Source organism: Bidens hawaiensis, unplaced genomic scaffold (genome assembly GCF_021521415.1).
Source record: "Bidens hawaiensis isolate Kalapana, Puna unplaced genomic scaffold, B.hawaiensis_p1.1 tig00022666_1, whole genome shotgun sequence".
Lineage (NCBI taxonomy): Eukaryota > Viridiplantae > Streptophyta > Magnoliopsida > Asterales > Asteraceae > Bidens > Bidens hawaiensis.
In genome coordinates, this window is record NW_027493533.1 from 263,847 (window position 1) to 335,935 (window position 72,089).

General features: G+C 36.7%; 1 protein-coding gene and 1 pseudogene across 2 annotated transcripts; one reads left to right on the forward strand and one right to left on the reverse strand.

Annotated features, from left to right (window-relative positions):
• Nucleotides 1-10,931: 10,931 nt before the first annotated feature.
• LOC143565951 (putative linoleate 9S-lipoxygenase 5) lies at nucleotides 10,932-33,161 on the reverse strand (annotated as a pseudogene). Its single transcript, XR_013141158.1, has 9 exons — nucleotides 32,915-33,161; nucleotides 13,892-14,181; nucleotides 13,549-13,786; nucleotides 13,113-13,457; nucleotides 12,875-12,960; nucleotides 12,693-12,800; nucleotides 12,340-12,614; nucleotides 11,977-12,248; nucleotides 10,932-11,744 (listed from the first exon to the last, which is right to left on the reverse strand). The product of XR_013141158.1 is annotated as a putative linoleate 9S-lipoxygenase 5 (transcript).
• Nucleotides 33,162-50,509: 17,348 nt separating this feature from the next.
• On the forward strand, nucleotides 50,510-51,625 carry LOC143565948 (uncharacterized). Its single transcript, XM_077052778.1, has 4 exons — nucleotides 50,510-50,804; nucleotides 50,997-51,133; nucleotides 51,185-51,263; nucleotides 51,357-51,625. Exons 1-4 carry the CDS (start codon nucleotides 50,510-50,512, stop codon nucleotides 51,623-51,625), a joined length of 780 nt encoding a protein of 259 aa, XP_076908893.1.
• The last annotated feature ends 20,464 nt before the right edge of the window (nucleotides 51,626-72,089 follow it).

Here is a 72,089-nt window from a genome sequence, read left to right on the forward strand (position 1 = left end):
TTAATCTTAATGCTAATTATTAACATTTAAACCAATATATAGTAGTAGCATTGGTCAAACTTAACATTTAAAGTTTTGAATTTATAATTTAACATTTAATTTGACTTTATTACATCTAATATATATATATATATATATATATAAAGTTAGAAATTTTTTCCACTCATGTATAACACGTATCACTATCCTAGTATATATATATATATATAGGGTATGGATATAATAAAAATCCTCCTTATGAAAACTTTGAAAACTTCATCACAACTATTTATCACTTCTAAGGCTGAGGGGTGTGGAGCGCGACAGGGGGCGCGTGAGCCCTTCCGCTCGCGCCCCGGGGCGCGAGCACCACACCACCGAGGCGCGAGAGGGGCGCGAGCGCGGAAAAAGAGGCAGGCGCAAGAGGGGTAGCGGCTGGGAATACGCGTGAAGGAGTCTTGGGAAGCGTAAATAGAGCCGTTGGGCTCATAATGTTTATTAAAAAAAAAAAATTTTTTTTCTCTATATAAACCAATATAACATACCACACCCAAAACCAATATCACATACCACACCCAAATCCCAAAATCACCCCATCTTCGAAACCTTTTTTTAAAAACATGGCTGGAAATTAGTACCCAAACCTAGATTCAGATTACAGTTACGACGATTTATGGTCGGCACCGGACCAACCGATGTTTTATTCGGGGTCGCAACAATCATCCGGCTTTCAACCATCCAACATACAACCGTCTCCTAATTTTGTTGTTCCGGAGACACAAGAACCAGAAGGTGAAGCTGCGGGACAAAGAAGACGCGTCCACCGGAAAAAACAAGTTGCAACGGACGGGTCGGGTTCGGCTTCGACAGGAAGGACGAAACGGAAAACCACTCCGTGGTCATCGGATGAGAAGGAAGCCCTGTGTCGGGCTTGGATAGTCATTTCTGAGGATCGGCGTTGCGGTAATTGTTTTAACGTTTTTAAAAATGATTTTTAATAAAAAAGTTAAATAAAAAAGTTAAATGACTTACAAATTTATTTATGCATTTTGCAGCGGACTACCAAAAGAGCAAGGTCTTTTGGACAAAGGTTAGGGAGACGTTCTATTCGCTCGTTGGGAGTACAGAGCGGAACGCCGATATGATTTCGGGTCGGTGGACCGAAATCAGAAAATTTGTCGGCTTGTTTACTAATCTGTTCAACAGGAACGCCGGTCGTATGAGACCAAGTGGCAGTGACGATTTGGCGGTTTATAATTTCACTGTCGAAGAGTGGAAGCAGGAGTGCCTGCGGAGGTATGGGACGGTGAAGACGTGGGACGATGTAAAGGTGTGGGAGAGGTTGAGAAGGTGTTCTAAGTGGGTTGAGCTGGTGGCGCCGGACCTTGATGCGGAAGTAGGGCCGAAACGGACTAAAACTAGTTCGTCTGGAGCGTATAGCACTTCCGCCGGGTCGGATTGTCGGGTTGGATTCGACCTAAACGTTGCGGGGGAGGAAACGTCTTCACCGCCGAGGAGGCGGTCATTGGGAAGGGACGCCAGGGGGAAAAAACCGGCTGAGGGGGAAGCCGTAAACATCACTGATCTTGTTGAATCCCTCAATAAATTCAACAAAACCATGGAGGTGGTCTCTAATGACAAAAAGGAAAAAAGAAGAATGAGAGATTTGGACTTCCTTACAAGAGACTTCAGTAACCTAAATCCGGTCGACCAAATGCTGATGGAAAAACAAAAGGAACGTATCCGGAAGAGGTTGATCGAAGAAGACCAAGCCGAAGAATAAGAATAATGTTTTTTTTAGTACTTTAATTTTTTTTTAGATATTAATGTGTTTTTTTAATTAATGTGTGTTTTTTTAAATAATTTATGAGTTTTTTTAATAATACGTTTTTTTAATACATTTATAAAAAAATAAAAAAAAAAACCGCTCGCGCCCCCTCTCGCGCCCCTCCACACCATGTCCCGGGGCGCGAGCACCACAACCAACACCCATCTTATCAAGTTTCTCTCTCTGCCACACGTCACAATATTACTGGCTGGAGCCCCCACTCGCGCCCCCTCTCGCGCCCCCCACACCCCTCAGCCTAATCAAAGGTTGATATGGAAAGATGCTTTAAAGGTTAACAAAACAATTAAATATAATAACTTAAAGTACATAAAAAGGGTAGTTTAGGAATCAATTTTCACACACGCTCTTCTAACACTCTCTTTCTTCATCCTCAATCATACTCAGATAAATCTCTCCTGACATTTATTTCACTCTCGCTTAGCGTGCTCTCTCTCTCTTCTCAATCATATTGATTTAAAAAAGGAGAAGCCTAGACGATATGATTTTTCAATTATTAATATTTATATTCTGTACTAAAAATTGAAATAATACAACATTTTTTCAATATGCTACATATTTAGAGTACATATATTTTAAATTAAGAGTACACATTTTTCAATAAGTTTACATACTTAGTTGGTATTTTTTTAAATTAATAGTACATAATTCTTTTTAATATGATTATTTATTTAGAAATAATTTAACATTTTTTTATTATGGAAGTATATTTAATGTAAATATATTTAAGATTCAAAACCTGCAATTGTTAGATTAAAAGTACATATTTTTTAATATGTATACATATTTAGGAATAATTTAATATTTTTTCATTATGTAAGTATATTTAAATAAATAATTTAACAATTTTATAGTATGTAAAAATGTTTAATTAAAATATTTACAAAATTTTAAATTAAGAGTACATTTTGTAACATGTTTACATATTTTAATTTACAATTTTTTCAGCTTAAGGTTAATCTGTACATATTTTAATAGTTAAGTTTATATGTCTTTAATATGTTTTCATATTTGGATATAGTTTAACATATTTTTTTTTAAATATATTTACATATTTAGATGCATTTTTATATATTTAGAAATAATTTAACATATTTGTTAATATATACATATATTTAATTAAATCTTTATAAAATTTTAAATTAAGAGTACATATTTTTTAATATGTTTACATATTTATGTTACATGTGTAACATTTGATAGTTGTATATGCATAGGTAATTACAAAATATGTAACGTACGTAAAAATATATAGTGCTGCATATTTAAATTAATATTTATATACTGTACTTAAAATTGAATTAATACAAACATTTTTTCAATATGCTACATATTTCGAGTACATATATTTTAAATTAAGAGTACACATTTTTCAATAAGTTTACATATTTAGTTGATATTTTTTTAAATTAATAGTACATAAATTTTTTAATATGATTATTTATTTAAAAATAATTTAACATTTTTTTTATTATGGAAGTATATTTAAGATTCAAAACCTGAAATTGTTTAGATTAAAAGTACATATTTTTAATATGTATACATATTTAGGAATAATTTAACATTTTCTCATTATGTGAGTATATTTAAATAAATAATTTAACAATTTTATAGTATGTAAAAATATTTAATTAAAATATTTACAAAATTTTAAATTAAGAGTACAATTTGTAACATGTTTACATATTTTAATTTACAATTTTTTCAACTTAAGACTAATCTGTATATATTTTAATAGTTAAGTTTATATGTCTTTAATATGTTTTTATATTTGGATATAGTTTTTCGCGCTTTGTGAGCAGACATAGATATATGTTGACCTAAAGCGTATACTTCTGTTGTTCTCTTATTTAACATAAAGTTCGTCTCCTACTAATCAATGATAGATATCTATATATATTATTATACATACACAAACGTTTTTTAACGACGAGATCTATTATCGCTTTTTGCATGTCATCGGAAATTTAAAGTAGGCGCAAATTCTCCTAATTTGTGTCCTACCATACGATCTGTAACACATTTTTTTAAATATATTAACATATTTAGATGCATTTTTATATATTTAGAAATAATTTAACATATTTTTTAATATATACATATATTTAATTAAATCTTTATTTTATAAAATTTTGAATTAAGAGTACATATTTTTTAATATGTTTACATATTTATGTTACATGTGTAACATTTGATAGTTGCATATGCATAGGTAATTACAAAATATATAACGTATGTAAAAATATATAGTGCTGCATATTTAAAATTGTAGTGTAATATATGAATTAATAATTAATAAATAATAAATAACTTGTGACTAGAAAAATAAAATCCCATCTAGTGGTCGAATAAAAACCTTTCCATCAAGCGTTCACAAAAGACATTGTTTAAATATGTTATCTGTATGTATAATAAACTTATATAACAACTTTAACTCAATTAAATTAAACGATATCTCTTTTTTATATAAGTTGAAGTATCTTTTAAAATTAGTTATACGTATTTTAATATACTTAGAAAGTATTTTCAAATCAATTTACGTACTTTCAAATAAGTGAAAATATATATTTGAACGGAACCAAATACCCATTTTCTTGACCCGCGAATCTGTTCGTGACACATCCTTCATTTATCTCTTTTGGATAAGTTTGCATCTAACAAAATTTCCTATGGTTGGAAAAAAAAACTATAATTGTAAAACATTTTCATGTAAAAGTTTAGTAGATCCATATAAAATTAAAAAACTTAGTGATATTTAGGCTTGAAGGAAATATAAAAAGAAAATTAATCTATGTGAAATCACCTTTGTTGTTTTGTAGTTGTTTGAGAATCCCTGAGTTGGTTAAACCTATTTAATAGGTTATAGGCTAAAAAGCTATTATCATAATATAAAATACAAAATATCATATATAGGAAAGAAGGCCGACTTATACTTCTTCACCAAATTTGAGATTCCTAAAAGAACTTAAAGAATATTGAGGTTTTATTGTTTGATTATTGTAGTTGTGATAGAGATGGGTTTGAATTTCTTAGACTGACACACGTACTTAGGCTGAGGGGTGTGGAGCGCGAGAGGGGGCGCGTTAGTCCATCCGCTCGCGCCCCGGGGCGCGAGCACCACACCACCGAGGCGCGAGAGGGGCGCGAGCACGCAGACCAAGGCAGGCGCAAGAGTGAAAATGGGCGTAAAGTTGGCCTGGGAATGCGTGAAGAGCCGTTGGGGCTTAGAAATAGAGCCGTTGGCTCTTTATTTTTATTAAAAAAAAAATTTTTTTTCTCTATAAAACCAATATCACATACCACCCAAAACCAATATCACATACCAATATCACATACCACACCCAAAACCCAAAATCACCCCATCTACCAAACCTTTTTTTAAAAACATGGCTGGAAATTGGTACCCAAACCTAGATTCAGATTACAGTTACGACGATTTATGGTCGGCACCGGACCAACCGATGTTTTATTCGGGGTCGCAACAATCATCCGGCTTTCAACCATCCAACATACAACCGTCTCCTAACTTTGTTGTTCCGGAGACACAAGAACCAGAAGGTGAAGCTGCGGGACAAAGAAGACGCGTCCACCGGAAAAAACAAGTTGCAACGGACGGGTCGGGTTCGGCTTCGACTGGAAGGACGAAACGGAAAACCTCTCTGTGGTCATCGGATGAGAAGGAAGCCCTGTGTCGGGCTTGGATAGTCATTTCTGAGGATCGGCGTTGCGGTAATTGTTTTAACGTTTTTAAAAATGATTTTTAATAAAAAAGTTAAATAAAAAAGTTAAATGACTTACAAATTTATTTATGCATTTTGCAGCGGACTACCAAAAGAGCAAGGTCTTTTGGACAAAGGTTAGGGAGACGTTCTATTCGCTCGTTGGGAGTACAGAGCGGAACGCCGATATGATTTCGGGTCGGTGGACCGAAATCAGAAAATTTGTCGGCTTGTTTACTAATCTGTTCAACAGGAACGCCGGTCGTATGAGACCAAGTGGCAGTGACGATTTGGCGGTTTATAATTTCACTGTCGAAGAGTGGAAGCAGGAGTGCCTGCGGAGGTATGGGACGGTGAAGACGTGGGACGATGTAAAGGTGTGGGAGAGGTTGAGAAGGTGTTCTAAGTGGGTTGAGCTGGTGGCGCCGGACCTTGATGCGGAAGTAGGGCCGAAACGGACTAAAACTAGTTCGTCTGGAGCGTATAGCACTTCCGCCGGGTCGGATTGCCGGGTTGGATTCGACCTAAACGTTGCGGGGGAGGAAACGTCTTCACCGCCGAGGAGGCGGCCATTGGGAAGGGACGCCAGGGGGAAAAAACCGGCTGAGGGGGAAGCCGTAAACATCACCGATCTTGTTGAATCCCTCAATAAATTCAACAAAACCATGGAGGTGGTCTCAAATGACAAAAAGGAAAAAAAAAAGAATGAGAGATTTGGACTTCCTTACAAGAGACTTCAGTAACCTAAATCCGGTCGACCAAATGCTGATGGAAAAACAAAAGGAACGTATCCGGAAGAGGTTGATCGAAGAAGACCAAGCCGAAGAATAAGAATAATGTTTTTTTTTAGTACTTTAATTTTTTTTTAGATATTAATGTGTTTTTTTATTTAATGTGTGTTTTTTTAAATAATTTATGAGTTTTTTTAATAATACGTTTTTTTAATACATTTATAAAAAAATAAAAAAAAAACCGCTCGAAAAATATAAAAAAAAATATTTTTTAATTAAAAATAAAAAAATATTTTCAAAATTCTGTTTTAGCCATTATTCTTATATTTTCTTATATTTCACTCGAAAAATATAAAAAAATAAAAAAAACCCGCTATAATGCACATACGTATTACTGTGCAATACCGTTGTATTACACATGTGTATTACTATGTATTTTTGAGTTTAATAGTGTTTTATTGCATATATTCAATATTGTGTATTGTATATGTGTAGTAGTGTTGTATTATATGGAAAAAAATAATAATAAAATAAAAGTCGATGTGGTGCACATGTGCGTTAATGTTGTATTACACATACGTACTAATGTGTATTCGATGTGTGTATTAGTCTTATATTGCATATATACAATAATGTGTGTCAAATATGTGTAATAGTGTTGTATTCTATGCAATACAAACACTTTTGCATATATGCAACGCACACTATACCGACGAGGTTACCGGCAAGGGTTTTTTTTTTTTGAACCAATAACATATAAGGATAATGGAAAAAATGAAACTCCAAAATTTTTTTTTTAAAAAAGTTAAAAATAGTTTTTTAGAAATTTTTAGGAGTTTTTAAGTTTTCTTTATAAGAGGAGTTTTCACTAGAACCCACCTATATATATATATATATATATATAAGTACTGTATATAAAGAATTAGTTAGGGGCCTCTTAAATTTTAAAAGGTACCAAACTTGTTGCTATAGGTACAACAAGTGATGCGTAAAATTATTACATTTTAGGGACAAGTTGGTCTTTAGCCACTATTATATACCGTTAATTTTAATTCATTCAAAAATATTTACAAGTTTAGTCTATCAACTTCAATAATATTTTGTTCATTTATAAAATAGTTACATATTTACCCTTTATTTTAAATCAACTACCACCACATGTAATAAGTCGACTTGGTGCGTAAAACATTTTGTAACTTTTTTATGTATATGTAACCTACATGTATTACGTATGTGTAAAAAAATTCAAAAAAAAATTGTTACGTGTAGTTCTTTCGAGTTCTTAAAACTCAAATTGGTTCTCATTTGAAATCCAACACACACACACACACACACACACACACATATATATGTATAATTGCGATCTAGTATAAATAAAATTATATACTAAACATACAAATAACTAGAGTAATTACAGTTTTAAACTAAAGTAATTATGTATAAAAATTAAAAGTGTAATAATTATTCTAATTCAATAGTTATAGTGTAATAATAATTACTATAATATTAACATAATTACTATAGTTATTTGTACATTTTTTACGATAGTTATTTGTATACTTTTTATGATAAAAGTAATTACATATAATCCAAACCTAATATGTGTGTGGGTGTGTGTTGGGACACTTATTTAAAAATCAATTTTATGATGAAAACTTTGAAAACCCAGCTAATGGTTTATGCCTTTATGATTAAAAAAAGGTTATTTTGGGTAACCATACTACAAGTTGTGAACACAAATATATGGAACGCAACTATGAAAAATTATAAAACATAGCTTTAATCCAAACTAGTGTTTTACCTGACGGGTTGTGCCGGGGCAGCTAGTGAATAGACGCAACACGTCGGGTAAAATACTAGTTATATGTATAATTACGTTAAAACCTAGATGTTGGTAAAACCTGAGCCTTACGATTGTGAGTCGATGCGAACAGTATCGGTTATGCTCGTTACGGTAAAAACACCGTTGGTATAACATGAGCATTAAAACCCAAAAATAGATTCTAACATATAAAAAAAAATATTTAAAACAACTTTTATTTGGTCGGTAAGCCAAGCTGCCAAGGCGGTGGTAAACTCAAGCATTATTGGTCTCTGGCATTGAGGCGGTAACTCGACAGGAATTTGGTCGGTTTCGGTCATATTCGTTAAGGTATCCTATCTAAAAACGAAAAAAAATTGAGTTAGACGAATGGAGTGGTGTCGGTCGGTAAACTCGGGTGTTGGTAAAACCTGAACGTTCGTAAAAACCAAGCGTTGTCGATCCCAGATGTTGAGGCAGCGAGTCTATGCGATTCTGGACGTTGAGGTAGTGAGTCTATGAGAATTCGGTCGGTTTCCGTCACTTTCGTTGCAGTACCAAAATTATAACAAACTAAAAATAAAATCAAAATTGGCATTTGGTCAACTTCGTTATGTCTAATATGTAACTGAACTAAATAAAAAAGAACAAGCAAAAATGTCATGAACTAATAAGGTACTGCCAAGTAATTCAATGATCCATGACATAAATTAACTAATGTCAAATATAAATTCATTATATAGAAGAGTTATACCAGACAACCAACTCTCATAAATAATGTTGTTGATGCATCAAAACTCAGATCAATAATGCTCAATAATTGTAAAAGTCACTGTTGTTTATGATTGTATAAAATTTATTATAGTGTGTTTTTGTTGAAGCCGTGCTTAGAATTTATCTAATAATATTGTGTTATGCAGTGCTGACTGGACACTCGCTAAAGCTACTGCTGAAGCCGCCTGAGCCTATTATGGTCCAGAAGAAGATGGCTTTAGCGAATTATCTGATTTATTTATTTATTTATTTAGTTTTTTCTTCTAAATTTGAAAACCAATAACTAATAAGGTTTTATACCCGCGCCTTACGACGCACTGGCGTGTTTGTGTGTATATTATGTTATTTGCCTTACACGTGTTTGTGTGTATATTATGTTATTTGCATGTAAGGCAGTGCACAAAATCCATTGACTAAAACAAGACTCTATAAAACAAACCATTAATGAAACGAATTGAATATAAATAATAAAGTTATAAAATTTAAATATTGCTTGGTTGGTTATTACAAAAAGATATTATAAATTTATAAAACAAACATAAAACTAACAAGCATTAACAAACGAACGTAAATGAATATAAATGGCTACACTACTGAACATTCACGAATACAAACGAACAAACAAGCTTATGTTCATGTGTGTTCATCTAACTAAACAAACAAAATTTCTTTTTCGGGTTCATTTATTTATTAAACGACTGAACGTAAATGAACTTTGCGTCTAATGGTTCACGAACTGTTCGCTGAATGTTGGGTTTGTTTACAACCTTACTTATGAGGGCCAAGGGTAAGAAGTTGTTGGCAACTGAGGTGTTCGATTACCGAATTATTCAATTTATTCGATTCGATCTGTTGGTTTTAAAGGTTTTTTTTATCCATAATCGAAAATCGAATTGAACGAATTCGGCAATGGGATAATCAAACCGTATCCAATTCAGATCGATTTCGGTTAAAACTTAATAAATCGATTTAAATTGTTTTATTTGAATTCAAAAAAAAAAGAGTAGACAAATCAAACTATTGAATTACTATAATATATAGTATAAAATCACATATTGTAAGTATAAAGATACACCGGTGGCGAGTGATTAAGAGAAACACGATGGTGATCGACGATGAGGAACTTTGTTTGCGACGCTAGGATTTTGTCATGGTATCGGTGATGAGTTATTTGGATATCAGGAGTTTCGTCTTGGTTCTTTTTTTCTTAAGTGAATATGGATTAGACATGGGCTTTGAAAAAGATTGTGTTAAATGGTTAGCATATAAATTAATAAATAGATCTAACTTTTAATCGATTAATTTGGTTAAACTAAATAAACTAAACAAAAACCATTCCAAAAAAGAAAAAGCAAATTTGCAACTCGGACCGAAAATCGAATTCCGAATTCTGTTTTCGGTTATAACCAAATCGAAAATCAAGCTACAAATTCGGCTACGGTTTTTTGGGATACAGATACAGATACGATTCGGTTATCTGTTTTATTCGAGCTGGCAGAGGTCTCGCTAATTGATGAAATTTTTTTGCTTAATAATTACTTCAATGAAAATGCATCAGATCTACAAGGTTGAGGAAAAACTAACTTTGGTCTTCATTACCAAAGTTTCTTCAGTAGCACATTATTCACTAGAATCAAATTTGGTTATTAGGGTCAACTTTGGTCATCCGGATCAAATTTGATCATTAGAATCAAATTTGGGCATTGGATACGACTTTGGTGTTGTAGCAGTTACAGGCGATTGTAATGCTAATTATCATACCCCTTCATGAAATGTTGGAACAATTCATGGAGACGAATGAACTCCAGTATGATGGAATTCAGTTGATCCCTTTTCACCAACGAATTTTACAACTTCATTTTCTCATAAACCGCGTCTTGTTCTTAAGAAACACTTTCAGTCTTATTTGATTATAGATTTCTTGCTGACGAAATACTTTAATCTGAGAGTGATTATACGATTTGGAAGGTTTTCCGGTTATAAAGAAACCAAAAACCTAAAGAAAAAAAACAAACAGATCACCCTTAAAATTTACAACCACCATATCACAACATCACAAATAAAAAAAAGAACGTCAAATTTGTCCAAATTCGCAAGATATACAAGCATACATATTTAAGAAACATTAGGTAAAGAAGTTTCATATAGACGCACTGTTAGGAATGCCCCTCCCAGTAAGTCCCTCTTCACTACTGCGGTATAGTAGAGTGTATGGCACCTTAACATGTCCATACCTATTCTTCAACCTCTCATCTTGATTCATCTTCATGATTCTTTCCTCAATCTCTTTGAGCTTACTGCCAAATTTTTCGAATGCCTTCAAAGGTTCTTCGTCTAATGTCCACTCAGGACAATCTCTTTCCCCAAGGTAGATCTCATCTGAAGTATGCCTTGATAATATCTCTATTAGTGACATGCTAAGAAGTGACTGAAATTGCGGACTAATTGTTTTTAGAAACACTTTCTCAGGATCCTGTGTTAACTCGTCGTACTCAGGAGTGTTGGGTTCGGGTAAAAGCCTACGAGTTAAAGTTGGTCGATTAGGGGGGTATCCTGCATAAGGGTATTGTCCGAAGTTCACTGCTGCATGAAGAGCAGAAGATATCCATATTATTATAGTGCAACTATCGATAACATCTTGAACAGAACTCATAGTAGGCCACCATGGCTCGTCTTTCAAGTCACCATGTCCCTCCTCTCGAAGTTCCTTCCACCAGGACTGGAGTTCAGTGTCCTCTTGCACCATCATATCATTTTTGTAGTAAAACCTGCAATAATCCTCAACCCATGTTTCAATCGCTGACCAAATCTCAAGCCCATCTACAGCATACGGGTAATCTTCGATCATTAGTTGTAGGCCATGAGGAGAATTTGAGTCCTCAACTGCCATACCCCTATATATCAAAAGGACCTGCTTGTAACTTATCATGCAAGTTGTACATTAACTAATTAAGTTGGATGGAGCCATTTGTGTTTCTATTATGCAAGTTGGATTTATATCTAAGTTCGATAATAATATGTGAGGTGACAAGAAAATATTATATAGCTAAAATTTATATGTTATGGACTCATTCCTTGGTCTTTTAATTAGCTCATGTTTAGAAAGGTGGTAAACGGATCACTTACCTCATTATAAGATCTTTAGGGAGAGCCTGGTTGGGGAATACCCATTTTTTGTATATCTGTGAACTTAATTCAATTGAATATCTCCCGGTGAAGAAAGTTGTTTCTAAAATACCTCCACCATTGATCAAAATAGTCCTAGCTGAAGCATTGATGTTCATTGTATCACGAAAATGAGGCTGCAGAAGCTTGTAGATGGGATGGAGCACACTTAGTTGCCTATTTGTTGCTATCACAAATGGCTCAATAACAGCATGGGTGTTCAACCTATGAAACATAAAATGGATATCAATGCTAGTTTAATACTATAAATGGATTTGTACTCATATAGGAATTATTCAGGCGTTCCTATCGTTTAGGTACCAGTATGAGTTGATGAACTCCGGAGTCATTCGCAGCTACATATGCTTTAGCTAACTTCCAAATTTCTGCTTCGACTCCAAGTTTCGCGGCTGTGCATACTTTGCTAATGGCGCCAAGCTTTTCATCGTCTGGATGAGGCAAGCTTAACTCAATTGCTATTGGTTTTAAATTTCCATCATTTTGTAACAAGAGCAAAGTTCGTGTGGCGTAAATCTTGCTGGAAGTTGCATTAGTCAGTCATGATGATCCAGTATAAAAAGCCTATTGGCTTTTACTACCTGCATGACAAATTTCGCTATGTTTTAACAATAAACTTTAAAATGTTATTAGGTTACAAATTCAACTTTGGACTTTACTTCTTCTACATTTGAACCATCAAGATGTTCCTCTATGTGATATGATCTTATTGAACTATGTTGGTTACCATAGACTTCTGCGTCCAGTTTGCTTGTTGGAGGAAATTCCTGCAAATATACAAGTTAGATATGTTATTTTTCTCTGGTGGAAAATTGTAACTCCAAAGAGGGCCATAGCTTACTTTCAAAAGCTGAATCGAAACCGGGTTCACTCCAGCCAACATTTCCCTAGCAAATTCTTCATCGGTGCTCCAAGCATATGGATTATCTAGTGAAAAGAATATGGATAGTCAATGTGCTTGTGGCGATAGGTATATGGCATAAATTAAAAAGTGTGGGTTCATTTATAATGTGGCTTTGTGTATAAAACCTTGTGTCTCCTTTTCTGTGCATCTAATTTAAGACATGCAGAATTAGTGCCTTGGATGACTTGTGGTACCGAATATGTGGCAAGTCCCTCACCATCAGAACGAAAAAATTCTTTAATCAATTGTAACGAGCTGTCTTTTAGTATGTTATAAACAAGGGAATGCCCTTCAGGAATTTTGAGTCCTCCACTATAAAGCTTCATGACATCTTGTAATGAGTCAAATTCGTTAGGTGTGTCATCAGATAGATCTTCAAACCGGGGAAGAAGTAACTTCAGGACAGCTTCTAATTCATAAGCTATGAAGTCAGACCTCTTCAAGTGACTGAACCGCTCATCTCTTGGAACATATATCGTACTAATCTCAATTACTGGAAGCCTACTCTCAGTCATAGGATCTATCAAAATCCGAAACCAAATCTTTTAGCATATCCTTAACTTATAGATCATAGTCACTGTCCTACATGAACTTGTTTTGTTGTAACTAACCTTTTTCTGTTGGTGGTCTGCTCGTTCTACCTCCACGTGGGTAGGGATACTGAGATGACCCTCCAATAATTTGGCGCACATTTGCCTCATTATCCGGATCTGACAAGTCATTATACAATGCATAGTCGTAAACCCTGTCCCTTTCTTGAAGCATCCCCAGCCCATTTCCTCTCAGGATTACCAACTCATCCTCTCTATAAGGACGTAGTAGTTTGGGTGTCTCACTCGGAAGATAAGCCTGAAATCGTTATTAAAGCGTACGTGGCTCGTCAAATAAGCTCAAAGTGGAACATCAATCTCTAGAAAAAATGCATGAAACACGAAGTTATATGTCAAGCGGTACCTTATTCGCGAAGAATATGCGATCACCATAGTCGTTATTGGTTGGGTAAACCCATGAATTGCAAACAAAATGAACTTGACCGTGACTAGGAACGTCTTCTAGAGTTAGTGTCTTGAGATAAAATTGATTAGGGTGATGATTTTTTACCAAAAAGGCTCCTGGCAGTGCTATCTCTTCATCCCAATCAAATGTGATTTCATATGATGATTCCTCGGCTGTGACAGGGCTAATTGTGCTAATCCAGTTTTCCAAGTTTGCTGATTTTCCAAGCTTTCCTCTCAAACTTCTTTCTGTAAAAATGTACATAAGTCATCATTTGTTTAAAACTCCAAAGTTTCTAAGAGTTCTATATAATTGTTATTAAAAATCATAGTGAGATATATTAATTTAAATATTACTAGCTACCACATGTTTAAAGAATACACAGCAACAAATATCTTCCATTTCCATATGTTGAAGCATCATTTTTAATAGTAATATCTTACATTGTATAAGAAATTTGCCGATAATAAAAATGATTTTTAATTTGAAGAAATCATTTTCTGAAAACACAAATTGTTTGTCGAAAATATTTCAAGCTTATTTTCCAAAATACATTGAAATCTTTTTTTTAACTTTTGTGAACTTACTTGAAATTCAGGGCCGGTTTTGAGAATTTAAATGATTCGGCCGAGCCGAAAGAATTATGCTTTGAATTGAATTATGTTATATATATGGGCTTCTTTTAGAATGGCCCAAATAACAATATACAAATACTATTTTACCATCTTCTTCATAACTACATGTTATCATTGCCATTTTTGGTTTTGGCATGCGACAACCGCTAAAGGTTTCATGCATGTTGTTTTCTATCGATTATTTTCATGTTAACTAGTCTACGTCTTTACGGCAAGATCTTACGTCAGTTTATATTTTAAAAACTATAATGTGTGTGTATATATATATGGGAGTTTTCTTTTAAGAACCACTTTGAGTTTTAAGAACTCGAAAAAACTCAACGTAGCATTTTTTTTTCATATATATAGGTTACATATTCGTAGAAAAATTGCAGAATCTTTTACGCATCGAGTCGACTTATTACATAGGTGTAACGGACGTTTAAATTAGTGTAATCACTATACATCTTTATTCTCTCTTCTACTTAATTTTTTTAATCACAACCATATAATCTAATCTATTTAATTAAATGTGTGGTCAAGAATGAAGTTCTTAAGTTCTTAAAACTCAACAAGGTTCTCAAATTATCCCTCCACTCTCTCTCTCTCTCTCTCTCTCTCTCTCTATATATATATATATATATATATACAAAACTTAAGTTTAGGCGAGAAATGACATTGGTGTGAAAATTGCGAGAAATGAATATGAGCAAATGGTTTTATTTTATGTTTTAAATGTTTAAAAATAAATGAAAAGGATGTAAATACAACAATAAATGCACTCTCAATATTCAATTAATACAACCATAATAAATCTCTCTCTAATATTTTTAGAACGGCGACCATCTTGTATTTAGGCTACCGCACTCTCCAAATTTGGAGAATCCTGACGTCCCATTCTGGCCAGACTGTGTTGTCTTAATCGGGCCCACCCTGGCTTCAGAGTTTGACCTGGCGTATCACACGGTGGGACGGAAACCTAAGTGGGCTTAGGGTTCGAATTGACAACCTTTACACAAGGCCTAGCTTAAATCCTTCATTGTCAATATCCACCCAAAAGTGACACAAGTGGGATTCGAACTTGAGTCTCCATTAGAGAACCCAAGCCTCCTACCACTAGGCCACAAGTGTTCTCTGATTAATATACCTAACAATTTAATTATAATAATTAAAAAGATAAAAACACTAATTTAGTTTTATAATTTATTTACTCTCTTTTTATTTTATCCAAAAAATACAATTTATTCATATAATACTATTTCTTTATTTAAAAAAAAAACAATTCCTTTTTACTCAATTTATTAGCATATATCAACGTGTAGTTTTTAACAATAAATATCGAAATATGATATTTTTTTTTTCAATTGATATACTTAGAAAAATTATTGTGATAAATAATAATAAAAAAAATATCATACAAATGTGTCCATTAAATATAAACAATAAATATACAATATACACAAAATTATATAAACACACATTTATTTTGAGCAATAAAAGCGTACAACATTCAAAAAAGAATGTAACTCACATATATAATTAACCATCAACAATTATATAAATTACACAAAGTTACATATATCCTATACGTGTGTAGATTATATGTTTTCTTATTTTTAGAACAAGTTTAGATTTGTGTTTTTGTGTATGTTGTATATTTTTTATTGACATTTAATGCAAATATATGTAAGATAGTTTTTGTATTATTCATCACAATGTAACTACGTGTTGATGGATACTGATATATTGAGTTTTGGAAGAAATTGGCTTTGGATAGAAAGAAATTTTAATGTATGAATAAATTATATTTGTATAGGATCAATTTTTCATGTGTTGGTTATATATTTTTCATGTGTAGGTTATACGTTTTCGTGTGCGTGTGTATTTTATTGATGCTGAATTTTGTGTGTAGGTTATATGTTTTTCGTGTGTAAGTTATATGTTTTCTTATTCTTAGAACAAATGTATGTTATATGTTTTTGTGTAGGTTGTATTTTTTTGTTGATATTTAATGCAAACACGTATAAGATAGTTTTTTGTACTATTCATCACAATGTAACTACGTGTTGATATATATTAAAATATTGAGTTGGAAGAAATTAGTTTTGGATAGAAAGAAATTTTAATGTATTAATAAATTGTACTTGTGTAGAATAAAAATTCAAAAGAGAAAAAATAAGTTATAAAAATAAATGAATTCTTAATATTTTTCAATTATAATAATTTGATTAGTTATATTAATTGAATAGATAACTATTATAGTTTATTAGTTATATTAATTGAAGAGAGAATGTATTTATACTTTCTTTATTTATCTTTAATCATTTAAAACCTAAAATAAAACTAGTGGTTCATATTCATTTCTTGCATATCCCGTAGTAATATTATTTTTCGTCTGAACCATCCCCTATATATATATATATATGTGGAAAGGATAAGAGAGGAGCTCTTCTAAAAGAGGAGACTCGAAAACTAATAAAAAAATATTTTTAATTTGTTTTTTTTTAAATATTTTCAAAAAAAAAATTTCTTTGAACCTTCCTAAGTTTTGTTAATCTTTACTATAAATAAATAAAAATTGAAAAAAAAAGTTGGTGTAATGTATATATGAAGTAATGTTGACATGTGTGCAATAATGTTTATTGCATATGTGAAATAGAGTTGAGTTACATATATACAATAGTGTATATTGTATATGTGCAATAGTGTTATATTAAATGCATACATAAAAAGTAAATAAATAAAAGTCGATGTAGTGCATATGTGTAATAATGTTGAATTACAATATGCAATAATGTGTATATTATATTGCAATAGTTTTATATTGGATATATGCATTAGTATGTATTCTTATGTGCAATAGTGCTGCGTCATATGCAATATAATGTTATTATATGCATGCGATACACACTACTGCATATGTGTACTATATCGGGGTTTGTTTTTTGAACAATATTTATGTATAAGAAGGATGAAATAAAAAAAAATTATAGCATAGTTTTAAAAAAAAATGCTAAGTAATTCATTATTAGTTATCAAGTTCTCTTTAATAAGAGTTTTCATTTGAACTCTCCCTATATATATGTATGTGTGTGTGCGCTCGCGTAATTTATTTTTCAGTAAATAATTTATTAAATTTAGTCATTATGAGTATTATTTACATAAAAAATAGTTAAATAATATAAACAGATATGTTTAGTAATTTTCTATTTTAAAAATAAATCAAAACGGGGAAACCTAAGAGAGAATGGGATGGCACTACGCTGTTTGCGACGAATAGGATGTTTTAAGAGCATTTGCATCGAAATCCTTATTTTCATCCATATAATTTAGTTAAAAAACACTTCTATTTATAAAATTTGTTTATTTTTTAAAATTCTTTACATCTGATTGCTCATCTTTAATTAAATAATACTTATTTATTATTTTTTTAATGTATTTTGTCCTTTTATATTCAAAACAAATATATGGAATGAATATATGAAATCACTATTAAATCATATATCTATTCCATACTTTTGGAATTGAATGTAACAAATATAACAAAATCTTTAAACTTTTCCTTAGGGTTTTCCATAGAATCCTTCGCCACATCCATATATATTTATTGTTTATAAATATTTCACTTCTGATTCTCCAATATATATTTTAATTAATTAAATAATACATTTTCCTGATCACAAACCACAATAAATTATAACATACGGGATAAATAGTGAACACTAAAATACTTCCTCCGTACCATTAAAAATGTCCATGTTTCTATTTTTATTTGTCCTATTACTAATGTTTACTTTCAAAATTTATTAGACAATTTCCAAATTTACCCTTAAACACACACAACTAGCATTAATAAACAATATTGATGGACCTAATTTCCAATGGTATTATTATCATTTAAGAAGCAAAAAATGTAATCATTCAATGTATCTTAAATTTTGTGTTTTTCAAACTATAACACTTTTAATGGACCTAATTTCCAATGGTATTATTATCATTTAAGAAGCAAAAAATGTAATCATTCAATGTATCTTAAATTTTGTGTTTTTCAAACTATAACACTTTTAATGTTTTAATGGGACGTAAAGAGTATGAGAATTTACATTAGCACGCTTCCATATAATTTGTGGTGTGAGTTATGAAGATGGGGAATCCAATTTAAAAATGAAAATTAACAGGCCATATAATTTTCTTATAATTAGAGTATATGAAAAAGAAAAAAACTAAAAGAAAAAGCCTTGAAGATTCACCGGAGACCGACATAACTACGCTCTCACAAAGGAATATTCATGTCTTGGATACAAAATAAACTCAGGCATGCATTTAGTCTGTAACAAAATGAGTGACCCCGTTGCTTTCTAAATAGTTATAGCCATTACATATATAAATAGAGCAATTTATCTGCCTTAGGGTGGTGGGGTGGAGCTCGGGTACCCTGCCAGTGAACATCGCTGCCGGCCCTCCAAAAATATTCAGTGGGTAGTGTCCCGAGTGGTATCCTCCGATTCTCTCTCTTCTATTTGGTAATGATTGCCTTCATGCCCTTATTTTTGTTTGTTTTCTTTTTTCCATCGATGAAGAAGGAGAGTGGGTTTAGATGATTGAAGAAGGTGGGCAGGTATAGAGAATGTGGGTTTTATTTTTTTTTTTGATATTCGTCAATTTCGATTCGTATTTGTAAACACGACCCGTTGGGTCGTTTCGATGTATTATTGATCATTTATTAATTATAAAGGTGTTCTCGACATTTAAAGTTCAACGTTCGATGTTGTTTAATTATTTATAAATTCCGAGTCTTAGACGTTGATCGAGTCGTGTGGGTTAAACGCGTAAACAATCCAAAACCAAAAATTATATAATTCAATTGTAAATGTCCAAGGTTAGAAATGAAAATTTAATTACTAATCTTCAACTTAAAAGATTATGAAATTTGAGGGGCTTAAAGTGTAAATATGAATTTTAAAATATAATAAAATATAAACTTTACCCAGCCCCCACCCCTTTCCCGTCCACGTTTTTCCGGTGGGCCTCTAGCCGCCGGAATCCGGCGCCAGAAGTGGCCACCACCGCCTTTAGACGTGTTTTTAACCCAAGTTAAATGTACCAAAATGATTCTCCGTTGACATTAAACAAAATCCCACTAATTAATTGTGATTTCTCACGATAAAACACCTCGTAATCGTCGCCGGATTTCACGGGATTCACCATTAATGCGATAACCGCGTACACTCTCCTCCTACTAGTATAAATAGGATCCTTACACTCGACACAACTCGCTCACACTTCTCAATCCCCCTCTAATACACCGATTTGTCTGTAATTGGGAGTTCTATTTCTGTTTTTCCGGCAACTGGGTTTCGGTCAAAACAAAACCTTATAAGGTAATTAATATATGCTTGTTAATGTTGCTACACCAATAAACAAAATCCCTAATCTAATTGTAACAAACATTGAACAGATTTGTCAATTGGAAATTTAGGGGGTATGTTCTTGATATGGTGAAGAAGATGAAGTTGAACTTGTGTTTATAATAAACTGTTTTCATATCCTAACTGAATTGTTCTCTAGTCTAACTGGTAACTTGTTAGTATCCTAAACATGAGACCCGGGTTCGAAACCCAGTCAAGCACGAATTTCTTTTTATACAATCTGCTACATATTATTATTATTGTTGTTATTATTATTAGTATTATTCAAAACTGTTAATATATAAATACAATACAAACCAAACATAAATGAATGTTCTTTCTAGCTCAACTGGTTAAACACTGAACACGAAAACCTCAAGACCCCCCGGGTCAGTCATGTTTTTTTTTAATATTATTTAATAACAGGTTATTTATTAATAACTAATAAATCATTTTAATCAATTTAAAAATCAACATAAAATTATAAAAACCTTTTTAAGTTAGATAAGAATCATATAAATTAACTATAAAATAATTCTCACTATTTTACAATTAAAAACCAAGTTTCCCGTTTTCATAAACCGTGTTTAAAAATCATTTAATAAACGTAAAGTAAACTTTAAACTTCTAAAAATTGTTTTGGCAACACAATAAATATAAATATAACTTCTACACAATAGTTCAAGCTTTTCGAGCATATAAACTTCGTTTTCTTACAACTAAAGTGCTTAATTAATATTAACAACCAACCTTTCATTAAAGCTTAAATAATAATAAAATAATCAAAAATATAAAAATAATATAAAATAACACCTTTCAAGATATGCAATAATAAAACCCCGTACGATTATTGATTAAGTCTTGTTTTTACTCACTTTAGTTAGTGCGGATAGCTTGCTTCGGCTTACGTGACGTGTTCGGTTGTGGTTATCCTCAAACACTTTCAAGTTATTCATATCCCTTTTGCCTCAATCGTTAAGGTGAGTTTTTCACCACCCCTTTTTACATGTTTTAATGATTTGGGGTAGCATATGTATCCTTATAAAAATTTAAGTATTGTTTCTTCTATTACAAAACTACAATTCGTAATGGACTTGTGTGTTATTTGTATTACTTGCACGAATATTACTTGCACGATTGGAAGCCTCATTAAGTATGATCATACGCCCCCCTTTGCACTCCGGTCCATTTGTATCGAGTGGAAAAGAACCTCATTATCCAAGTACGTTGGTTGTTACCAATTGGAAAGGACCTTACTTGCGCGATTATCCAAGTACGTTGGTTGTTACCAACTGGAAAGGACTTACTTGCTCGTTTATCACTTGTCCATGAGTTATACGGTTTTCATGTATGTATTTAAAACTGTGGAAACTCACTGGCTATTTATAGATGACTTTATTTTATACATATGTTACAGGTACGGTGATTAGAGGATGAAGTATGAAGACACCTAGATTACTTAGGTTATTTAATAAACGGATTATTGTTTATCTTTGATTTAAACTTGTATTGTTGATTTGTTGAACTTGTGTACTTGGAAATTTAACGAATTAATGTTATTATGGTCACTTAATAGTGCCACGTGTGTTTGAGCAATCTGTACATCACACTCGGGCATTTCCGCTTTAGCCGGGGTGTTACAGATTGGTATCAGAGCCGTGACTATTAGATAGGGCATTAGACGTAGTTCTCTAGTTTAGCTATAGCTTAATTGTTTAGGTTTCATGATTAGAAAATTATATGGGCCTTTATTTGATTGTTTGAACGCACTTACTATTATTACCGTATTGCTTAATTCGTTTACGCCGCATGAACACAAACGCACACACAAGTCCAAGGCTTAGGCCTAAAAAAATCAAAATTTTCAAAGGATTTATAAACAAGTTTCGTTTGGGTGTTCCGATAATTCTTCTGCATAAAGCTTATTCGTCATGGCGGGTATGTATGTAGTAACTGGAAGGGGGACGTGCTTGTTTCCCGAACTCTTGACACCAAGGTTCATGAAACCTAAGGATAAGCAATGCGCATATATCCAATCAGACGTTGGAACCGATTGCTTACCTGGAGAGTTCGGGAAGGGCATGGAACTTATTAGGCCAAAATGTACCACCCAAACGCCATACGAGTCACCACTTTATGTTTTCAACCGTGATCATATCCTCTTTGTAAATAAGGATATGGTTGCATCCCTTAGGATGTCACACAAGTCATGGTGGTTCATGCAACGTGTGACTCTGACTCTCTATGTTTACAATGTGTTTTAACCGAAAGTCTGTCAAGTCATGGTGATACACGAATACCCAGCTTTTGGTTCGAGTTATTTTTGAAATTTCGATTTTGTGTTGGAACATGAGAGTCCATGGTGGTTTGTGAAAACCCTAAGTCCCTCACAACACTTATATTATATTTATGGTTTTCATATTTTAACAAACTTTACGAAAGATTTATTTTCTTTATATATATCATGCACTATTCCGAGTCTAACGATTTTCGTTACCCTTGTTCGCAGAATGGCTTCCCGTAACCTTAAGCGCCAATCATCTGGAACCTCTAGCCGCAAGACAACTTCTCAGATCACTAAGCAACTGACAGCGGTCCTCCCTAATATCATGACCTAGATGCACCAGAACATCATGGCTAACGTTAACCCTTCTCCTCCCCCTCATTCAGATCCCATTGTAACCTACAAGAACTTTACTGATGCCAAACCTACCAAGTTTAATGGAAATCAAGGTGCCACTGCCCTACTTCAGTGGTATGAAAAGATGGAAAACGTGTTTTACAAAATTTAATGTCCTGATGATAAGCGAACCCGATTCGCTACAGGTATGTTCGAGGAAGGCGCACTTACATGGTGTGTGACATTTGTCAATTTCGGGTTATTTTATACTTGTATTCTTAATGTAAACCCGACCCGTTTTGTATCCCAAACCTTTTGATATTATCAAAATGATGAATTGTATGTTAAATATTTGTTTTATAGTTGTTGGATAAAAAAAAACACCCTTTTCGGTTCTTAAAATTCCCCGAAAATGTTCAAAACGAACTCCAGGGACTAAAACTACCAAAATGGAGACTTGAAGGACCCATTTGTAGTTTGTGCTTTCTTGGGTATATAACCAACCCATTTTCATGAAACACTCTTTATGAAAGACCCATTCAACTTACCCTATATACACACACACATCTTCTTCATTTGTGCTTGCTCATTTCTTCATTTCTCTCTCAAATTCTTGAATTCTAAGGTTGTTCTTCATAAGCTAATCTTTCATTTTAACTAACTTCTCAATACTTAAAGCTTGATGTTACAACATATATATAATATACACTCCTTGTTTACCTTCGGTCTTTCATTTCTTCGGTCTCGGCTGGTTGAAATGTCGGGCTAGTAAGGTAAGGTTACATGGAGGACTTTGTAGTCCTTGTTTATATATTTAACAAATCTAACCATATAACTTTTTATACTTGCTTAACTTCTACACATTTTAGTTTATTGTTCATATTTGTCAAGTTCCATGGTATTGGGTATGTGGTGACTAGCCTCGGTTTCATCCCGAGTTGAGAACCGAACCAAAAACCGAACTTTTGTTTAAAAGCATAATTGTTAACCTTTTGAATGTAAAACTTGAGTATTATTATTTATAAGTTATTTTACAAGTTCCATGGTAATTGGGTATGTGGTAACCATCCTCGGTCTTATTCCGAGTCAAGGACCGAACCAAAAACCGAACTTTTGTTTAAAAGCTTTATTGTTAACTTTTTGAATGTAAAACTTGAGTATTATTATTTATAAGTTATTTTACAAGTTCCAAGGTAATTGGGTATGTGGTAACCATCCTCGGTCTTATTCCGAGTCAAGGACCGAACCAAAAACCAAACTAAACCGAGTTCACTCGCTTAAGACACACAAGTGTGTTTTTAGCCACCAAAACTCATATTTTTCTTCAAGATTATATTTTAAATCAATTTTAGTTAATTTCTAAACATACTTGGCATGTCGGTAACCAACTTGATCTTATAACAAGTTCGAACTGATAAGGTCGTATACTCGCTTAACGAACGTTAAGGTTCTTCACAATAGAACTACATACTTGGTTAAGTCTATTTTGATTTTATTGAGTTATCTCATAACATTTATTATTTTGGGAAGTTAACTGTGAGCTTGGTCAATTATCAAGTCTCGAACCGACAAACCCGAACACTCGTTTATACCTCGTTTTGGTATTCTTATAACCAAGGGTTTTGCAATATCGCATTTTAACCCACATTATTACTTAACATAGGTTGAGTAAAAAAAGAAAAAAACTAATGAATAGAATACCGAGACGCGGTTTCGAGTAAACTTATTTTACAAAACTCGTTTATTTAATTTCTCAAATAGTTACATTTTAAATCCTAAACTTTATTTATTTACTTTATTTGTCATGTATTTTATTTTAAACCCTTCCAAGACTACCTACTAACACAAGACCCGTTTAATATAGGTCTTGCTTGTTAAACCTATCTCTCCGATTATTCACGACACTATCTTTCAAGTTACTTGTTAATGTGAGTACTTTTTCATCCCCCGTTTTCCATCTTTCATTTTGGGGGTGGCATTGCATACTTATTCAAATTTAAATGATTTATACTTGAGTCTTAAACCACAACACGTATTGTATATGTTTACTTAAATAAATGCTCGATTTGGTGTTATATGCTTTACATGATTATGTGCAAATTCTTGAATGCTAAGGCGAGTAGCCTCTTGAATGCTAAGGCGGGTAGCCTCATCAAAGTATGATCATACGTTAATTCCGAGTATATGTGGTATCCCCATAAAGAAAGGTGTCGTCAATGTATTCTTATTGACGATTTCATTATTGTCGTCAATGTATTCTTATTGACGGTTCGTCAATGTATTCTTATTGACGTTTTTATTATCTAAATTGTTGCTATTATTTATTGTTTTCATATACTAGTTGTGGATTTCATACTATATACTTATTGTCCAAAACTATGAAAATTGCTCACCAACCTTCGTGTTGACAAACTCTATTTTATGCAATGTTATAGTTTTGATGTTAGCTTGATTGGATTACTTGAAGAAACTTATTATCTTGGCTTTAGGATATTAGAAAATAAAAGAACAAGTTATTTGTTTATCTATCTATTTGGCATTTTGTATGAACAATTGTTGTGTTATTTATGATGATATGGATTTAAATGAGTTGTTTAAATATTGTAACTTTATAGTGTCATTGTGCAATGAGCAATCATGTCGCGTCTCGACGTTTCCGCCTTCATTGGTCGGGGTGTGACATGGTGGGTCAAGGAAAAGACGAACCGCGGTACTGAAGCTGCCATGGCTTTGCCATGGAACGAATTGAAGGATCTCATGACCCAACAGTTTTGCCCTCCAAATGAGCTTATGAATTTGGAGGCTGAGTTTTGGAACCTTAAGCAAGAGGGTGGTGAGCACTCCACTTACACCACTCGTTTTAACGAACTTAGTGTGTTGGTGCCGCATCTTGTTACCCCTACCTCGCGTGCATTCGAGAAGTACACTAGGGGACTACCGAGATAGATCCAAGACAGTGTTTTCAGTAGTTTGCCTAAAGAACTTGGCGACGCAATCAACCTAGCCGCAACCTTAACCGATAACCATGCCAAAGTTGGGACTTTGACATTGAAATCATCCAAGAAACCGGTTGATAAACCTGCTGCCGAACCCAAAGAACCCAAACCCGAATCATCCAAACCCGCATACTCCTCCCAAAACCGCAACAAGAAGCGCAAGAACTATGCGCTAACCTAACAACCCCAACCTCAAGCCAATCACGCACCACCTCTCAAGAAACCCTATGGCGGACCTCACCCGTTTGGTAGCACCTGCCAACGTCACAATCTCGCCTATGCCTCTTGCCGACAGTGCACCCGTTTCAACAGTTACTGGCACCTTAGCCCCACTTGTCGTGAAACCACCATAGCGGCTTCCCCGCGGGCTGTTTCACCGAATCCCTGACCCGTACCATAAGTCCAACCCATCAACCAAACGAGAGCTTGCTATAATTGTGGCGCCTTGGCTACTTCCGCAACGCGTGTCCACGGCTCGCGAACGTGAACACACTTCAGCTGGCTCGTGCTCCGCAATTTCAGCTTCAAGCTTACCAAGCCTAACAAGCGATTCTGCCACAAATTCCTCAATTGTTGGCTAATCAAGCTTCCCCACAGCTAGCTATTCAAGCACCTGCACCTCAAGAGGGTCAAGCCGCTCAAGCCGTTCAAGCTCCTCAAGATAACCGTGGGCGTGCTTTCGTGATGAATGCCCACCAAAAGTAAAAAACGGCGATGTGGTGAACGATACGTTTCTTGTAGACGACCACTTTGCAACCCTTTTATTTGATACCGGTGCCGATATGAGTTTTGTGTCTTTTGAATTTGAGTCCTTGCTTGCTAAACCTCGATCTAAACTTAAGAGCTCGCACACTGTTGAAGTAGCGAATGGTAAATCCGTGAAGATCGATTCCGTTATTCGAAGTTGCAAGATGAATCTTAATAGACACACATTCTCAATTGACCTCATCCCGATGCAATTGGGAAGTTTCGAAATTATTGTAGGCATGGATTGGTTGTCCTCTCACCGTGCTGAAATCGTTTGCTTCGAGAAGATTATTCGTATTCCGATTTCCGATGGTTAAACTCTTCATGTTATTGGTGAAAAGCCCTCTCCTTCGAGCCTTAACCTCATAACTTGCTTTCAAGCCCAAACTTATTTGCCCAAGAAATGTGTAGCATTCGTGGCTCACGTCGTTAAAAAGAAGGAGCAAAAGATCGAAGACATTCCAGTTGTTTGTATCCCGAGGTGTTTCCCGATGACGTTTCTGGTCTTCCTCCCGTTCGAGAAGTTGAGTTCCGCATCGATCTCATGCCTGGTGCAACTCCGATTGCGAAGGCTCCTTACCGTCTTGCACCCTCCGAGATGCAAGAATTGTGTAGCCAACTCCAAGAACTTTCGGAAAAAGGGTTTATTCGCCCTTGTTCATCACCTTGGGGCACACCCATTTTGTTCGTCAAGAAGAAAGATGGTTCCTTCCGTATGTGTATCGACTACCGCGAGCTCAACAAGCTTACGGTCAAAAATTGTTACCCCTTGCCTCGCATCGACGATCTCTTTGATCAACTTCAAGGATCTTCTTGCTTCTCCAAGATTGATCTTCGTTTGGGTTATCATCAACTACGCGTGCATGAAGATGATGTACCCAAGACCGCCTTTCGGACTCGATACAGACATTACGAGTTTAGGGTTATGCCCTTTGGGTTAACCAATGCACCCGCGGTATTCATGGACCTCATGAACCGCGTGTGTAAGCCATACTTAGATAAATTCGTGATTGTCTTTATTGATGATATTCGCATATATTCTAAGTCCAAAACTGAGCATACAAAGCACCTTCATTCCATCCTTGATCTCTTGAGGAAGGAAAAACTTTATGCGAAGTTCTCGTAGTGTGAATTCTGGTTGAGCGAAATTCCGTTCTTAGGGCACATAGTAAACGAAAAGGGTATTCACGTTGACCCCGCCAAAGTCGAGGCCATCAAGAATTGGAAGACTCCAACTCTCCTACCGAAGTTCGTTCGTTTCTTGATCTCGCGGGTTATTATCGTCGCCATATCCTAAATATTTCCAAGATCGCTTTGCCCCTAACCGCTTTGACTCATAAGGATAAGCCTTTCGTGTGGGGACCAAGGAAAGATAAATCCTTCCAAACTCTCAAGCGTATGCTTTGCGATGCGCCGATCCTTGCTCTCCCCAAAGGCAACGAGGACTTTGTTGTCTATTGCGATGCTTCCAATCAAGGCCTCGGTTGTGTCCTTATGCAACGAGGTAAAGTCATCACTTACACTTCACGGAAACTCAAAGTTCATAAAAGGAATTACACGACGCATGATCTCGAGCTCGGTGCTGTTGTTTTTGCGTTGAAAATTTGGAGACATTACCTTTATGGCACAAAATGTGTGGTATTCATCGACCACAAGAGTCTTCAACACATTTTTGACCAAAAGGATTTGAACATGCGGCAACGCCGATTGGCCGAATTACTTAGTGATTACGACTGCGAAATTCGCTACCACCCCGGTAAAGCGAATGTTGTAGCCAATGCCCTTAGCTGAAAGACTCATGTGAAATTTATCTTGCTTCATAGTGTGACCTTTCAAACCGACCTCCAACTCCGAATCTTTGAAGCCCAACATGTCTCGGTCACCGAGGGTAATATGCATGATGAAATGTCTTGCGGCGCTGAGCTTCAACTCAAAACTAAGCATGATGGTTTGTTATATTACCTTAATCGTTTATGGGTTACCAATCATGACGATCTTTGTACTTTCATCATGGACGAAGCTCATAAGTCGCGATATTCCATCCATCCCGGTGCGGATAAAATGTATTTTGACTTACGGTCCACATTTTGGTGGCTAGGTATGAAGAAAGACATTGCATTGTACGTCGCAAAGTGCCTTACTTTCGTTAAAGTTAAGGCCGAGCATCAGCGACCATCTGGTTTACTTGTGCAACCGCACATCCCGATTTGGAAATGGGAAGATGTGACCATGGATTTCGTATTCAAACTCCTAACCGCTCGAAACCGCCACGATGGAATTTGGGTTATTGTTGACCGTTTGACTAAGTCCGCGCACTTTATTCCGATCAATGAAAAGTTCTCGGTTGATCAACTCGCTCAAATCTATGTTCAACGTATCGTGTGTCGTCATGGTGTACCCTTGCGTATTATTTCCGATCGTGATAGTCATTTTACTTCTCGCTTTTGGTCATCTTTGCAAACTGCGTTGGGAACTCGTTTGGACCTTAGCACCGCTTATCACCCTCAAATCGATGGGCAATCCGAATGAACGATTCAAACGCTTGAGGATATGCTTAGGTCTTGTGTTTTGGATTTTGGTGGAAACTGGGATTCTCATTTGCATTTGATTGAGTTCTCATACAATAATAGTTTTCATACGAGCATCGGTATGGCTCCATTCGAAGTACTCTATGGTCGTTAGTGTCGTTCTCCGATTTGTTGGAACAAGATCGGTGAAACCCAAATCACCGGTCCCGAACTTGTCCAAGAGACCACTGATCGAATTGCGCAAATTCGACAAAATCTTTTAGCCGCTCGTAGTCGCCAAAAGAGCTACGCGGATAATTGTCGACGACCTCTCGAGTTCAATGTTGGTGATCATGTTCTTCTCAAGGTATCTCCTTGGAAGGGCGTCGTTCGTTTCGGTAAGAAAGGTAAACTCTCTCCTCGATATGTTGGACCTTTCAAAATTCTCGATCGTGTTGGTAGCGTGGCCTATACTCTTGAACTTCCGCAAGAACTCACGAATGTTCATCCGACGTTTCATGTGTCGAACCTTAAGAAATGCTTAGTTGAGGAAAATCTCCACGTACTACTTGACGAAGTGCGCATCGATGAGTCTATGCACTTTGTTGAGAAGCCGGTAGAAATCATGGACCGCATGGACAAAGAGACCAAACGTAGCCGTATACCTTTGGTAAAGGTTTGTTGGGAATCTAAACGAGGCGCTGAATTTACTTGGGAGCGGGAAGATCAAATGCGAACTAAGTATCCCCATTTGTTTGATACGGATTCTTTAAACTTATTTCGGGACGAAATTTTGAAAAGTAGGGAATGCTGTGACATTCGTGAATTTCGATTCGTATTTGTAAACCCGACCCGTTGGGTCATTTCGATGTATTATTGATCATTTATTAATTATAAAGGTGTTCTCGACATTTAAAGTTCAACGTTCGATGTTGTTTAATTATTTATAAATTCCGAGTCTTAAACGTTGATCGAGTCATGCGGGTTAAACGCGTAAACAATCCAAAACCAAAAATTATATAATTCAATTATAAATGTCCAAGGTTAGAAATGAAAATTTAATTACTAATCTTCAACTTAAAAGATTATGAAATTTGAGGGGCTTAAAGTGTAAATATGAATTTTAAAATATAATAAAATATAAACTTTACCCAGCCCCCAACCCTTTCCCCGTCCACGTTTTTCCGGTGGGCCTCTAGCCGCTGGAATCCGGGGCTGGAGGTGGCCACCACCGCCCTTAGACGTGTTTTTAACCCGAGTTAAATGTACCAAAACGATTCTCCGTTGACATTAAACAAAATCCCGTTAATTAATTGTGATTTCTCGCCATAAAACACCCCGTAATCGTCGCTGGATTTCATGGGATTCACCATTAATGTGATAACCGCGTACACGCTCCTCCTACTAGTATAAATAGGATCCTTACACTCGACACAACTCGCTCACACTTCTCAATCCCCCTCTAATACACCGATTTGTTGTAATTAGGAGTTCTATTTTTGTTTTTCCGGCAACTGGGTTTCGGTCAAAACAAAACCTTATAAGGTAATTAATATATGCTTGTTAATATCGTTACACCAATAAACAAAACCCCTAATCTAATTGTAACAAACATTGAACAGATTTGTCAATTGGAAATTTAGGGTTTATGTTCTTGATATGGTGAAGAAGATGAAGTTGAACTTGTGTTTATAATAAACTGTTTTCATATCCTAACTGAATTGTTCTCTAGTTTAACTGGTAACTTGTTAGTATCCTAAACATGAGACCCGGGTTCGAAACCCGGGTCAAGCGCGAATTTCTTTTTATACAATCTGCTACATATTATTATTATTTTTATTATTATTAGTATAATTCAAAACTGTTAATATATAAATACAATACAAACTGAACATAAATGAATGTTCTTTCTAGCTCAACTGGTTACACACTGAACACGAAAACCTCAAGACCCGGGTTCGAAACCTGGGTCAGTCACGTTTTTTTTTAATATTATTTAATAACATGTTATTTATTAATAACTAATAAATCATTTTAACCAATTTAAAATAAAAATAAAATTATAAAAACCTTTTTAAATTAGATAAGAATCATATAACCTAACTATAAAATAAATCTCACTATTTTACAATTAAAAACCAAGTTTCCCGTTTTCGTAAACCGTGTTTAAAAATAGTTTAATAAACGTAAAGTAAACTTTAAACTTCTAAAAATTGTTACGGCTACACAATAAATATAAATATAACTTGTGCACATTAGTTCAAGTTTTTCGAGCATATAAACTTCGTTTTCTCACCATTAAAGTGCTTAATTTATATTAACAACCAACCTTTCGTTAAAGTTTAAATAATAATAAAATAATCAAAAATATAAAAGTAATATAAAATAACACCTTTCAAGATATGCGATAAGAAACCCCGTACGATTATTGATTAAGTCTTGTTTTTACTCACTTTAGTTAGTGCGGATCGCTTTCTTCGGCTTACGTGACGTGTTCGGTTGTGGTTATCCTCAAACGCTTTCAAGTTATTCATATCACTTTTGCCTCAATCGTTTAGGTGAGTTTTTCACCACCACTTTTTAAATGTTTTAATGATTTGGGGTAGCATATGTATCCTTATAAAAATTCAAGTATTGTTTCTTCTATTACAAAAATACAATTTGTATATGGACTTGTGTGTTACTTGTATTACTTGCACGAATATTACTTGCACGATTGGGAAGCCTCATTAAGTATGATCATACGCCCCCCTTTTCACTCCGGTCCATTTGTATCAAGTGTAAAAGGGCCTCATTATCCAAGTACGTTGATTGTTACCAATTGGAAATGACCTTACTTGCGCGATTATCCAAATACGTTGGTTGTTACCAACTGGGAAATGACTTACTTGCTCGTTTATCACTTGTCCATGAGTTGTACGGTTTTCATGTATGTATTTAAAACTGTGGAAACTCACCGGCTATTTATAGCTGACTTTATTTTATACATATGTTACAGGTACGGTGATCAGAGGATGAAGTATGAAGACACCTAGATTACTTAGGTTATTTAATAAACGGATTATTGTTTATCTTTGATTTAAACTTGTATTGTTGATTTGTTGAACTTGTGTACTTGAAAATTTAATGAATTAATGTTATTATGGTCACTTAATAGTGCCACGTGTGTTTGAACAATCTGTACGTCACACTCGGGCGTTTCCCAGTTAGCCGGGGTGTTACATTTTTTTTTGATAATATCATTTTTCTTTAAATAAAGAAAAGGAAATTATTAATTAACACAATATGTAATTTATTTTTAACTAAATGAATAGTTTGGGTTTCTCAATAGAAACCCAAGTTCAATTCTCACTTACAACACTTTGGAGGAACATGGGTGGCTCAAAGAAGTAAGGCTGGGATCTTTGTGATCTCCAGTTCGATCCTAAGGGCATCCGGGTTTTACAACTAGTGGGTCTTCGAACGGGTGGGTTTTTCCCGGAACTAGAGATAACTTGGAGGCGCTTAAGAGCTCCATACGGCTGTGTTGGGCCAGCTGGTGGTGGCCTTTAGCCATTGGGTCACCCCCGTACAAAGTACGTAGGCATTTTATGTTTGTTGGCCGTTCAAAATAAAAAGTTTACTTAAAAAATAATAATTAACTAAATGTACAATTTAATTTTGTTAAGAAAACAATATTTTATATATTTATTTACGTTTTTTAATTTTAGTTTTTTTAGTTTGTAATTTGTAATCTTTTTATTATTTGTAATGAAAGTTTTTATATGTTTAATTATGTATAGTACGTGATTTTTAAATAAAAATTAAAATTTTTTTAGGATAGTTCTAGTAGTTCAGAATAAAAATTAATATGTCGGTGCAGAATTGGTCGGGTATTAAGATAGTAAGGGTACCCTTAGGGTTCCCACCACCCTTAGCCTTATGTAGTTTTATAATTTCTTAGAGCACTTATTACCGCGCATAACATTACACCATGGCCATGCATCCGTAACTAAAGTATCATCATGTTAGCAAGTTGGAAGTGAGGATAAAGAATTTTAAACTGATTATGAAGTTATGATATAATTTAATAAAAGGTAAGTGAAGTACCTGAAGATCCCGGATCAGGATGAGTTGCACTTATGAATTGGATAGAGATATGTTGCCCAAGCAACTCATAAACTCCATCCTGAACCGACGCACCGAAGTCGTTAAAGTCGAGAAAATTCTTCTTCATCAACACGACTTTCCCTTTAACTTTTGACTGCGTTGTCCTATGGCTCTCATGGTTCTGTCCGAAGAAAAGCTCCTTAATCTTATGAAGTATGTCTTCCACACATATTGGAACTAAGGGCGGTTTTTGGTACTTTTACCACTTTTCTTGGATGTGTCTTTTCTTCTCCAAAAGAAAAGTTGGTATTTGTAGACCTCAGTCGTGGACTAACAATAATCTTCTTAATATTCCTTTTCGTCATGCTTATGAGTTATGTCCTTAATGTCAAGTTAACATAGAAAAAGACTAATTAATAGTCAAATTTCAGATTATGCAGAATAATCCAGGCTATCCACCTTTAATGTATATTATATGTCCACATCTGCTACATGCTTTTATATTTAAATGATGAGTTGTATTATTATATATGTTTGGTAAGTATGAATTTATATATAATAATATTTAACGATTTTTCCAATCTTGAAAACAGAACTAATTAACGAATATAAATATAACCATGTGTACCATGAAAGAAATTGTAAACATATATATATAAGCATTTGACTTGTTTAACAATAATGGCCATTGACACTCAAGTTACACCAACTCGTGCTGATGTGGCACACTATTTTAAGAATTTAATTTTAACATATGAAGGTCAAATAAGTTTAACTATTAAAAGTGTTCAAATGTTTTTATTTATAATGTTGATGTTCAAATAAAATGTTTGATTTTTTTAAAAGTGCTAGAAAGGAGGGTGTTTTAGTCTAACACTTTAATATCAAAATCTATTTACTTTAATCTAAAAACCCACTTACATTAATTTCAGAAAGCCACTTATATAAAACCCATTTATATCTTCATTTATCTTTTACAACCACCATCACGCCACCGCCCACCGCCACCACAACTGTCACCCACCGCCACCACATCGCCGGAAAAGTCTGGAAATTTTGCCTGAAAATTTCAATGGAAAAGTCATTGGAAAGTCACCGGAAAACAATCCCCGTGAAATTTTGCTCGAAAAATCGTCGAAAGATTCACCCAAAAAGTCGCTGAAAAAAAGTCACCGGAAAACCGCTGCAAAAAAAAAACACATTAGAAAACACTATGAAAAACACAATGGAAAAAAACACAATGATAAAAACACAATAAAAAACACAATTGTATGACACAATATAAAAAACACTATGAAAAAACAAAACACAATGAAAAATACTATTGTATAACACAATTTTGTAAAAACAATTTTGGTAAAACATAATTTGTAGAAAACCCACTATTTTTTTTAATTAATATGGTACTCATTGTTTTGGTCAAAAATTGACAAATGTGATTTTTTAACCAAATTAGTAAAACGGGACTAGGTGCTTGTAAATATGGCTTGAACACAGAGATTTGTTGCGAGGAAAAAACCTGTTATCCTTAGGATAACAAGAAAAAAACCCCGGGTGGTGAAAACTATCACCACCGATTTATTAATATCAAAGTGATTACAAGTTTGGAGCTAGAACTTGATCGTGATTACAGAGAGTGCGAGTACTAGTAAGTCTCGTGTGTCTAGTGTGTGTTTTGATCAAAGGTTTAGAGCTCTATTTATAATAAACAAAGCCTAACAACTATTGCCTATAATTTAGGAAACTAAGGAATCAGTCTAATTAGCCGTTAACCCTCTAATCAGCACGTTTCCTTTCTTGCCACGCTTTATTAACTGAAAGTGCGAGTCTTTGGGGATTTTATGCAACTATCTTTGACCTGGTAAACAAGGAAAGTAGCAGACAATGCGTTAGTTATATAACATAATTAGGATACCTGTTACCTTAGAGGATACCTCATCCTAGACTTGTTCTGAATATAACGTTTGTTGAGGATACGGAAAATCCGTGCCCTAACAATTGTTCCCAAATTTTATCGGCTGTAGAAATGCATTACAGCTGTAAAATTTTGAAATTTGAATTTTAAATCTCTGCATGTTTGGACGATCTTGGCTACACGTGTCCGTCATCCGTGATTCCTGAACATCTATATTTATCCTAGATAAATATTCCCAATTCATTCCACCGTCTTCATAGGTAATAATATCTTTTCTTATTTCTCTTGCTTTTCATCTTCTCAAATCATGAGTCCGAAACTCCATGAGTCTGGCGTCGAAGATTTCGTATCGCAAAATCTCCTTGCTAGTCTAGCGAGTGAGATATGCATTTTTGGTGATGCTGATATCGCTAATCTGCGGTCTCGAGGATGTTTTCTTTCACGAACAGTTTTTAGACCTTTCGATGCCGCCCTCTCTTCTAACCATGCTTCAAAAACCTGGATCTGTTTTCCGTTTTGCCGTTTAAAATTGGCTGTTCGTACCCATTTCCTGCCTTTACCACAGAGTTCTTTTCTAGAATGGGTCTTAGTTTCGCCCAAACCATGCCTATGGTTTGGAGGACCTTGTTTGTTCTGGAGAGATTGATCGCTGATCATGTTCTTGACTTTACCCTTTCTGAGCTTGCATCCGTGTACGATCTTCGCAGATATGGATCTTCAAGATACCTTTTTAAAACCAAATTTGGCCGAAACCCGCTTGTTCTGAAAAACACCCAGAACAATGACCAGTGGAAGAGACAATTCTTTTTTGTTAGGAGAGATTCTCTCCCACAGTCTTATAATCTTCCTTATCTCTAGGTTTCCAAAAGTAGGATACTTTATCTTGAAGATATACATTGACATCTTTGTGACTGATATTTCTGTTTTCTGCAGCTTTGAAGTTCTTCGAGATTGCCCCTCCCACCGGAGAAACCGAGGATAAGCTTGCCTCTTTATTTCACATTGACAAGGAAGAGAGGACGTTTCATTTCTAGTCAAGCTTTCAAGATCCGTCTCCGTCCGTGAGCTCCAATTATGTCTGGTAAGAAATATTCGAGATTTTATTAGAATTTTTAAGGATCAGAGATACTGACCTGTGTACTTGTAGGCAAGTCTGCTCCCGCTTTTGCTCTTGAAGATATTGACAATATGGTATCCACCCGAAGTGCTATCAAGAAGGAACCCGTATCCAGCTCTATCCCTCGTCCAGAAGGCGGCCGAGCGTAAGGTTCCAAGAAACGAAAGAGTCAAGAGACCAGCGAGTCCGTTCGTATGCACGATGTTGATTTCCATGATGCCATGAATAAGACTCAACACATATCTTTTCAGTCTTTCATGATCTCATATATCTTTAGGATAATTTATATTGAGGATCCTTTATCCTTGTAGGGCCTCGAGTATCTTTCCTCCCGGTTTGCTGCCATGAGCCTTGAACTCCATGAAGCCCATACTCGTATCTCCGAACTGATGAAGATAGGGGTCACAAAGACCAGTCTTCTTGATAAAGAGCTGGACGACGTGAAATTGGAGCTGACAATGTCCAAGAAGGAACTGGTCCATCAGGAAGCTGAATGCTTGGTGAAGGTTTATGAGGTTATGGAGGGGGCGAAGAAATCTGCTGCTGTTTCCGTATTTCAATCTCGGCTCAGGATGGCTAAAGAAGTGAAGGAGGCTGGTCTGGATACTCCCTTTTGGGATGTAGTTGGTTGGGAGAGGGTCTTGGCTGAGCTGAATGGGGAAACAGTGGAGGAGGCTGGTCCGAGTGGAGCGGAGAAGGTTGCGGATGAGGCAGTAGATGTGGCGATCAAAGGAGCGGTGAAGGCGGTTGGTGATGAGGTGCAATTGGGCAGTGATGGCGATAAAGAAAAAGCTTGAGCCCAATTTTATGTGTTTGTGTTTGTTGGTTTGTTATGGGTTGTAATGGTTGTTTGAACAATTTACTTTTCCGGTCTTGAACAATATTATGCTTAGGATATTTAGGATACATGGGTGGAGGGATCTTGACTTTCCAAGACGAAACCCATGTTATCTTGACTTTTGAACATATGGCAATATTCGTGTGGAGGGATATTGGTTTTTCAAGACGTAACCCGGTTGTTGCCTTTTAAACTTCCTGCACTTATGATTAGTAATGATATAATCTTTAGGCTTTAAACATTGTGTTCAGTAACTTATAAGTTTTAGTTGGAATATTACATGTCTTTAATTTTCTGAAATAAGTTATTTCGAGGATAATGTATCCTGAAAACATGTTTCTTGAATATTTATAGTTTCAGAAAATATATCTCTAAGACTTTTCATTAAAATATCCTAAGGATCATATATAAAATACTTTTATGTTTTTAGAAAGCATAATCAAAAGACTTATTAGGAATTGACATAAAATATCTTAAGGATAATGTATCCTTATGTCTTATGTGAGTTATCACAATTAAACTAAAAGATCATACCCTGAAATATAAATTAAGTGATAGAACTTAAGTGTAAGGAGTACCTTCATGGAGATCATTTATAAATCTATTTAGCTTACATATGATGTCCCCAATTGTTGAGCCTTTTGAAGTATCATGTTTCTGGGATTTTTCAAAGTCAAAAACAATTTTGTAACATCTCTCCATTAAGTGATTGTTCGACCTTTGATCCGTCAAAACAAGGTTAGATAATCCTGGCGATAAAGCCTATTTACTGGCGATAAAGCCTTTGTACTAGCCATAAAGCCTTTTCACTGGCGACTAGGCCTTTACTTGAGAGACATGAAAATGTCTAAGCTTGAGATAATACTGGGGAAAGTCCCAATCGTACGGACATGTAAATGCCAAAACTTGAGATAACATGAAAATGTTATAAACCTTAGATAACATGAAAATGTTATAAACCGTATGTGTGACACGTCTGCCACTTATCTTAAGGATTCGGTATATAGCTAACAACAAACGGATTATCAGCTAGTCTGGTCCGCCTGCCTTGAACTATATCTGAATTATCGTGCGCTCCAGGCGATCGTTAGAAAGGCGAAGACCTTTAAACCTTAGAAGATATCAAAGATATCTTATTCGTGAGCTCTAGGCGTTCGTTGGAAAGGTGAAGACCTTTAAACCTTAGGAAATATTAGGGATATCTTATTCGTGTGTGAGGTGATCAGCCTCTGACTGTTGTGAAGATAACGTATCCTTGGGATAACTGCAAAACACTAAACTCTTGATGAGGGGTGGGTGTTAGTTGGCTAACACCCCTCCGATGCTTAAGTCTGTAAACTTGATTTAGAGGTAATAAAGTTCAAAAGTATAAAAGTAGATGAGGGAACATACCGTTATCCTAAGGATACGAACATACCAGTCAAGGATACTAGCAAAAATATGCCTTAAGATGGATAGCATTCCAAGCTCTTGGTATAGGAACACCTTCCATAGTGATTAACCTGTAGGCCCCTTTTCTTGCTTCCGAATCAATCAAGTAAGGACCTTCCCACTTGGGAGCTAGCTTTCTATCGGCTGGGTTAGTGGTATTCTGAAATGCCTTTCTTAACACCATATCTCCTACTTGGAATCTTCGAATCCTGATATTCTTATTGTAGGACTTGGCTATTCTTTGTTGGTATGCTGCCATTCTGATCCTGGTGAGATCTCTGAGTTCATCAATGGTATCCAGGTCTTTAATAAGGCTTTGGTTATTTGACTTAGTATCTTGGATGCTGGTTCTTGCTGTGGGGATCACCATCTCTGTAGGGATAATAGCTTCGGCCCCAAACACCAAAGAGAAAGGTGTTTGTCCCGTTGCATTTTTTGAAGTGGTTCTATCAGCCCAAAGAACAAATAGTAGTTCTTCAACCCATTTTCCCTTCTTGGATCCCAGTTTCTTCTTTAAATTGTTGATGATGATCTTGTTATTTGACTCTGCTTGACCATTGGCTTGAGGATGTACTGGAGTTGAAGTCACCATCTTGATTCCCCAACTTTCACAAAAGTTGGTTGTTCTACTACCGATAAACTGTGATCCATTGTCACAGACAATATCTGCCGGGATACCAAATCTTGTCAGGATATTGCGTTTGATGAATGAGATCACATCATTTTCTTTAAATTGGAAAAATGCCTCTGCTTCGATCCACTTGGAGAAGTAATCTGTCATAGCCAGCATAAAGACCTTTCCACCAGGAGCCTTGGGTAGCTTTCCCACAATATCCATTCCCCATTTCATTAATGGGCACGGGGATATGATAGGATATAATGGTTTAGCTGGTTGATGCAATATGTTGCTATGTCTTTGGCAAGCATCACACTTCTTGGAGAAATCCATTGCATCCTTCTTCATTGTTGGCCAGAAGTAACCTGTCCTCAGTATCTTGGATACTAAGGCTCTGCCCCCAGTGTGGTTTCCACAATCACCTTCATGTATATCCTTGAGAACTTCTTGTGCTTTTTAATTTTCCAAGCATCTCAAGTATGGACATGCAAGTGATTTTCTATACAAAGTATCATTTAGGATAATATACTGGGTTACCTTCATTCGGAAAGCTCTTGGATTTTCTCCTTCTGGAATCTCATTATCCTGAAGATACCGCATTATGGGATGGGTCCAGGATATTGGATTATCTTCACGATTCGAAGTCTCCAGGACTTCTTGGTTCTCCTTTGTTGCTGGAGTCAAGATATGCACGATAGGTATCTTGACATCATCTGGTATCTTGAGAGCTGATGCCAAATTTGCTAAGGCATCTGCTTCAGTGTTCTTTCCCTTGGTACCTGTACTACATCAAATGTTTCAAAACACATAGCTAATTTCTTAACTATTTCTAAATATTTTACTAAGTTTTCTGCATTCACTACATAAGAGCCATTAAAATGGTTAGCTAACAACAAAGAATCAACATAAACTTGAAGATACCTGACCTTCATATCCTTAGCTAACTGCAAACCAGCTATTAAGGCTTCATATTAAGCCTCATTATTAGTAGTATGAAATTCACAAGATATAGATAGAGGTATTATGCCCCCCTGTGGCGATTTTACCAGGATACCTAGACCTGTTCGTCTTATGTTGGAGGCACCATCGGTATGCAAAGTCCAACTCTCCTTGATCTCCAGTTGTTGAATTTCCTTTTCTACTTCCTCAAGTATATCCTGGCTAAAATCAGCCACAAAGTCGGCAAGTGCTTGAGATTTTATGGCTGTCCTTGGTTCATACAAGATATCTTATGCACTAAGCTTCACAGTCCACTTTGCCATCCTACCTGACATTTCTAGTTTTCTCAAAACAGCTTTAATAGGATAGTTAGTTTTTACATGAATAACATGAGTTTCAAAATAATGTCTTAATTTAGTAGAAGCCATTATAAGTGCTAAAATGAACTTTTCAAGATAAGAATACATGGATTTAGCATCTAGTAGACTTTTACTTACATAATATATTGGATGCTGTTGACCTTTGTGATTTTTGAGTAAGATAGCACTTATTGCACTTCCAGAAACAGCTAAGTACAAGGATAACGGTTCATCATCAACCGGCGTCATCAGGAGTGGCGCTGAGGATAAGTATTCCTTCAAGGATACCAATGCTCTTTCTTGCTTCTCTCCCCATTTGAATTTTTGATTCTTCCTCAGGATATCATAGAAGTCTTTACACTTCTTTGAAGATCTTGAGATGAATCTGTTGAGAGCTGCTATTCTACCTGTTAACCTTTGGACATCTTTGACATTTTTTGGTGATTTGGTATCCAGGATGGCTTTGATCTGCTCAGGGCTTGCTTCTATTCCTCTCTTGGTAACCATATATCCAAGAAACTTTCCTGCTTTGACACTAAAATGACACTTGGCTGGGTTCAGCTTCATGTTATACTCATTCAGGATGTCAAATGCTGTTGCAAAGTCTTTGAGATGATTCTTAGCCTTTCTTGACTTTACCACCATGTCGTCTATGTAGACTTCCATCGTGTCCCTCGGTTGGTCTTTGAACATCATGTTAATTAGCCTCTGGTATGTTGCACATGCATTTTTTAGTCTAAAAGACATTGCAGTATAACAGTATATACATGTGGGAGTCATGAAGGCTGTATCTTCCTGATCTGAAGGCTCGATTTGAATTTGTTGAAATCCTGAGGATGCATCCATGAAGGTTAGCAGCTCGTGGCCAGCAGTTGCATCCACCATTGAGTCAATGTGTGGGAGTGGGAATGGGTCTTTTGGACAGGCCTTATTCAGGTCTGTGAAGTCCACACACACTCTCCATTTTCCATTTTTCTTCTGGACAACAACTAGATTGGCCAATCATCTAGGATATTGGACCTTTTTTATTATCTTGGTTTTGAGCAGCTTCTGCACCTCTTCTTGTATGATAGCGTTTCTCTCAGTAGCAAACTTCCTTCGCTTTTGATGTATCGGCCTGTAAGATTTATCTATACCAAGTTTATGAGTAATTATAGACTTAGAGATACCTGTCATATCTTCATGTTTCCAGGCGAAGGTAGAAGCTCTTTTCTTCAGGAAGGATATCAATTCCATCTCAATATTCTCAGGAATACTTGATCCTAATAATACTTTGATTTCAGTATCCTGAGGATCCAAAGATACTTCCTTTATATCCTGCTCTCTTGCTTGCAGGACCTTCCCCGGTTGTTTCTGTAATTGCTATGCTTGAGTAGGCTTTGTAGTCCACTTCATTGATGAAGCATAACATTCCTTGGCATCTTGCTGATCACTTTCAATCTTGATGCCCCCCAAGGACTTGGTAGTTTCACACATTGGTGATAAGTTGAGGTCACCGCCTTCATGCTGTGGATCCAAGGCCTGCCTAATATCACATTACAACAAGATAATGAGTCAATAACCCAAAATTTTTGTAGAGAGTTAGTTCCTTCAATATATATTGGAAGTTTGATTTCTCCCAAAGTGTTCTTAGTCTTGCCACTGAATCCTACTAGAACTGTGGATTTTGGGATAATCTCCATTTCCAGAATATCTATCTTCTTTAAGGCATCAATTTGGATAATGTTCACAGAGCTTCCTCCATCAATGAGTAGCTTGCGCATAAAACAGTTAGCTATACATAAAGTGATTACCAAACCATCATGGTTGGGATCTACAAGATCACATCGGTCCTCCTCGTCGAAGGATATGATCCTTTGAGTTGTTATAGTGGAAGTGCGGAGAGGTCTTTCTCCGTTGTCCATCTTTGTTTCTTTTGAACGTTTCTTGGCTGCTGAATATGAGGTTCCACAGATGTTGGATCCTCCCGAGATAAAGGATACAACCTTAGCTCCAGGTGGCGGAGAAGGTGTCCTTTCAGGTATCTTGACAGGATCCTGACTCTTGTTCTTGTTTTTTCCAAATATTTCCTTCTGGTATCCTTTGCTAAGAAGATATCCTATTTCTTTTCGAAGTGCTATGCAATCTTCAGTGCGATGACCAAAGTCTTCATCGAATGCACACCATTTGGACTTGTCTTTGATGGATCCGGGCTTTTCGTTTTTCTTAGGCCATTTGGCCTTATCACCTAGATCCTGCATGGCACAAATCACACCACTAATATCAATGTTAAAACAATATTCAAAGATATTAGGATACTCTTCATCGTCTTCATCTTTTTCCACAGTATTTATCCTGGGATTATCTTGCTTGGAATAAGGCTTGGGCCTAGTGTACTTCTGTGGAGTGTTTGACTTTCTATTGGTAGATTCATACTTCAGGATAACCGAGCTTCCATGAGCTTTCTTGTCGTCCTCTAGCCGAATATATCTTAATGCCCTATTTCTGACTTCATCGAGATTCTGCATGGAGTCATGACAAGGTCATCATAGAAAGGAGAATCCTTCCTTAGTCCCATCTTGAAGGATTCGACATCAGCTGCCATTTCAAAGTTAGGGATCTCCAAAGCTTCCCTGCTAAATCTGGTTATGTAATCCCTAAAGGATTCATTATTACGCTGAACAATTCTATATAAGTCACCTATCATTTTCACAAAAGTTCTACTACAAGAAAATTGATTATTGAACAAATTAATCAAATGAGAAAATGATGTAATAGTGTTGGAAGGAATACTCAATAACCATTTGAGCCCTTTAATGTTGAGCCGAATCCCTTGCATAGGCAAGCTTCTTTGATGTCAATGGGGATGAGGTTAATCTCCATCCTTTCTCTGTATTGAGCTACGTGTTCCTCGGGATCTGTAGTGCCGTCGTAGAGCTTCATGCTGGGAGTTTAGAACTTCTTGGGGATTTCTACGTCGCATATAGACCAAGTAAACCTAGATAACTTGTGGCTACCGGCGGGCACTTCAGCTATGGGGCATATTATCCCTGGGATACTAGAAATCATATCCTTCATTTTTTGCAGTTCCCTGGCTATGTCGGGGGTTATCCCCTTATCCTGCACATGTCCACGGTTAGTGTATAAATTAGCATTAAATAAATTGTTACCGAGGTCATGGTTAGCGCCAAATTGTTTTTGTCAAAAATTGACAAATGTGATTTTTCAACCAAATTAATAAAACGAGACTAGGTGCTTGTAAATATGGCTTGAACACAGAGATTTGTTGCAAGGAAAAAACCTGTTATCCTTAGGATAACAAGAAAAAAAACCCCGGGTGGTGAAAACTATCACCACTGATATATTAATATCAAAGTGATTACAAGTTTGGAGCTAGAACTTGATCGTGATTACAGAGAGTGCGAGTACTAGTAAGTCTCGTGTGTCTAGTGTGTGTTTTGATCAAAGGTTTAGAGCTCTATTTATAATAAACAAAGCCTAACAACTATTGCCTATCATTTAGGAAACTTAGGAATCAGTCCAATTAGCCGTTAACCCTCTAATCAGCACGTTTCCTTTCTTGCCACGCTTTATTAACTGAAAGTGCGAGTCTTTGGGGAATTTATGCAACTATCTTTGACCTGGTAAACAAGGAAAGTAGCAGACAATGCGTTAGTTATATAACATAATTAGGATACCTGTTACCTTAGAGGATACCGCATCCTAGACTTGTTCTGAATATAACGTTTGTTGAGGATACTGAAAATCCGTGCCCTAACACTCATATAAAAGATAAAAAGACACTCGTTATTATGGTGAATTTGTTTCTCAACAAAAAGGTCGTAAAAAAAGTTATGGACGTTTTAAAATGATGGAGGAATTTGGCATGTGTCTTGTATGTGGAGAGAGAAAGTCCACAAATATGCTATTCCTTTTATGCCTTTCTCCTTATTTCACACTTGATTTCCCATTAAACTAATCTCAACCCTTCATGTCCAAAATCAATGGACTAAGTTACTTCTTATCCTTCCTAGAAAAATTATACTTTCAATTATGCCTAACCCTTATTTATAAATCAAGTTTTTATAATTTTAGTTATTAAATATTTTAAAGGAGTACTTTTTAATAATTTATGTTAACAAATACTAATTTTATAAATTAAGTTTTGAATAGAGTTAGTTACACGGATATGTAAGAATATATATATAGGGGAAGAATAGAATGAAAACCCACTTGAGTTGTGAAAACTTGTGAAAACCCTATGTAACATTGTTTTTTTTGGTTACACACGTAATATATGATGTAACATTTAATACAAAGCATCGAAAACTAAAAAAAATGTTTTGCTATTTTTTAACATTTTTTACTAATTTTTATATATGTTTTCAGGAGAGAGAAAAAGTTATATTTATATTTACATTTTTTATTCACTTTAATTGTGGAGCACAAGATTTAAACTTTAATTAAAAACATGTGGTTGAGAATGAGTTTCGTGGGTTTTTATTTTAACCTTACCCTATATATATATGTATATAGGATGGAGTTATAATAAGAAGTGGAGTGTGTCTAAAAAGTGTTAGAAGTAATCTGGTGCGTTAGATTTGATGATCTGATGGTCTAGATGGAAAGTGTGTTTTTTAGGCGGTGTTTTTTTTAATTCTTCTTTTATAACACTTTAGGGGCATATTCGTCCAGTGTGTTATATTATATATGGAAACAAAATTAAATTACAACACTAAAAACACATCGTAATCTATATTACAGTGTGTTTTAAAACACAACACCAAATATTAATCCACATTTAGAACACAACATCAAGAACACTAAGAACACCAAGAACAAAAACACACTTAACAAAAACACACCAATAATTAAAACATAATTAGTAAACTCTAACTACAAAAAAATATATATAAAAGCATATTAAGCCGTCGACGTTTCATTCACCTCCGCTGTTACCACCACTGCCTCTGCCGCCGCTGTACACCCCCCCACTCAACCGTCACCACCATTCACCTATAACCATGTTGCGAGTTGACCATTGATTACGAGATGGAACCTAGTTGCAAATCAAAAGAATAGGTGAATTGGGATATGTTAGTGAGAAACATAACAAAACTGATTCGTTTAAAAACAAATCAAAGTCAAATACCCATTCCTTAGCCCGTCGATATCAAAGAGCCTACACACAATCTAGCAAACAAACATTTTTAGTTACACAAATTTTGCAACCCTAGATATTTGCAATGCTAACCAAAAACCTGATCATATTCAAATTAAAATTGTAGATAGGACCTATATAGCATCGGTAAGAGAACCCCATCACAATTCAATCAAACAAAATGTCTTGGTACAAAATCAGAACCATTTGGGTTTGATTTAAGGAGGAACGAAGAACATCCATTGAAACCTAGGTTAAGAGGACAGCTGCAACCATAGTTCATCGTCTTCCTTGTAGTTAGTCATGTTTAATCTTTTTTCCTGGTTGCTGAATGAACAACGTAACGATTATTGGTTTTGGAGATACGGCGGAGGATGTGGTTGATAACAGCGGTGGTGGGGGTGGTAATTACGGGTGGCGGACGGCGGTGGTGAAGTGGTTGATGGCGGTGAGTGAACGGAAATGACGGCGGTGGCTGAGCAAATTGATATTCGGATCTGGTTTGCCAATGAACATGCCAAAAATATTTTTCAATAAATATATTAATTAAAATTTTAACAATATAATAACTTCTAAAATTAATTCCAAAAATAACAAAATAACTATGGACCATCCTACACTCCCTTGTTATATTTCATCCAATGGCCCATATCACTTCTTACACTTTCTAGAAAAAAATTACTTCTTATTTAACCTTGCTCTCTCTCTCTCTCTCTATATATATATATATATATAGGGGAAGTATAAAATGAAAACCTACTTGAGTTGTGAAAACCCTATATAACATCGTTTTTTTTGCACACGTTATATATGTCGTAACATTTATTACAAAACATCGAAAATTAAACAAAAATTTTTTTGCTTTTAACATGTTTTTTTTTACCAATTTTTATATATGTTTTCAGAAGAGAGAAAATGTTATATTTATATTTACATTTTTATTCACTTTAATTGTGGATCACAAGATTTAAACTTTAATTAAAAACATGTGGTTGAGAATGGGTTTCTAGAGTTTTCACAAATCAAGTGGGTTTTTATTTTAATCTTACCATATATATATATGTATATATATATATATGTTGGGACTAGGATTCTTGATCCTTAAAGATCAACTATTCTTGACATTCGTAGACACCTGTTGCCAGGACTAAGGATCCTGAATGGTTAAAGGATAATTATATTATAATCTTTTTTGCAGGTATTAAAACGTGTTTACTGGCATACCTATTTTCACGGAAGGAATATTTTACTAAGTCTTCCTAGCTCATGCTTCCTCGCAAACGGTCATGGAGAAGTGGTAAACAAACGTGGCCGGATTTATAGAAAGTTAGTTAGTAGCCGTTATAATTTTATGTATTTAACCATCGAATCATAGCTGATCAAACACACAACATTCTTAGCACACATAGAAACCTCTGCTTGATAGTTAACACTTTGTAATCACGATCAGCTTTGATTCTATCTCTTGTAATCTTTTTGAGCTTAATATAATTGGTAGTGATAGTTATCACTACCCGAGGTTTTTATACCGGTGGGATACTAGTTACCAAGAGCTTTTCCTCTTATAAATATCGTTGTTCATATTGTCATATTTATCATATAAGCACCAATCCTCACAAACTGATTTTGTTACTTGATCCTTAGACCGATTTTTAACCAAAAAAATTTGGCGCCCACCGTGGGGCAATTGGTGCTTTAATCCCAAAAAATTCTTACCTTTATTCAATCCCTACACTCAAAGTTATCACTCAATGGCCTCTCAAGGAAAAGCTGTTTCTACAACCGCTGCTTCAAGTGTTTCGGCTCAAATGACTTTGCCACCACTACCTGCTTCTACGAAGCCACAAAAGCCCATAACTGTTGCTCAGAAGAAGGAGACTGCCGTTTTCTCCATATCAAAATACACTACTGTCTCCCGAACGGTAACTGCGAACAATGATGTTTCTGTTTTGTGTGCATAGATGAAAAATTATATGGAGCAGCAGAATAAGACCAACCAGAGGATCCTCCATGAGATTGAGGAAATTAGGAGAACTAGGAAGACTGCTGAAGACGCAAGTCCCATCATGCCAAAAATGCTTGACTTTAGCACTCGGGATTTCCCAGGTCAAAGGTGTCCAACATCCCCTTATCCTCAACAGGGATCCTTGGATCTCTTCTAGAAAGGATACTCTAACCAGTACTCGCAAGGATCATCTATCCTTCAACAAGGATCCTCAAGTCAACACTTAAGATCCTCCAGTCACCATTTGCAAAGATCCTCCGCCTTCCAATCCGGACCCTCAGGTTTCCGTCAAGGATCCTCTGCTCACCAGCTTCAAGGATTCTCTGTCTTTCAACCAGGATCCTTGGGCTTCCAGACATAATCTATCATTCATCAGCATCCAGGATCCAACTATCCTTATGGGAAAGAACCTTTGAAGGAGCCACAATTAAGGCCAATTGAGATCCACGATGGAGACTTCATACCCATGCAAACCACTGCTCCTGCTGGACCAACTCTTGACGCTGAAACAATGTACCCCGGACATAGCTATGGAGCGAGATCTTTTGATCAACAAGAGGTAACACTTACAATAATTTATCTTTTGACACTAATCATGGTGGTATGTAGGATACATGGATCAATCAAACTATAGCCCGTGAGTTACAGAAGCTCAAGTATATGATATCCAGTGTACCAGGAGTCATCAAACCCATCCCGGAGTTGCCAGCAGGAAGTCATTACATATCCAGATTCGCTTCCCTAATTTGTGATGCTGAAATACCAAAATGCTTCACTGCCCTTAGTATGAAGCTATATGATGGGTCCACTGATCCTGAGAAGCACGTAGCCTTGTACCAAGAAAGGATGGAGATTAATCATATTCTAGAAAAACGGAAGGAAGCCTGCTTATGCAAAGGCTTTGGATCAACACTTACAGGATCCGCCCTCAAATGGCTGCTAAGTCTTCCTCCTTATTCTATTACTTCCTTCTCTCATTTGATCAATCTGTTTATAGTCAGTTTTCATGTAGTAGATCCTTTGAAAAGTTAACTAGCGATTTGTATAGAGTTGTCCAACCTCGCGGGGAACCACTTAGGAAGTTCCTTACTAGGTTTGGAAGAGAGGCCTTGGAAATTCCAAACCTGGAAGTCCCAATGGCTGTTGAGGCATTGAAAATGGGATTACAAAAGGGCTCTCCATTTTATCAAGATCTTGTTATGACTCCTTGCAGGAACTTAGATGAAGTCCGGAATAGAGCTTTAAGGTTCATCAGGTTGGAGGAGGATCAAAGAATACAAGATCAACTGAATACTCCGGCAAAAAGTGAATCTCAAGACAAGAAACAAGGATCCTACTTCAGGAACAACAATTCCAAACCATATTCCAAACCAAATGGCCAAAAGATCAATAGTGTGGAGGAAGAAGAGGACGATGAAGATTGCCCAAGGATATCCGATTACTGCTTCTCTATAGATATGGGAGGAGTAATGCTTGCTATTAGGAGCTTGGGTGACAAAGCGAGATGGCCAAGGAAGAATGAGAAGGCACCTCCCCCCCAAAGATAAATCAAAATGGTGTGATTTTCATGAAGACTTCGACCACATGATGGAAGATTTTATAGCCTTGAGAAAGGAAACAAGCTACCTCCTCAGCAAAGGCTACCTCAAGGAGCTGTTTGGGAGGAAGAAGTCCAGGACCCAAGATCCTGAACCGGTCCCAGAAGAGGCTGCTCCGTCTCCCCCAGATGGTCAAGTTATCAACATGATCTTCGGAGATTCTGACATATGCAGAACTTCTTATTCTGCTGCAAAGAAGCATGCTAAGGAGTGTAAATTGGAGAATGGTGAAAGGCCTATCAGAACTTCTACTACAACCGAGCAAAAAATCATTTCATTCGATGAGGATGATCGAATCAACATCTAGGATCCTCATCATGATGGTTTGGTCATTACTTTGTTTATTTCTAACCATTATGTTCGCAGGATCCTCATTGACGGCGAGAGTTCAGTAAACATCATTTAGCTAGAAGTGCTCAAAAAGATGAATATTCCAGAATCTGAATCGTCCCAAGATCCTCGGTCCTTGTGGGATTCAGTGGAGAGACGAAGAACATGCTAGGGGACATTAAACTCCCCTTATATATAGAGGGAGTAAATTCTGTTCAAAAATTTTGTGTTATCGATACTTTGTCTTGTTGCAATGTTATTCTTGGCAGGCCTTGGATACATGAAATGAAGGAAGTTCCCTCTACCCCATGGGGAATAGCGAAGATTGAAAGCGACCAACAAGACGCCAAGGATTGCTATACCTCTTCAATGAAGCCTACAAAGAAGCTAAGAGAAGCATAGCAATTATAGAAAGCAAGAAGAAACATCATGGAAACTAGGGAACATGATTCTAAGGAAATAGTCCTGTACTTGGAGGATCCTGACGACAAAGTCCTAATTGGAGCGGAAATTCAAGAATCCATCGAGAAGGATCTAGTGTCATTCTTACAACGAAGAAAGTCAACTTTTGCATGGAAACACGAAGATATGACAGGTATTTCTAAGGACATTATAACTCATAAACTTGAAATTGTTCCTTCTTTCAGGCTTATTCATCAAAAAAGGAGGAAGTTTGCCCCGGAAAGAAATGCAATCATCCAGGAAGAGGTACATAAATTATTAAAGGTAGGTATGGTTAGGGAGGTAAAGCATCTAAAACGGTTAGCCAATATGGTTGTTGTTCAAAAGAAAAACGAAAAGTGGAGGGTATGTGCCTATTTTACTGACTTGAATAAGGCATGTACCAAGGATCCTTTCCCTCTCCCCCACATTGACTCTATGGTGGATACTACCGCAGGGCATGAAATGTTGACCTTTATGGATGCTTCATCGGGATTTCAGCAAACCCAGATGGAAACATCTGATCAAGAGGATACGACATTTATAACCCCTACGGGCATATATTGTTATATTGCTATGCCGTTTGGTCTGAGAAATGCAGGTGCAACGTATCAGAGATTGGTGAATATGATGTTCAAGGATCAATTAGGAGATACCATCGAAGTCTATATTGATGACATGGTATTGAATTCGAAGAAGGCTGAAGACCACCTCAAGGATTTAGAAGTAGCATTTGACATCCTTGACGAATATAACATTAAGCTAAATCTTGCTAAATGTGTATTTGACGTCAAGGCCGGAAAATTCCTTGGATATTTGGTAACGAAAAGGGGATAGAAGCTAGTCCGGAGCAGATTCAAGCAATCATGAGCCTCAAGTCCCCAACGAACGTCAAAGAGGTTCAAAGATTAACAGGAAGGGTAGTAGCATTGAATAGGTTCATATCAAAGTCCTTAGAGAGAGGCAAAGATTTCTATGACATCTTGAGGAAAAACAAGAAATTTGAGTGGATGGAGAAGCATGAAGCTGCCCTCACCGCTCTCAGCGACTACTTATCCTCAGCCCCCGCTCTGATGAAACCTGTGGATGGAGAACCATTGATCCTTTATCTAGCCATCTCTCTCACTACATTAAGTGCAGTCCTAATAAAGGATCACGAAGGTAACCAACATCCTATTTACTATGTAAGTAAAAGTCTTCTAGATGAAGAATCCAGGTATTCTCACCTAGAAAAACTTATTCTTGCTCTAATTATGGCTTCAACTAAGTTAAGGCATTATTTTGAAACTCATACTATTATTGTAAAGACTAATTATCCTATAAAGAATGTCCTTAGAAAACCAAAAATGTCAGGTAGAATGGCTAAGTGGGCTGTCATACTAAGTGCTTATGATATTCAATATGAGCCTAGAAATGCGATCAAATCACAGGCTCTGGCAGAATTTGTGGCTGATTTCAGTAGCGACATAGAGGAACAAGCCAATCTTAAAGTTCAACAGCTCGAAGGAACATAATTGGGAATACTAATAAAATCGCCACAGGTGGACATTCTACCCCACTCGATAGCTTGTGAATTCCAGGCCACTAACAATGAAGCAGAATACGAGGCACTCATTGCAGGTATACAGCTAGCTAAAGGTATGAGAATCAGGTATCTTCAAATTTTTGTAGATTCACTATTAATTGCTAATCATTTTTATGGCTCATATACAGTCAAAGGTGAAAAGTTAATTAAATATTTAGATATAGTTAAGGATCTTTTAGGATCCTTCGATTATTTCAATATTACACAGGTACCGAGAGAAGAAAATGCCAGGGCTGAAGCCTTAGCAAACCTAGCTTCAGCCTTGAAGCTCCCTGAGAATATAAAAATTCCTATTATTCATGTCTTATCTCTGGCAATCGAGGAATACAAGGCATTGGAAGTAGAAGGGAAGATGCTCATAGATCATGTGGATCATCCTCGGGATCATTCATCCTAGATCCTTCCAATAATGACATACATCCAAGAGGGAAAAATCCCGGAAGGCGAAAAACCCAGGGCTTTCAAAGCCAAGGTATCACAATATACTATTATACCTGATATGCTATACAAGAAATCCCTTGCAGGTCCATACTTAAGATGCATAGAAGAATTCGAGATCCAAGAAATTCTAAGGGATTTCCATGAAGGAGATTGTGGCAATCATACATGGGGCAGAGCATTATTCTCCAGGATCCTAAGGACTGGATACTTCTGGCCTACTATGAAGAAGGATGCTATGGAATACTTGAGGAAGTGCGATGCTTGTTAAAGGCATGGCAACATCCTACATCAGCCGGCAGAACCATTATATCCCATTGTCTCCTCATGGTCGTTTATGAAATGGGGAATGGACATAGTGGGCAAACTTCCTATGGCTTCAGGAGGAAAAGTCTTTATGTTAGCAGTGACGGACTATTTCCCTAAATAGATTGAAGCTGAGGCATTTCCTCAAGTCAGGGAGAAGGAAGTTATATCCTTTATTAAACGAAATATTATAACTAGATTTGGTATTCCTTCTGAAATTATTTGTGATAATGGTTCCCAATTTATTGGAAAGAGAACTACTAACTTTTGTGACAGCTGGGGAATTAAGATGATCACTTCAACATCAGTCCATCCACAAGAAAATGGCCAAGCAGAATGAAGCAACAAAATTATCATCAACAACTTGAAGAAGAAGCTTGGAATGAAGAAAGCAAATGGGCTGAGGAACTACCCTACGTGCTTTGGGTAGATAGAACAACTCCAAAGAATGACACAGGACAAACACCATTCTCATTAGTCTTTGGATCTGAAGCAATGATCCCTACCTAAATGGTGTATCCAACAGCCAGAACAAGCATCCGTGATCCTCAGACGAAGGACGAGAATCTTGCACAAGATTTTGATACTACGAAGGACGAGAATCCTTGATCTCCAGAACATCATCCTTGGCCCCGCTCATCCCAGCATCTTTGATTCTCTTCCCGACTCCAGTATCCTCGCCTTCTTCACCAAAACCGGCAAGTGCCTTCTTCCGCATAGCCACATTCCAGGCAGATCTGTGAAAGCTGGCGTCCTCAGCTTTGTTGGTACATGTGTGTCAGTAGTTCATAGTCTAGCATTTGTAATCGAGTCTGTAATGTAATTATGTTTTGTTTATGTTTGTTTTGTAATGCGCGAAGTTGTCAACAAGTTCGCTATGGCGAACTTGTTGAATCAGCGAAGTTATTGACAACTTCGCCTATGGCGAAGTTGTTGTGTATATAAACTGTTTCAGACGAAACAGTTTGGGTTGGTCGTTTTAGGGTTTGTTTCAGTGTGTTTCGTATTGTTACGTGTCATCTTCGGTAATAGTGACCGTGAGTCACGTGTTCGGTTATCAATATAACGTGTTTGATTTATTGCTCGTGTGATTCTATCTCTACACTCGTAACTACCTGCGCAGGGATTCCGCACCTGCGTTGTTAGCGATATCTCGTGTACGATCCGTCCAGGAACCTACAATTGGTATCAGAGCCAATCGGCTCGATTGTGAGGTTCGGGATTTCACGCGGGTGTAGAAAACGTCTCGTTTGACCTATTCGCGGGACGTGTTTTTGTTGGGATTGAGTTTTGCTAGTGCTTGACAGTCATTTTCAAGCCTTTGCATTGATCGGGAGCTGCTGGATTGACGAAAACAGATCTGAACAAACTTCCCTGTTCATCGGGCGAAGTTACCGTTCATCGGGCGAAGTTACCATTCTTCAGGCGAAGTTGCCGTCGCTGGAATTAGGGTTTTTGGCGAAGATATAAGGATTAGCGAAGTTAACTACAACTTCGCTCACTTCATAAGTTCGCCTTAGCGAAGTTATCCGCAACTTCGCTTCAAACCCAAGTTCGCTCAACTCATAAGTTCGCCAGAGCTAAGCGAAGTTATTCTTAACTTCGCCCAAATCAAGCGAATTTAAGATCTCAGCGAAGTTCTCTTTCAGCGAAGTTAACCTTCAAGCGAAGTTATTCTTAACTTCGCCAACTGAGCTGTTTTAATATTTTTTTTGTTTTTCCAGGTTTTTTTTCAGGTTTTTGCAAGGATGTCGTCGATCAATATCTCCGATTTGGTCAAGATGGAAGTAGAAGCGGGGTCTGCCACTAAGGCCCCGAGGCTTATGAAAGGAACTGACTTCGTGGCATGGAAGGATAGATTCATCCAATACATCAAATACCAGGATGCCAAAATGTGGGTGTGCATCCAGGATGGATATATCCCTCCTACTATGCAATACGAAGGCCGTGACGTAGTTAAGAAGTACAGCAAAATGGAGGACGAAGAAAAGAAAATGTACGAGGCCGAAAGCAAGGCCCATGCTGCGATAACAATGGCACTTCCTCAAGAAGTTCTCCATACTTTCCGAAAGTACACTTCTGCAAGAGAGCTTTGGGATGCTCTTGAAAATAGATTCGAGGGGAATGTGGGTATCCGTGCATCGAAGGTAAAACTTTTGAAGACCCAGTTCTCCGTCTTCAAATTTTTGAAGAACGAATCGCTGGATGATATTATCACCAGATACTATCATCTAATGACAGAGCTTAGCAATTATTCGATTGCTTACCGAGAAGAAGAGATCGTTGAAAAACTTCTCGATGCTCTCCCACCGAAGTGGGAAATGTACACCGTTCTTATGAGGGAAGACAGAGACTTTCCTAATTATGATCTTGAAACGGCAGTGAACAAGCTCAGAACTTATGAGCTTAATATGGTTCGAAAAGAAACACCTACAGATCAGATACAAGACCCTGGTATGTATGGTGCAAAGGTTAACTCAGGCTCAAGTTCAAGGCCTGAATCTGCTGCTTATTACTCTAAAGGGGAGTCAGGCTCTGACTCGTCTCATGAAGGAAACGTTTCTGTAAACACGAATGGTGATGTATGTTTCGTTGCTGGAGGATCTAGTACTTCAAAGCCTCAAGCATCCACAAGTAGTTTTTCTGCAAATGCATCAAGCAATAGTTATTCCAAGATGCCTATGAGTGTAAAATCTGCTGAAGAGCAGTTTGCAGTCTATGCATCATTTATTGCTTCCTATGAAAACTACATCCAGGGGAAGATTGTGGACCCTGCTGTTCTGGATGAGGATTATGACCAGATCGATGCTGATGATCTGGAGGAGATGGATTTGCAATGGCAAATGGCCATGATAGTGAGGCGAGTCAAGCGTTTCATGAATAAGACGGGGAGAAAGTTTGTTGGTGGTCGGCCCGGGTTCGACAAGTCCAAAGTAAGGTGCTATAATTGTCAACAGTACGGGCACTTTGCCAAGGAATGCAGAAATGAGAGGGTTGAACGAGGACAAGGTCGACCTACACAACACTCAGGAGTTAACAGAGAGATAAATGCCATGTTGACCAGAGAGGCAGGAGAGTACAACTGGAATCAACGCTCAAGTGGTTCTGGTGAGCAAGCAAACATGGCTGAGTCTGAAGCTGAAGAATGTGAGAAGGTTGAAGAAATTGAGAAAGCAAATGAAGAAGAAACCGCTTTCATGGCAAATGACAAAGATAATCGCTCCGAGGTAAGTCCTAAAACTATTTGTACTAGTTGTGAGAATTTGTCTGAGCAACTTAAAACAATAACTGATCAGTATGTCCATTTAGATGCTGACTTTAAAACTATTAAAGAAGATCACCATTTTACGAAAGCAAGAGAAACGAGTTATAAAATTAAAATAAAAGCATGTGAAAAAGACGTTCAAAGCTTAAAAATTAAACTTGCTGAGAAAATTGAAATAATTGATCTTAGTTATGAAGTTTTGGAGGAAAAAACTAAAGTGATTGCTGATCGGGATAAACAGATTGCTGACCACCAGGTAAAGGTGGTGGAACTGAACCGCAAACTTGAGCAGTTCAGGAATTCCTCGGCCATCCTTGATCACCTCGTGAGTGATCCAGGTACCTCTGCAAAGAGGGGAGGAATCGGATATCACGAAGTTCCACCACCCTTTAACCACAACTATACTTATAATCCAAGTGTTCAGAAATCTGTTGATTTCGAGGTTTCTCAGACAACTCCTATCAAGATTACAAGTGTTGAACCAAGTGTTAACTGTGGCGAAACAAGTTCGCCTGTTTCTAGTGTGAATATTTCTGTTTCAAGTCCAGTCTCATCAGATTCGGATAAGTTGTCCGAATCTGGTCAGACAAAAGAGAAGGTAGGTTTACCCACCGATGGAGATAAAAATGAAGTTTCTAAAAAGAGTTCTCCACTCAATCCGTACGTCCCACCTTATGTGAGACGAACGGCTGGTAACACTGCCTCTACATCCAAACCAACATTTGACAAGAAAATGGAGAGTCGATGTTGCTTTAGATGTAACAAGTTAGGACATCTAGTTGCAGATTGCCCTTTGAAACCGAGATTTAGAGATGTAAAGACAAATAAAAATGAGAATAAGCGTCATTTTGTTCCTGCTAAAAATGAAAACTTTAAAAAATGCCAACATATAACGAATTCAAGTTTTCATAAAAACCAACCTCATTTTTACAACCAAACCTCAAGATATAACACTTTCAATTCTCAAAGGTTTGGAAGGCATTACACCCAATCTGCAAGGAGATACCCTAACAGGACTTACAGAAATTATCGAGTCTCTAACTTGAGAAAGCCAGGGTACGGGACGTATCGATCCAAGACCAATTGGTCTTGGGTCCCAAGATTCTAACTCTTTGTTTTATTGTGCAGGAACAGTTGAACAGGGTTGCAAACAATCTTTGGATTGTAGATAGCGGCTGTTCCAGGCACATGACAGGCAACAAACACTTGTTGCAAGACTTAAAACCTGTTCAGGGAGCTAGAGTTAGTTTTGCAGGTGAAAGCGGAGGAAGGATTACCGGTAGAGGAACTGTGTCGAATGGGAGAATGACACTTGAAAATGTAAACTTTGTGGAGGAATTAAAGCACAATCTGCTGAGTGTGTCGCAGATCTGTGATAAAGAATACACTGTCCATTTCACTAAGAATGAAGCGATTGTATTGAAGCCTGGTTTTCATATACCAGAAGAATGGATAGTAATGAAAGCTCCACGTGAAACGAATACATACGTGATGGATATGAGGTCTACTGAAATGGCCACCGGAGAATCCTGTTTAATGACAAAGGCAAGCGAATCAGAATCAGAATTATGGCACAGGAGAATGGGACATATTCATCTTCGTAAGATGAACTTCATTGTCAAAAATGGGCTTGTGATGGGCGTTCCCTTAAAGAGTTTTAACTTTGAAGATAAATGCATTGCGTGCAAGAAGGGAAAACAACACAAGAAAAGCCATCTCACCAAGACGATCAACTCAATTGCTGGTACTCTAGAACTACTTCATATGGATCTCTTCGGTCCGGTGAATGTACAAAGTCTAGGTGGTACTTCTTATTGCTTGGTGATAACTGATGATTACTCGCGATACTCGTGGGTATATTTTCTGAAAACGAAAGACGAGACGACTCAGATGGTGAAGAATCTAATTACAAAAGTCGAGAACGTCATGAGTAAATCAGTTAAATTCATCAGAAGCGACAATGGGACAGAGTTCAAGAACTTTGAGATGGAAATCTTTTGTCTTCAGAAGGGTATTGAGCATCAATACAGCGCTCCGTATACTCCACAACAGAACGGAGTAGCTGAAAGGAAGAACCGAACGTTGATTGAAGGAGCCAGAACTATGCTGGCAGACTCAAAGCTTCCTGTGATGTTCTGGGCTGAAGCAGTTGCTACAGCCTGCTATGTTCTGAATCGGGTGTTAACCGTTAAGAGACTTGGAAAAACCTGTTACGAGCTTATGCACGGAAGGAAGCCCAACTTGTGCGGTCTTGAACCTTTTGGGTCTCCTTGTTCGATTTTGAAGACTAATTCGAAATTTGGTGAAGTAGCTGATGAGGGAATCCTAGTCGGTTATGTTGTTGGGACTCCCAACAGACGGGTCTTCAATACGACAACTTGCAAGGTGGAGGTGGTTTGTAACACCGACATTACTAGTTACCAACCGCCAAAACCAAGCAATGGACCTGCTGAGCTGTTTGACTATGTTAAACTTTTTAAGTCGTTTAACGTACCTACTTTGGAAATTTCTGAAGAAGACGAAAGAGCAGTGACGAAGATGATTTTTGATGAGGAAGAGGAGGTAGTGCAACATCAGATGACAGAAAAATCTCAGCCTTCCACATCAAACCCTATCGATACCCCTGCGGCCTCAACTGAAGATGAGTTTATTAATCCTTTTCACTCTCAGCCTGAAACTACCATAGATGAGATCTCTTCAAACTTGGAAGACAATTTGCATGTCGGTGCTGTTCCGACCACGAGAATTCACAAAGATCACCCATTGGAGAATGTTATAGGTGATGTGACCTCTAGTGTACAAACCAGAAGTAGCTTGAATGAGCACACCTGTGTTTATACAAGCATTAAAGATACAGGTATCATGAACGAATGTTTGTACTCTTGCTTCATAAGCCAAGTCGAACCGAAGAATTATCAAATGGCTTTAAAGGACAGCTCGTGGGTCGAAGCCATGCAAGAAGAGTTGGCTCAGTTCAAAAAAATGGAAGTTTGGACTTTGGTTGAAAAACCAAAGAATGTGCATGCTATAGGCACGAAATGGGTGTTCAAGTGCAAGAGAGATGAAAAGGGGATTATCGTGAGAAATAAGGCGAGGCTGGTTGTTAAAGGTTTTAATCAACAAGAGGGTATTGACTACAATGAGGTTTTCGCTCCTGTTGCCCGGTTAGAAGCGATTAGATTGTTTTTGGCGTTTGCTGCATCTAAAAAGATGAAGGTGTTTCAGTTGGATGTGAAGAGCGCGTTTCTTAACGGGAAAGTTGATGAGGTTGTGTTTGTTGAGCAACCTCCGGGTTTTCCTGACCCAGACTTTCCGGATCACGTATACAGGTTGAGCAAGGCGTTATATGGGTTACATCAGGCACCTCGTGCCTGGTATTCAACGTTATCGGACTACTTGCTGGAAAATGGTTTTGAAAGAGGATTGATTGACAGTACGCTGTTTGTGAAGAGAGAAGGATGTGACTTCTTACTGGTTCAAGTCTACGTGGATGATATCATTTTTGCTGCATCAAGAGTATCCATGTGTCAGGATTTTGAGGCTGTCATGAAGAAACGATTCGAGATGAGTGCTATGGGTGAACTAACCTTCTTTCTAGGATTGCAGGTTGATCAGAAGAAGGATGGGATGTTCATTCATCAAACAAAGTATGTTCATGATGTGCTGAAGAGATTCAAGATGGAGGACAGTTCTCCATATGACACCCCAATCTGCGTCAATCACAAATTGGGCGCTGAATCAGATGGTGACGCAGATGTGGACCCTACTCTGTATCGGGCGATAATAGGTTCATTAATGTATTTAACTGCTTCTAGGCCCGATATAATGTTTTCTGTTTGTCTTTGTGCCCGTTTTCAGGCAAACCCAAAGGAATCTCACATGAAAGGTGTGAAGAGGATTTTGCGGTATCTTAAGGGCAAGCCGAAACTAGGGTTGTGGTACCCAAAGGGAGGAGACGTTGAACTGGTGGCGTATACAGATTCTGATTATGGTGGCTGTAATCAGAGTCGGAAGTCAACAACAGGAGGCTGTCAGTTTCTTGGAGGAAGATTAGTTTCCTGGCAGTGCAAGAAACAGACATCAGTTGCAATTTCAACATGCGAAGCTGAATACATGGCAGCATCCAACTGCTGCTCTCAGGTTTTGTGGATTCAGCAACAATTGCGCGACTATGGTCTGAATTTCTTACTTACTCCTATTTTAATTGATAACACTGCCGCCATCTCAGTAATTAACAATCCCGTGAAGCACAGTAAAACTAAGCATATTGACATTCGTCATCACTTCATACGGGATTGTGCTGAGAAGAAACTGATAAAGATCGAAAAAGTTGATACACTTGAAAATTTTGCTGACTTGTTTACAAAAGCGTTTGATAAATCCCGAGTAACCATGTCATTTTTGCTTAAAATTAGTCGGTTACCTCAGTTTGATGGACATATCCTAGGATATGTTTTGGTCCTCGTTTCAACGTAGAGAATGAGGATAGCCATTAACTGGAAGACTGAAAGTGACCGGGGCAGCTATGACGTGTGTTCTTTCAGTTGCTGAAAATTAGTCGGTCATACTTAGTAAGAAGGACACATACTTGTATGTGGTCGGTCCAGTTGATCCATTGGATCTTCAGGATAGCCGTTTACCTGACGACTTTGACGTGATTGGGGCGATTGAATTTAAAGTTTTTTTTAAGGGAAATGAAATTAATTTTCAAGTCTGTTACTTCGTATGAAGTTCTATGCTGTGTTTAACAGAAAATTGATCCAACCTTGGAAAATGATATATATACTGATCGTGTGTGCTTAACTAGTGAAGTTATTAGGCTTAAAAGGCTTTAGAACAGTCATTGTATGTCATGGTAATTTTTATGGTGCGTAAAAGTGTATGTGATACTAACTTAAATTTACTCGAATTTACGTGGAAACTCCTTAAGAGTTTTGTATGTCTTCATACATATCTTTTCGAAGGATAGGCAGAAAAGCGACTACCCAGTCATACACGAGCCCGTGAGTGTTCTGATTCCCGTGAAGAAAGCATTTCAAGATACTGCAGTGATCCAGATTCGGGACTTGCAGTGATTTAGTACTCCGAAGTCGATAAAAATGTTTGATTTAAAAAAAAATATATATATATATATATATATATATATATATATATACGTGTATATTTTTAAATACTTATGAGACATAGTAACAATCAAGACTTCTCAAGTCTGGAGTTAGAAGAAAACGGGAGGCAGACATAAAGTATCTACAAGATAATCAGACATTATGGGTCGAAGTCAATTCGGGGTGACTTGGGTATAGCCAAATACGCTTTGAGAATAGATAGAAGACATCATTATCTCTGAGATGTTGCCAACTTAAACTTTTGAGCTTAACTGAACCTTAATCCGTATCACAGAAACGATGAAAACCATTTACGTTATTTACATGCTTACAACCTGTGTCTCTATGTCATAATACAGCTAAACACGGATCTAAGTGACAGTCACATCGTTAGTATGATTCCTGTTAGGATCTTTTCTAAAACGTAGTGGTCCCTGACTAGACTGAAATTTGATCCCTTATTTCGTTAAAATTTTTCTAAGTTTTTTGTTTTTTTTGTAGTTATATTATTGTTGGTTACTAGATCTTGATCATATTTGTTTAACTCTTTTTGGTAATTTATAAGGTTAAATTCTAGATTATTCAAACTTAAAGGGCTGATTTTGAAAATTACGGGCGAAGTTGTTGAATTCGGCGAAGTTGTGCTTAACTTCGCCTTGGCGAAGTTAACCGTAACTTCGCCTGAACCAACTCTGCCCTATATATAGATTTTGAAACAGTAACAGTACCATAGTCTCAATAATTTCCGGCGAACATATAATCTAACCATTATATCCGGCGATCTTGTTTTCATTCCGTTTTCGATCTTTGATTTCTGTTTCTAGTGTTTATTCACGGTATGTGTTGTCAATAACATTCACAAACTTACTCGTTCGTTATAGTTTTACCTGGTTCGAGACCTCGGGTCGTCGAACCTTCAAAACCAAGTTTTTCACCTTTGTGTTACGTGTTCATGGACGTCCTTCACGTCTCAATATCATTAATCCATGCCGTTCTTCATTGATGGATCGTCAAAATCGGTCCGAAAACATCGGATCTAAACCTTGAATCTGAACAGTCGCCGTTTCAGATTCAGGCGAAGTTAAGGTTTAGGCGAAGTTATCCACAACTTCGCCAGGAGATTAATTTCGCCTGTGGCGAAGTTATCCGTAACTTCGCCTTGAAGCTTAAGTTCGCCTGTGGCGAAGTTATCCGTAACTTCGCCTTGAACTCAAGTTCGCCTTTGGCGATGTTGTGATTCGGCGAAGTTAACATCAACTTCGCCTATACCTTTTTCTTTAACAGTTTTTAGACGAAATTATAGTTGAAGCGAAGTTGTTTCCAACTTCGCCTCACCTATAAGTTCGCCTGTATAAATTTAATCACAACTTCGCTCGTGGTACTTAGCGGACTTGTGAGCGCTTACACACTGTCTAACTTGATTTGTTTTATGCAGATATGGCTGCTGTTGGAGGTGCTGGAGGTGATGATGGTGATGAGCAACGACAATTCTTTCCAGCCCATAACCAATATATCACTTTGGATCCAGACGCACGAGGCGTTGAAGACTATAGGGAGATTATCACATTTCTCCAACGATCACGAGTTTTTCACGCGATCACTAATACACTACCCATATCTCTGCCCAACATTCAAGATTTCTGGCAGACGGTGTATTATGATTGCAGACCTGAGCCTCCAGTGATGCGAGCAACTGTCAATGGTCAAGACATACAGTTTTCCTCGGAAGACATACGGTTGGCTCTGCAGTTCGGTGATGAAACGAGAGACGACCCAACGGAGTTCGTAGCTCCTTTCCGTGACGGAGCTTACTTAAGGATGGGTTATTCGGGTCCGCTGGGGGACTCGCAGAGGAGGAAAGGCTTTCTGCTGGATCAATGGCGCTTTCTGATGCATGTGTTAATAGTATGCATGTCCGGCAGAAAGGCAGGAACAGACGGGATGGGTGCGACGATGCAATCGGCCATGATTGCGCTGACTTACAACCGCAGATATTCTTTTAGTCAGCTAATCTTTTACGAGATTGATCGTCAGAGACGGGCGACGGCGCTGCGAGCGATTTATTATGTATCCTCGGTTTCTACAAATGATTATTAATCATGTCGCTCCGTCTATACCGCAAAGACGCCCTATCAGATACGTTGAGTGCGTAACAAAACGTATCTTTGCTCAGTGCAGGACGTCGAGCACTCGTAGCAACCCTGAGCGGCGTCCCAGGCATACTCCACTTTTCGGGTATCTCATCAACCCGGAGTATGTTCCTGCAGGAGGGGACGAGTTCAGGGATCCGCAACCACATCAGGCGGCAGCACCTCATGCTGTATCAGCTGCGCCTGTTGTATCTTCTGCTGCTGTGCCAGCTACTATATCTCAGGCTATGTCCACTGCTGAACATGTTGATCTAGATGCTGCTTTTAGTGGACATGGTTTGTTTGATATGGATGTCTCGGGTCCTCGGTTTATGGATGTTACCAGAGCAGCTACTTCGGTAGCTGACTCTGATCTAGACGAGACGTTTGCTGAGGCAAGAAGACTTATGGTGTCTCGGGAACGGACTACGGGAAAGAGGCCGAGAACCGTGGAGGAGGATGAGGATGAAGTGGATGAAGAGGAGGCAGTACAGATTGTGCTAAGACGTTCAAGAAGAGAACAGAGAGGGATAGGTTCGGGAGCTGGAGAATCGTCAAGACTAGTACGTTTTGCTCCGCCTGCCTTATCTGGTATGTCTCTTATTCCTACTACTGCACAGGTAACAGCGATCGAGACGTCGGCACCAACAATTGTGTCCCTACCACCTCAACCGCTTAATCCACCGGTGGTAGTTGCACGGTTTGTGGAGTCGACAATCACTTCTACTGCAGGGTTACCAAGTGTACCACCTGCGGTCACTTCTGCTAATATTCCTCCAACTCCATTGCCTACTTCAGATACCGAGAGGATTCTTTCGCTAGAGCGGATTGTTGCTGAACAGTCAAAGACTATTGACCGCCTAGTGGAATCCAATCGACTACAAGCTGCCCTCCTGGTTGAACATGGACGAATAATAGATGCCTTCAAGGATTACTTGGCATCTCAGGGGGAGAAGACGTGTAGGGGCGATGAGTTGAGAATGAAAAGACGAGAAGATCATGACGATGATCCCAATGCACCTTCAGGTGCAGGTGATGAGCTGCCAAGAACCTCTCAGGCTCTTGGAGCCTCCACAACTGAGGGGGAGTCTACAAATGCAGCTGGTGATGATGTTGTAGTTGTGGATGACGACGCTGATGTGGAAGACGTTATTGATGCATTGAAGGAGTTGGATGAGGAGGAGGACGATGAGTTGATGGATGATGATGACGTGTTGCCTATGGATGAGATTGAGAGGATTGGAGAACAGATTAATGTGGAAGATGTATTAGAAGAAGGTGAGATTGTGGATGATTCAGTGGAACATGAGATTCCAGCTGTTGAGAGATCAGAATTGGGGGATGAGAGCGTGATAGAAGATACAGTATGGGAGGAGCAGCCGAACTGGAAAGAAGGCTGTGCTCAGTGGTTTGTTAAAACCAAGAAGCCTGCAGTGCCAACGATGTTCAGAAAGACTTATAATATAAAGGGCTATGCAGAGTCAAAGAAAGGAATCATATGCTGGTTGTACGACAAAGAACTGAAACTATTTGTGATCAAACGGTACGACGGCATTCAGTACTTTAAGAGATTGTTGAGATCTCTGAATTCCTTACCAGAATGTGAGGTGAAAGATTTAGCGAGATTGGGGCTGATCAATAGAAGTAATGATGATATGGCAAGAATCATTGGGAAGATCGTCTGGAAAGAAGCCATTAAAGACAAAAAGTTTGAACTGCTAAAGCCTCAAAAAGGAAAGTTGATAGAAGACAAAGATCGTGGAATGAGGGCTGACGGCAAACCTTGGATGGTAATGAAGTATAAACCAGTCCGTCATTTGAAAGAAGTACCGATGAAAGTTATGCCCAAGAACGTCCTAAAAGATTTAAAATGGTGGTACGTGGATTGTGAGACAGCTGAGGCGGTAATGGAAGATGAGGATGAACAAGAAGTACTTCGGGTGTACGACCCGATGCATCTTGTTAATCTATCGAAGGCTGATTTGAAAGTGCTCAACGAGAAGAAGATCTTCTACATTCCTGCTTGGAAGGATCAAGCTAGGAAATATCAAAGGGTAGTGTCGGTATGTGTGAGAGAAGGGGCGCACGCGTAGAGGTGAAGATTACAAGACTCAAGATTTAAAGATCAAGATATGAAGCTACTGCCAAGGGGGAGTCTGTTGGTACATGTGTGTCAGTAGTTCATAGTCTAGCATTTGTAATCGAGTCTGTAATGTAATTATGTTTTGTTTATGTTTGTTTTGTAATGCGCGAAGTTGTCAACAAGTTCGCTATGGCGAACTTGTTGAATCAGCGAAGTTATTGACAACTTCGCCTATGGCGAAGTTGTCGTGTATATAAACTGTTTCAGACGAAACAGTTTGGGTTGGTCGTTTTAGGGTTTGTTTCAGTGTGTTTCGTATTGTTACGTGTCATCTTCGGTAATAGTGACCGTGAGTCACGTGTTCGGTTATCAATATAACGTGTTTGATTTATTGCTCGTGTGATTCTATCTCTACACTCGTAACTACCTGCGCAGGGATTCCGCACCTGCGTTGTTAGCGATATCTCGTGTACGATCCGTCCAGGAACCTACAAGCTTCTTTAGCGATCTTGATCCTAGCTGTGAGCACTGCCTTGCTAGCCCACACTTTAGCCTGTTCAGTAACTTCCACCACCTGCTCCTGGGCTCTGATATCCGCGAGGGCCAATCAATCTTTTAAAGCATCCTTCTCCGCCTGAAGCTCTGCGATCAGCTTGTCCTTCAAGGATATCCCAGCACGGTACTTAGCCAGTTTCTTCTCTGTGTTGGCTGCGTTTTCATCATACAGAGCTTTGAAACTGGCTACAACCTGCAAAAAGATTACCAGTTAACAAAGTGATCAAACCCTCTCTACTTATGGATAAAGGGTTATTATCTCTGAAAGCTGGTCAAACACATGCTGGGCGTTGTGGACTTCCATATCGGGATCCCTCTTCCTCCTCACGCTGGCCTTGGAACTAGTCATCATGCTCTTTGGCGGTGCGAGGCTGGAGATCTTCATGGGCTTCTTCTCAGAGGAGCTAGAGGAGATGAGGCTGTCAACATCCTCTAACTGGAATTGACCCAACAGATTCCTGGAAGGCTTGGGTGCTTATTTCTGGGCACCTACACAAATAAATATTAGAAAAATATAAGTTTTTCTTGGCCTGTTATCTCTCTATTTGTACAATATTTATGATTGAATGAAAAGTTCTAACTTACTTGACATGGTTTTCAAGGAACTTGCAGTCTTCTCACTTGAATCGCCTAATGACTCTTCACCAACGATTTTGAAGGTTCTGTCGAAGGGATCCAGAGACAAGAATACCTTGCTCTCTTGATCCCTTCCAAGTCAGTAGTAAGACCTGAGAAGTTGGATGCTGCATAAAAAACAACAAGATAATAATAAGTCAATCAGTAAGCAAAGGATCACATATCCTCTGGATCCGCTATCCTACCCTTGAGGATCCAGCGAGTCGGTAGCAAATTCCCATTCAGGATAGAGTCTCTCAAAACGAAAAAGAACTGGTTTTTCCAACTCTGATCGTTATGGGTAGTTGTACTGATTGAAAGGGGCTGGAAAGATTTACTCTTGAAAACAAACCTACTGGAACCATGAGTCACAAGGCTATACAAATAAGAGAGAGCAGAAAGTGTGAAATCGAGTTTTTGTTCTTCGATTAATCTCTCAATGGTGTGTAGAGTTCTCCACATCATTGGCATAGCTTGGATATAGCTAATGCTAGTGAATGAGAAAAAGGTTTCTGTTAGGTCGGGAAACGGGTATGAAAAGCCAAGAAGAAAGGGGAGTGCCAGAAAGCAAACCCAGTCGCTGGAAATGTAATCGCTTTTGATCTGAGGATCATAGGGTCTAAATACGGTGCCGTCAGGAAAGCAGTTGGAAATGTTATGGATTTATTCATCGGTGAACTTACAAATCTCAAAAGCTGGTTCCTTGAGGAGGTTTTGGCTTTGGGGTTCAGGGTTAATCTCCCTTGGACTCAAGCTGAATGAGGTTTTCGAGTCTCGTTTAGGCATTATTGAAAATGGCGAGAAAAGAGTTGAGAAAATGTAGGAAGTTATCAAAAAGAGAAAGATGGATACCTGATTAATGTTCGCTGGAATATCACTTTTTATCCGATGGAGGAGAAGTTATAAGGGTTTCAACTCTATTAAGTAGGCGTAATAATGTGATGGCAGGTGACGGTCGCATCTTATTCTGATTGACGGTTGTGATGCGAGTTTCTAGTGATAAACACGACAGCTGTTATAGACTCACACCTATCATGTTTGGGGGCAATTGTTTGGACCAGGATTCATGATCCTTGAAGATAAGCTATTCTTAGCATTCGTAGACACCTGTTGCCAGGACTAAGGATCCTAAATGGTTAGAGGATCCTCAACGGTTGTTACATCTCGGATTTTTTGTATTTGTTTAAACCGATTTGAGAATGTAATTCGGATCTTTTGAACTGATTAAAACTTGTATTTAACTTATTTTATAATTCCATAACTTTCAATCATGTCAAATAATCCTTAGAAACCTTTAAAATTGCTTAAAAGGCTAAAAATCGCATTTTCGGGTACTACAGGGACTAATTTTGTCAATTCTTTCCTATTTTCGATTAAATTAACGAGACTTAAACTCCAAAAAATGTTATAGCTGGTCCAATTTCGTTTTCTTGGTGTCCAAGCCAAATTTTGTTAGTTATTATACTAGATTTTATCATTAAATAACTTATTTTGTTTCCTAATTTGTTTTTAGTATCCAAAACGCTTATTTTTGGCGTAAGTCGAGTAAATTAAGGTCCAAGAAAAAGATTATAACTAAAATACAAGTCCATATTTACAAATTACTGATCATGCATGAAATCTACAACTTAGTTCATTGATTTGGTCATTAATATCGTATTTAGTTACTTAAACGAGTAAATATTCCAAATATGGTTTGTTTTTTATATTCGTATATAAACAAGACTCATAATCTCTGCCACAAACTTTACCTAAACCCTAAGAAGCATTCTCAGCCGTCACCCCTCTCTATGCCTCATAAAATCCTTTGGTTTTTGCATTATTGTTGAAGATACAAGCTTGTTCGTTTGACATTACTTACGTGTGGACCTTTGACTCATCGTTTATGTTGATTCTTTCACTTTTCAGGTAATTTGTAAACATAGAAATCATTCATATATATTTCCAAGTCAATATCCTCAATCAATTTCGGTGGTTGAAGGGTGTTGACTGGTTAAATCGTTTGAAACTCGTTCAAGGACAAAACAGTCAACTAGTTTGACTTAACGTTTTCTCATACTTCTAGTCGAATTCAACATTCGGTCCAGAGACTTCTATTATCGTATCGAAATTTTAAGTCTATTGACCAAAACCCAACTTCCGACACGCTGTCCGGATTCTGGTCAGTACCAGCTCGCTTAAATCTTAAAACAAACATAACTTGAATTCTAAACATCCGTTTGGATTGATTCCAGTGGCAACGAGTTTGTTTTTATTTAAATTATCATATCCTAAAATCTCAGATTCTAAATTGTTTATGTCGTTTGACGTGTAGTGGACGACTCGCTTATTCATTAACTCGCTTAATCGTGTTTATATTCGTTTGTCATTAATCTAAGGTGAGTTTTATTATTCCTCTATTTTACTTAATTTTCACAACGTTTTGGGGACATATGCGTATCTCATATTATACATATATATTAAAAATTTAGCAAACGTATAATTGTGTGTGATTAATCAAATATACTTGTTATGTGTTTATTTGTTTATGTGCACACTCACATTCGGAGAGGTCCATCATATCCCCTTGTATTGGGTTCTCATTCTATTGACCAACGCCCAATTCGCTTGGCAACAGTCTATATACGTGTTTATGGTTTGATTATATTTACCGCTTTTATAACGTTATGATTATTTATATTGACATGCAAAACTGGTGATGTTCTCACTCAACTTTATGTTGAAAAACTTCATTTTCTACTCATATGCAGGTTGTTTGTATTGAAGATTGAAGTTTGAACACGTAGATAAGACCTTAGGATATAATCAAGATAATTATTATTTGAGCTTATATTCATGTATTTAAATTGCTTGTTGTAATTGAATAATGTGTATATACTTTGAATAAAATAATTAATTAGATATTGTCACTATTATATTATGATAGTATCCTCGAGTTGTGAGCAATCGGATCACGCGCCGGCATTTCCGCCTTAGGTTGGGTGTGACAGATTGGTATTAGAGCCGAAGGTTATAAGATAGGTCGTTAGAAATGGTCCTAGACATATGTTAGTAACCCTATACGTGCTTATCTAAACTGTCTTATGTTCTATTTAATAAATTGTTTACAGCTTAATTAGATTAATTATTTTATTGTATTTTATCTTACTTATGTATTGCACACATTCTAAGGTTATACATCACTTTCAAAATACTTTTAAATCCTTTTATTTTTGGTAGATTGTCTTTTATTGTGGGAAATTCCTTAAGAATTCCCGTGTTTTGTTTTGCTCCTTCACCTTGAAGGATGGGGGTATGACAAATGTCGTACAACCATAACTTTAAGTGGTACTCATAACCGGCAAAAAGGCTGCGTTGTAAACATAACCGGCTAAACGGTTATACTTCCAGATTGTGCTTTTAGTTATTTTAAATTTATTTGATTCGTTGATTCGATATTTAGTTAGGTCGGTTAAATTCCATGTAACGCTTATGGTCCGAACAACTCCATTGATTCGATAATTCATTAATTAGTTGTGTCAGTTAAATGCCATGTACACGCTCATGGGTTGAACAACTCCATTTTTTTGTTACACGTTATTTGATTTGGGCAATCAAAATGCCATGGAATGCTCATGGGAGGCCAATCCACAAACTTTATGTTGCTTTATTTAATTGGGCCATTCAAATTGCCATGGAATGTTCATGGGAGGTCAACTCGTTTGATATGTTTGGTTATTTTATTCTTGGAAAATTTTAAAAAACATTATTTACTTAAATGCTTCAAACTTATACATATTATTTTAAATTCCGACTCGTCCTCGAGTCATCACTTGAACAATTCTAATACACTTCTCTATTGTTCCACATTGACTCATTTCCACAACTTACCCATCCTCTTATAAAGTTTCATCTTTGGTCCTCATAGAATGTATTTCCTAGGAAATCAATAATCGTAATCAACGTCGTTCGCCTGCTTCTCGTGATTGCCATTCGACTACTGGAATCGACAAGGAGTTTGCTGCTGTATTCTGTTAACCAATCGACCACCAACCTCGACAAACTAAAATACATCGAACAAGAAATCTTATACTAACTCATATCCGTTAAAATATTATTTGAATCATCTTTTCTTATTTATTTCCATATTCTCAAACTATAAATTACTAAATACATTTAAATCCTTACCCTCAACTTTAAACTATAAATATTTTATTATCTCTTGTTTTTCCTCATGTTACTTTTCACAACTTACTTGCCATTTTATAAGTATTTATTATTAAAACTCAAGTATTGTAAATTTTATTGATATTAAACTAAATTTTTCTTCATCTAAATTTAATTCTCATAATTAAATTAAATCTTCCATTAATTAAATTTTTACCATTAAAATTGACTTTTTGATAAATCTCCATTAAAACCCATCACTCACTTTATTTATTGGTTTAGTTCGTTAATTAGTTGAAACTAAATGTTGGCTCGTAAATACTTCAACCCCCTATTTTGATTTTTGATACACATTGAGAATCTTGAACGTTTTAAATGATAAATTCATAATTTTTAGAATAGTCATAGTGGTCTATGCATTTCTAGCCTCGCATTTATCTTATTTGATTATATGCTTCACTTTAATTTAAAATTTGATATTTACTTAAATTTCCATTATCGATAATTCAATTTACATATTTTCAAATATTTATAATGATTTTGTGAAAAAGGAAAAATCCACGAATTCCCATTTAATCTAATTTAATATCTTGAATTACCCACTTTATATTTTATCTAATTTTAAAGATTTAATTGGAATAGGACTATCTCGGTGGTTCAGGAATATCCGTTTCCCAATTTAACCTATTAATGATTTATTTGAATACGTACATTTTCGCATTTTCATTAATATTTGAATTATTATTTGCTAATTATTACAATATTTATTATAAAATCAAATTAATCTCATCTCAAAATCACAACTTAAAAAGCTATAACTTTATGTTAACTTCTCTTTAATCTCATAAGTTCTCAAACTAACTAAACTCGACTCATCAAAATTTTCGTTAACTATGTTTAAACTTATACTCTTGATTTTAAAAAATTTTATTCCTAATGATTTTGATCTTTAATGATTCCACATGTTACTAACTATTTTAAGAATTGTTATAAATTAAACTTTTGAGCATTTCATCTCTTTAAAATAGGTCCTTCCATCAAGGTAAACTTATTAAAATCTTGTACCTCTACCTCAATTCCTTATTCTAGATCATCATAATTTATAATAACATCTGTTCCAAGAAATTCGTTTCCTTTCAATCTCCAAGACTTGTCTTTCATAAGCAAAAGATATTTTAGAACTTATATTATTTTAATCAAACTCGACTGTTTATTAAGTATCTCTTGAATTTATATTTAAAATTAACAAAACGTTTGTTCCTTTCAAAATGATGGTTTTAAATGTTTTATAACCCACATGATGAAACGAGTTATGCGGACCATCCGACGATAAGAGTAATTATGGTCCGAAACATAACTATTCAAGTCCTCGCATGGGAATCATAATATATACAATTGTGTGTCATGATTTAGAACCTAAGATAGCTTGGGTAACGGTACAAATGATGAGATGATAAGGACATGGTGGATACGCCGCTGGTACATCCTATATATAAATGCCCTTATCAGATTGTCATTTGAAGCGTTGCTTCGATTGTTAGAAGTTCTATGTTATAATTTTTTCCTTAAAAGTTTAATTATTTTCAAAAATGACAGTGTTCTAGTTTTTCTTAATTTCAGGACGAAATTCTCTAAAGTAGGGGAGACTGTAACATCTCGAATTTTTTGTATTTGTTTAAACCAATTCAAGAATGTAATTCGGATCTTTTGAAATGATTAAAACTTGTATTTAACTTAGTTTAACTTATTTTATAATTCCATAACTTTCAATCATGCCAAATAATCCTTAGAAACCTTTAAAATCGTTTAAAACGGCTAAAAATCGCACTTTCAGGAACTACAGGGACTAATTTTGTCAATTCTTTCCTATTTTCGATTAAATTAACGAGTCTTAAACTCCAAGAAATGTTATAGCTGGTCCAATTTCGTTTTCTTGGTGTCCAAGCCAAATTTTGTTAGTTATTATACTAGATTTTCTCATTAAATAGTTTATTTTGTTTCCTAATTTGTTTTTAGCATCCAAATCGCTTATTTTTGGCATAAATCGAGTAAATTAAGGTCCAAGAAAAAGATTATAACTAAAATACAAGTTCATATTTATAAAGTACTGATCATGCACGAAATCTACAACTTATTTCATTGATTTGGTCATTAATATCGTATTTAGTTACTTAAACGAGTAAATATTCCAAATATGGTTCGTTTTTTATATTCTTATA

Excerpts from the sequence above, each read along its gene's own strand:
- LOC143565948 (XM_077052778.1), top strand. The coding sequence starts at position 50,510 with ATGAGCCTCAAGTCCCCAACGAACGTCAAAGAGGTTCAAAGATTAACA. Across the intron at positions 50,805-50,996 it reads CCTAATAAAGGATCACGAAG|GTAGAATGGCTAAGTGGGCT; the intron begins GTAACCAACATC and ends CAAAAATGTCAG. Across the intron at positions 51,134-51,184 it reads AGGAACAAGCCAATCTTAAA|GTGGACATTCTACCCCACTC; the intron begins GTTCAACAGCTC and ends AAATCGCCACAG.